Genomic DNA, 58,839 nt, shown 5'->3' on the forward strand with positions numbered 1-58,839 from the left:
AGAGTTGGGGCTTTGCTCTGTGTCTACACCCCAGGTATGTGTGACGGGACGGGCTTTGCTCTGTGTGACGGGATGGGGCTTCGCTCCGTGTGACGGGACGGGGCTTCGCTCCGTGTGACGGGATGGGACTTCGCTCCGTGTGACAGGACGGTGCTTCGGTCCGTGTCACGGGATGGGGTTCGCTCCGTGTGACGGGATGGGGCTTCGCTCCGTTTGACGGGACGGCGCTTTCCTCTGTGTGACGGGAAGGGGCTTTGCACCGTGTGACGGGACGGTGCTGTGCTCCGTGTGACGGGACGGGGCTGCGCTCCGTGTGACGGGATGGGGCTGCGCTCCGTGTGACGGGACGGGGCTGCGCTCCTTGTGACGGGACGGGGCTGCGCTCCATGTGACGGGACGATGGCTTCTCTCCTTGTGACGGGACGGGGCATCTCTCCTCGTGACGGGACGGGGCTTCTCTCCTTGTGACGGGACGGGGCTTCGCTCCTTGTGACGGGACGGGGCTTCGCTCCGTGTGACGGGACAGTGTGAGACTTTGCTCTGTGTGACGGGTGAGGGCTCTATTCTGTGTCCCTGCCTCGGGAGAGTGTGACGGGACGGTGCTTCGCTCTGTGTGACTGGACAGGGCTTCACTCTGTCTCCCCGTCCCTGGAGCGTTTGACGGGACGGGGCGACCTTTTGTGTGACGGGACATGGGGACGCTACTTGTCTCCGCCCCAGCATTGTGTTATGGGATGGCGCTTCACTCTCTGTCCCTGCCCCGGGAGTGTGACGGGACGGGGCTCCAGTCCGTGTAAAGGGTCGGGGCTTCGCTCCGTGTGACGGGAGTGGACGAGGCTTTGCTCTGTGTGACGGAAAGGGGATTTACTCTGTGTCCCTGCCCCGGGAGTGTGTGAAGGTTTGGAGCTTTGTTCTGTGTGACGGGATGGGTCTTCACTCTGTGTGAAGGGACGGGGCTTCTCTCTGTGTGACGAGACGGGGCTTCGCTCCTCGTGACGGGACCGGGCTTCGCTCCTCGTGACGGGACGGGGCTTCGCTCCACGTGACGGGACGGGGCTTCGCTCCGTGTGACGGGACGGGGCTTCACTCCGCGTGATGGATCGGGGCTTTGCTCTGTGTCCCTGCCCCGGGAATGTGTGAAGGGTTGGGGCTTTGCTCTGTGTCTACACCCCAGGTATGTGTGACGGGACGGGCCTTTGCTCTGTCTGACGGGACGGCTTTGCTCTGCGTGACGGGACGGGGCTTTGCTCTGCGTGACGGCACGGGGCTTTGCTCTGTGTGACGGGAAGGGGATTTGCTCTGTGTGACAGGACGGGGTTTGCTCTGTGTGACGGGATGGGTCTTCACTCTGTGTGACGGGAAGGGGCTTCTCTCTGTGTGAAGGGACGAGGCTTCGCTCTAGGTGACGGGACAGGACTTTGCTCCACGTGACGGGTCGGGGCTTCGCAGCGCGTGACGGGACGGTGCTTCGCTCCGTGTGACGGGATGTGGCTTCGATCCGTATGACGGGACGGGGATTCGCTCTGCGTGACGGGACGCGGCTTCACTCTGTTTCACCGCCCCTGGAGTTTTTGGCGGGACTGGGCGACGCTTTGTGTGATGGGACGGGGCGATGCTACGTGCCACCGCCCCAGCATTGTGCGACGGGATGGTGCTTCACTCTCTTCCCTGCCCCGGGAGTGTGACGGGACGGGGCTTCGCTCCGTGTGACGTATAGGGGCTTCGCTCCGTGTGACGGGAGAGGACGAGGATTTGCTCTGCGTAACGGGACAGGGCCTCGCTCTTTGTGACGGGACCGGGGATTACTCTGTGTCCCGGCCCCGGGAGTGTGTGACGGGTTGGAGCTTTGCTCTGTGTCCCCACCCCAGGTTTGTGTGACGGGATGGGGCTTTGCTCTGTGTGAGGGGACGGGGCTTTGCTCCGTGTGACGGGATGGGGCTTTGCTCTGTGTGACGGGATGGGTCTTCACTCTGTGTGACGGGACCGGGCTTCTCTCTGAGTGACGAGACGGGGCTTCGCTCCACGTGACGGGACGGGACTTCGAACCTCGTGACGGGACGTGGCTTCGCTCCTCGTGACGGACGGGGCTTCGCTCCTCGTGACGGGACGGGGCTTCGCTCCTCGTGACGGGACGGGGCTTCGCTCCACGTGACGGGACGGGGCTTCGCTCCTCGTGACGGGACGGGGCTTCGCTCCTCTTGACGGGACGGGGCTTCGCTGCTCGTGACCGTACGGGGCTTCGCTCCTCGTGACTGGACGTGGCTTCGCTCCTCGAGACGGGACGGGGCTTCGCTCCTCGTGAAGGGACGGGGCTTCGCTCCTCGTGACGGGACGGGGCTTCGTTCCTCGTGACGGGACGGGGCTTCGCTCCTTGTGACGGGACGGGGCTTCGCTCCTTGTCCCTGCCATGGGAGTGTGTGACGGGAAGGGGCTTCGCTCTGTATGACGGTATGGGGCTTCACTCTGTCTCCCCGCCCCAGGAGTGTGTGAAGGGTTGGGGCTTTGCTCTGAGTCCCTGCCCCAGGTGTGTGTGATGGGACGGGACGGGGCATCGCTCCGTGTGACGGAAGGGGCTTTGTTCCGTGTGACGGGACGGTGCTTCGCTCCGTGTGACGGGACGGGGCTTCGCTCCGTGTGACGGGACGGGGCTTCGCTCCATGTGACGTGACGGGGCTTCGCTCCGTGTGACGGGACGGGGCTTCGCTCCGTGTGACGGGACGGGGCTTTCCTCTGTGTGACGGGACGGGGCTTTGCTCCATGTGACACGACGGGGCTGCGCTCCGTGTGACGGAACGGGGCTGCGCTCTGTGTGATGGGACGGGGCTGCGCTCCGTGTGACGGGACGATGTCTTCTCTCGTTGTGACGGGACGGGGAATCTCTCCTCGTGACGGGACGGGGCTTCTCTCCTTGTGACGGGACGGGGCTTCGCTCCTTGTGACGGGACGGGGCTTCGCTCCTTGTGACAGGACGGGGCTTCGCTCCTTGTGACGGGACGGGGCTTCGCTCGTTGTGACGGACGGGGCTTCGCTCCTTGTGACAGGATGGGGCTTCGCTCCTTGTGACGGACGGGGCTTCGCTCCGTGTGACGGGACAGGGTGAGACTTTGCTCTGTGTGACGGGTCAGGGCTTTCTTTATTCTGTGTCCCTGCCTCGGGTGAGTGTGACGGGACGGTGCTTCGCTCTGTGTGACTGGACAGGGCTTCACTCTGTCTCCCCGCCCCTGGAGTGTTTGACGGGTCGGGGCGACGCTTTGTGTGACGGGACGTGGCGACGCTACGTGTCTCAGCCCCAGCATTGTGTAACGGGATGGCGCTTCACTCTCTGTCCCTGCCCCGGGAGTGTGACGGGACGAGGCTCCAGTCCATGTAAAGGGTCGGGGCTTCGCTCGTGTGACAGGAGTGGACGAGGCTTCGCTCCGTGTGACGGTACGGGGCTTCGCTCCGCGTGACGGATCGGGGCTTTGCTCTGTGTCCCTGCCCCGGGAATGTGTGAAGAGTTGGGGCTTTGCTCTGTGTCTACACCCCAGGTATGTGTGACGGGACGGGCTTTGCTCTGTGTGACGGGACGGGGCTTCGCTCCGTGTGACGGGACGGGGCTTCGCTCCGTGTGACGGGATGGGACTTCGCTCCGTGTGACAGGACGGTGCTTCGGTCCGTGTCACGGGATGGGGTTCGCTCCGTGTGACGGGATGGGGCTTCGCTCCGTTTGACGGGACGGCGCTTTCCTCTGTGTGACGGGAAGGGGCTTTGCACCGTGTGACGGGACGGTGCTGTGCTCCGTGTGACGGGACGGGGCTGCTCTCCGTGTGACGGGACGGGGCTGCGCTCCATGTGACTGGACGATGGCTTCTCTCCTTGTGACGGGACGGGGCATCTCTCCTCGTGACAGGACGGGGCTTCTCTCCTTGTGACGGGACGGGCCTTCGCTCCTTGTGACGGGACGGGGCTTCGCTCCGTGTGACGGGACAGGGTGAGACTTTGTTCTGTGTGACGGGTGAGGGCTCTGTTCTGTGTCCCTGCCTCGGGAGAGTGTGACGGGATGGTGCTTCGCTCTGTGTGACTGGACAGGACTTCACTCTGTCTCCCCGTCCCTGGAGCGTTTGACGGGACGGGGCGACCCTTTGTGTGACGGGACGTGGCGACGCTACGTGTCTCCGCCCCAGCATTGTGTGACGGGATGGCGCTTCACTCTCTGTCCCTGCCCCGGGAGTGTGACAGGACGGGGCTCCAGTCCGTATAAAGGGTCGGGGCTTCGCTCCGTGGGACGGGAGTGGACGAGGCTTTGCTCTGTGTGACGTAAAGGGGATTTACTCTGTGTCCCTGCCCCGGGAGTGTGTGAAGGGTTGGGGCTTTGTTCTGTGTGACGGGATGGGTCTTCACTCTGTGTGAAGGGACGGGGCTTCTCTCTGTGTGACGAGACGGGGCTTCGCTCCTCGTGACGGGACGGGGCTTCGCTGCTCGTGATGGGACCGGGCTTCGCTCCTCGTGACGGGACAGGGCTTCGCTCCTCGTGACGGGACGGGGCTTCGCTCCATGTGACGGGACGGGGCTTCGCTCCACGTGACGGATCGGGGCTTTGCTCTGCGTCCCTGCCCCGGGAATGTGTGAAGGGTTGGGGCTTTGCTCTGTGTCAACACCCCAGGTATGTGTGACGGGACGGGGCTTTGCTCTGGGTGACGGGACGGCTTTGCTCTGTGGGACGGGACGGGGATTTGCTCTGCGTGACGGCACGGGGCTTTGCTCTGTGTGACCTGTAGGGGATTTGCTCTGTGGGACAGGACGGGGTTTGCTCTGTGTGACGGGATGGGTCTTCACTCTGTTTGACGGGAACGGGCTTCTCTCTGTGTGAAGGGACGGGGCTTTGCTCTGTGTGACGGGACGGGGCTTTGATCTGCGTGACGGGACGGGGCTTTGCTCTGTGTGACGGGAAGTGGATTTGCTCTGTGTGACAGGACGGGGTTTGCTCTGTGTGACGGGATGGGTCTTCACTCTGTGTGATGGGAAGGGGATTCTATCTGTGTGAAGGGACGGGGCTTCACTCCGTGTGACGGATAGGGGCTTCGCTCCGTGTGACGGGAGAGGACGAGGATTTGCTCTGCGTAATGGGACAGGTCCTTGTTGTTTGTGACGGGACCGGGATTACTTTGTGTCCCGGCCCCGGGAGTGTGTGAAGGGTTGGAGCTTTGCTCTGTGTCCCCACCCCAGGTTTGTGTGACGGGATGGGGCTTTGCTCTGTGTGACGGGACGGGGCTACTCTCTGTGTGACGAGACGGGGCTTCGCTCCACGTGATGGGATGGGGCTTCGCACCTCGTGACGGGACGGGGCTTCGCTCCTCGTGACGGGAAGGGGCTTCGGTCCGTGTGACGGGACGGGGCTTCGCTCTGCGTAACGGGACGCGGTTTCACTCTGTTTCACCGCCCCTGGAGTTTTTGGCGGGACGGGGCGACGCTTTGTGTGATGGGACGGGGCGATGCTACGTGCCTCCGCCCCAGCATTGTGCGACGGGATGTTGCTTCACTCTCTTCCCTGCCCCGGGAGTGTGACGGGACGGGGCTTCGCTCCGTGTGACGTATAGGGGCTTCGCTCCGTGTGACGGGAGAGGACGAGGATTTGCTCTGCGTAACGGGACAGGGCCTCGCTCTTTGTGACGGGACCGGGATTTACTCTGTGTCCCGGCCCCGGGAGTGTGTGAAGGGTTGGAGCTTTGCTCTGTGTCCCCACCCCAGGTTTGTGTAACGGTATGGGGCTTTGCTCTGTGTGAGGGGACGGGGCTTTGCTCTGTGTGACGGGACGGGGCTTTGCTCTGTGTGACGGGATGGGTCTTCACTCTGTGTGACGGGACGGGGCTTCTCTCTGTGTGACGAGACGGGGCTTCGCTCCTCGTGACGGGACGGGGCTTTCCTCTGTGTGACGGGTCGGGGATTTGCTCCACGTGACGGGACGGGGCTGCGCTCCGTGTGATGGGACGGGGCTGCGCTCCGTGTGACGGGACGGGGCTGCGCTCCGTGTGAAGGGACGATGTCTTCTCTCGTTGTGACGGGACGGGGAATCTCTCCTCGTGACGGGACGGGGCTTCTCTCCTTGTGACGGGACGGGGCTTCGCTCCTTGTGACGGGTCGGGGCTTCGCTCCTTGGGACGGACGGGGCTTCGCTCCGTGTGACGGGACAGGGTGAGACTTTGCTCTGTGTGACGGGTCAGGGCTTTATTCTGTGTCCCTGCCTCGGGTGTGTGTGACGGGACGGTGCTTCGCTCTGTGTGACTGGACAGGGCTTCACTCTGTCTCCCCGCCACTGGAGTGTTTGACGGGACGGGGCGACGCTTTGTGTGACGGACGTGGCGACACTACGTGTCTCAGCCCCAGCATTGTTTGACGGGATGGCGCTTCACTCTCTGTCCCTGCCCCGGGAGTGTGACGGGACGGGGCTCCAGTCCGTGTAAAGGGTCGGGGCTTCGCTCCGCGTGACGGGAGTGGACGATGCTTCGCTCCTCGTGACTGGACGGGGCTTCGCTCCTCGTGACGGGACGGGGCTTCGCTCCTCGTCAAGGGACGGGGCTTCTTTCCTCGTGACAGACGGGGCTTCGCTCCTCGTGACGGGACGGGGCTTCGCTCCTTGTGACGGGACGGGGCTTCGCTCCTTGTCCCTGCCATGGGAGTGTGTGACGGGAAGGGCTTCGCTCTGTATGACGGTATGGGGCTTCACTCTGTCTCCCCGCCCCAGAAGTGTGTGAAGGGTTGGGGCTTTGCTCTGAGTCCCTGCCCCAGGTGTGTGTGATGGGACGGGACGGGACATCGCTCCGTGTGACGGAATGGGCTTCGTTCCGTGTGACGGGACGGGGCTTCGCTCCGTGTGACGGGACGGGGATTCGCTCTGTGTGACGGGATGGGGCTGCGCTCTGTGTGACGGGACGGGGCTGCGCTCCGTGTGACGGGACGATGTCTTCTCTCGTTGTGACGGGACGGGGAATCTCTCCTCGTGACGGGACGGGGCTTCTCTCCTCGTGACGGGACGGGGCTTCGCTCCTTGTGACGGGACGGGGTTTCGCTCCGTGTGACGGGACGGGGTTTCGCTCCGTGTGACGGGACGGGGCTTCGCTCCTTGTGACGGGACGGGGCTTCGCTCCGTGTGACGGGACGGGGCTTCACTCCGTGTGACTGGACGGGGCTTTCCTCTGTGTGACGGGACGGGGCTTTGCTCCACGTGACGGGACGGGGCTGCGCTCCGTGTGACGGGACGGGGCTGCGCTCTGTGTGACGGGACGGGGCTGCGCTCCGTGTGACGGGACGATGTCTTCTCCCGTTGTGACGGGACGGGGAATCTCTCCTCGTGACGGGACGGGGCTTCTCTCCTCGTGACGGGACGGGGCTTCGCTCCTTGTGACGGGACGGGGCTTCTCTCCGTGTGACGGGACAGTGTGAGACTTTGCTCTGTGTGACGGGTCAGGGCTTCATTCTGTGTCCTTGCCTCGGGAGAGTGTGACGGGACTGTGCTTCGCTCTGTGTGACTGGACAGGGCTTCCCTCTGTCTCCCCACCCATGGAGTGTTTGACGGGACGGGGCGACGGTTTGTGTGACGGGACGTGGCGACGCTACGTGTCTCCGCCCCAGCATTGTGTGACGGGATGGCGCTTCACTCTCTGTCCCTGCCCCGCGAGTGTGACGGGACGGGAATCCAGTCCGTGTAAAGGGTCGGGGCTTCGCTCCGTGTGACGGGAGTGGACGAGGCTTCGCTCCGTGTGACGGGACGGGGCTTCGCTCCGCGTGACGGATCAGGACTTTGCTCTGTGTCCCTGCCCCGGGAATGTGTGAAGGGTTGGGGCTTTGCTCTGTGTCTACACCCCAGGTATTTGTGACGGGACGGGGCTTTGCTCTGTGTGACGGGATGGGCTTTGCTCTGTGTGACGGGACGGGGCTTTGATCTGCGTGACGGGACGGGGCTTTGCTCTGTGTGACGGGAAGGGGATTTGCTCTGTGTGACAGGACGGGGTTTGCTCTGTGTGACGGGATGGGTCTTCACTCTGTGTGACGGGAAGTGGCTTCTCTCTGTGTGAAGGGACGGGGCTTCGCTCTATGTGACGGGACAGGAATTTGCTCCATGTGACGGGTCGGGTCTTCGCAGTGTGTGACGGGACGGTGCTTCGCTCCGTGTGACGGGACGTGGCTTCGATCCGTATGACAGGACGGGGCTTCACTCTGCGTGACGGGACGCGGCTTCACTCTGTTTCACCGCCCCAGGAGTTTTTGACGGGACGGGGCGACGCTTTGTGTGATGGGACGGGGCGATGCTACGTGCCTTCGCCCCAGCATTGTGCGACGGGATGGTGCTTCACTCTCTGTCCCTGCCCCGGGAGTGTGACGGGACGGGGCTTCGCTCCGTGTGACGTGTGACGTATAGGGGCTTAGCTCCGTGTGTCGGGAGAGGACGAGGATTTGCTCTGCGTAACGGGACAGGGCCACGCTCTTTGTGACGGGACCGGGATTTACTCTGTGTCCCGGCCCCGTGAGTGTGTGAAGGGTTGGAGCTTTGCTCTGTGTCCCCACCCCAGGTTTGTGTGACGGGATGGGGCTTTGCTCTGTGTGACGGGACTGGGCTTTGCTCTGTGTGACGGGATGGGGCTTAGCTCCGTGTGGCGGGACGGGGCTTTCCTCCATGTGATGGGACGGGGCTTTGCTCCATGTGACGGGACGGGGCTGCGTTCCGTGTGACGGGACTGGGCTGCGCTCCGTGTGACGGGACGGGGCTGCGCTCCTTGTGACGGGACGATGGCTTCTCTCCTAGTGACGGGACGGGGCATCTCTCCTCGTGACGGGACAGGGCTTCTCTCCTTGTGACGGGACTGGGCTGCGCTCCGTGTGACGGGACGGGGCTGCGCTCCTTGTGACGGGACGATGGCTTCTCTCCTAGTGACGGGACGGGGCATCTCTCCTCGTGACGGGACGGGGCTTCGCTCCGTGTGACGGGACAGGGTGAGACTTTGCTCTGTGTGACGGGTCAGGGCTTCATTCTGTGTCCCTGCCTCGGGAGAGCGTGACGGGACTGTGCTTCGCTCTGTGTGACTGGACAGGGCTTCCCTCTGTCTCCCCACCCATGGAGTGTTTGACTGGACGGGGCGACGGTTTGTGTGACGGGACGTGGCGACGCTACGTGTCTCCGCCCCAGCATTGTGTGACGGGATGGCGCTTCACTCTCTGTCCCTGCCACGCGAGTGTGACGGGATGGGAATCCAGTCCGTGTAAAGGGTCGGGTCTTCGCTCCGTGTGACGGGAGTGGGCGAGGCTTCGCTCCGTGTGACGGGACGGGGCTTCGCTCCGCGTGACGGATCAGGACTTTGCTCTGTGTCCCTGCCCCGGGAATGTGTTAAGGGTTGGGGCTTTGCTCTGTGTCTACACCCCAGGTATTTGTGACGGGACGGGGCTTTGCTCTGTGTGACGGGACGGGCTTTGCTCTGTGTGACGGAACGGGGCTTTGATCTGCGTGACGCGACGGGGCTTTGCTCTGTGTGACGGGAAGGGGATTTGCTCTGTGTGACAGGACGGGGTTTGCTCTGTGTGACGGGATGGGTCTTCACTCTGTGTGACGGGAAGTGGCTTCTCTCTGTGTGAAGGGACGGGGCTTTGCTCTGTGTGACGGGACGGGGCTTTGATCTGCGTGACGGGACGGGGCTTTGCTCTGTGTGACGGGAAGTGGATTTGCTCTGTGTGACAGGACGGGGTTTGCTCTGTGTGACGGGATGGGTCTTCACTCTGTGTGATGGGAAGGGGATTCTATCTGTGTGAAGGGACGGGGCTTCACTCCGTGTGACGGATAGGGGCTTCGCTCCGTGTGACGGGAGAGGACGAGGATTTGCTCTGCGTAACGGGACAGGTCCTTGTTGTTTGTGACGGGACCGGGATTACTTTGTGTCCCGGCCCCGGGAGTGTGTGAAGGGTTGGAGCTTTGCTCTGTGTCCCCACCCCAGGTTTGTGTGACGGGATGGGGCTTAGCTCCGTGTGGCGGGACGGGGCTTTCCTCCATGTGATGTGACGGTGGCTTCTCTCCTAGAGACGGGACGGGGCATCTCTCCTCGTGACGGGACAGGGCTTCTCTCCTTGTGACGGGACGGGGCTTCGCTCCTTGTGACGGTACGGGGCTTCGCTCCGTGTGACGGGACAGGGTGAGACTTTGCTCTGTGTGACGGGTCAGGGCTTCATTCTGTGTCCCTGCCTCGGGAGAGTGTGACGGGACTGTGCTTCGCTCTGTGTGACTGGACAGGGCTTCGCTCCGCGTGACGGGAGTGGACGATGCTTCGCTCCGTGTGACGGGACGTGGCTTCGCTCCGCGTGACGGATCGGGGCTTTGCTCTGTTTCCCTGCCCCGGGAATGTGTGAAGGGTTGGGGCTTTGCTCTGTGTCTACACCCCAGGTATGTGTGATGGGACGCGGCTTTGCTCTGCGTGACGGGACCGGGCTTTGCTCTGTGTGACGGTAAGGTGATTTGCTCTGTGTGACAGGACGGGGTTTGCTCTGTATGACGGGATGGGTCTTCACTTTGTGTGATGGGAAGGGGATTCTATCTGTGTGATGGGACGGGGCTTCACTCCGTGTGACGGATAGGGGCTTCGCTCCGTGTGACGGGAGAGGACGAGGATTTGCTCTGCGTAACGGGACAGGGCCTTGTTGTTTGTGACGGGACCGGGATTACTTTGTGTCCCGGCCCCGGGAGTGTGTGAAGGGTTGGAGCTTTGCTCTGTGTCCCCACCCCAGGTTTGTGTGACGGGATGGGGCTTTGCTCTGTGTGACGGGACGGGGCTACTCTCTGTGTGACGAGACGGGGCTTCCCTCCACGTGATGGGATGGGGCTTCGCACCTCGTGACGGGACGGGGCTTCGCTCCTCGTGACGGGACGGGGCTTCGCTCCTCGTGACGGGACGGGGCTTCGCTCCTTGTCCCTGCCATGGGAGTGTGTGACGGGAAGGGGCTTCGCTCTGTGTGACGGTATGGGGCTTCACTCTGTCTCCACGCCCCAGGAGTGTGTGAAGGGTTGGGGCTTTGCTCTGAGTCCCTGCCCCAGGTGTGTGTGACGGGACGGGACGGGGCTTCTCTCTGTGTGACGGAAGGGGCTTCGTTCCGTGTGACGGGACGGGCCTTCGCTCCGCGTGACGGAACGGGGTTTCGCTCCGTGTGATGGGACGGGGCTTGGCTCCGTGTGACGGGACGGGGCTTCGCTCCGTGTGACGGGACGGTGGTTCGGTCCGTGTGACGGGATGGGCTTCGCTCCGTGTGACGGGATGGGGCTTAGCTCCGTGTGGCGGGACGGGGCTGCGTTCCGTGTGACGGGACTGGGCTGCGTTCCGTGTGACGGGACGGGGCTGCACTCCTTGTGACTGGACGATGGCTTCTCTCCTAGTGACGGGATGGGGCATCTCTCCTCGTGACGGGACAGGGCTTCTCTCCTCGTGACGGGACGGGGCTTCGCTCCTTGTGACGGGACGGGGCTTCGCTCCTTGTGACGGGACGGGGCTTCGCTCCGTGTGACGGGACAGGGTGAGACTTTGCTCTGTGTGATGGGTCAGGGCTTCATTCTGTGTCCCTGCCTCGGGAGAGTGTGACGGGACTGTGCTTCGCTCTGTGTGACTGGACAGGGCTTCCCTCTGTCTCCCCACCCATGGAGTGTTTGACGGGACGGGGCGACGGTTTGTGTGACGGGACGTGGCGACGCTACGTGTCTCCGCCCCAGCATTGTGTGACGGGATGGCGCTTCACTCTCTGTCCCTGCCCCGCGAGTGTGACGGGACGGGAATCCAGTCCGTGTAAAGGGTCGGGGCTTCGCTCCGTGTGACGGGAGTGGACGAGGCTTCGCTCCGTGTGACGGGACGGGGCTTCGCTCCGCGTGACGGATCAGGACTTTGCTCTGTGTCCCTGCCCCGGGAATGTGTGAAGGGTTGGGGCTTTGCTCTGTGTCTACACCCCAGGTATTTGTGACGGGACGGGGCTTTGCTCTGTGTGACGGGACGGGCTTTGCTCTGTGTGACGGGACGGGGCTTTGATCTGCGTGACGGGACGGGGCTTTGCTCTGTGTGACGGGAAGGGGATTTGCTCTGTGTGACAGGACGGGGTTTGCTCTGTGTGACGGGATGGGTCTTCACTCTGTGTGACGGGAAGTGGCTTCTCTCTGTGTGAAGGGACGGGGCTTCGCTCTACGTGACGGGACAGGACTTTGCTCCATGTGACGGGTCGGGTCTTCGCAGTGTGTGACGGGACGGTGCTTCGCTCCGTGTGACGGGACGTGGCTTCGATCCGTATGACAGTACGGGGCTTCACTCTGCGTGACGGGACGCGGCTTCACTCTGTTTCACCGCCCCAGGAGTTTTTGACGGGACGGGGCGACGCTTTGTGTGATGGGACGGGGCGATGCTACGTGCCTTCGCCCCAGCATTGTGCGATGGGATGGTGCTTCACTCTCTGTCCCTGCCCCGGGAGTGTGACGGGACGGGGCTTCGCTCCGTGGGACGTGTGACGTATAGGGGCTTCGCTCCGTGTGTCGGGAGAGGACGAGGATTTGCTCTGCGTAACGGGACAGGGCCACGCTCTTCGTGACGGGACCGGGATTTACTCTGTGTCCCGGCCCCGTGAGTGTGTGAAGGGTTGGAGCTTTGCTCTGAGTCCCCACCCCAGGTTTGTGTGACGGGATGGGGCTTTGCTCTGTGTGACGGGACTGGGCTTTGCTCTGTGTGACGGGATGGGGCTTAGCTCCGTGTGGCGGGACGGGGCTTTCCTCCATGTGATGGGACGGGGCTTTGCTCCATGTGACGGGACGGGGCTGCGTTCCGTGTGACGGGACTGGGCTGCGCTCCGTGTGACGGGAAGGGGCTGCGCTCCTTGTGACGGGACGATGGCTTCTCTCCTAGTGACGGGACGGGGCATCTCTCCTCGTGACGGGACAGGGCTTCTCTCCTTGTGACGGGACGGGGCTTCGCTCCTTGTGACGGGACGGGGCTTCGCTCCTTGTGACGGGACGGGGCTTCGCTCCGTGTGACGGGACAGGGTGAGACTTTGCTCTGCGTGACGGGTCAGGGCTTCATTCTGTGTCCCTGCCTCGGGAGAGCGTGACGGGACTGTGCTTCGCTCTGAGTGACTGGACAGGGTTTCCCTCTGTCTCCCCACCCATGGAGTGTTTGACTGGACGGGGCGACGGTTTGTGTGACGGGACGTGGCGACGCTACGTGTCTCCGCCCCAGCATTGTGTGACGGGATGGCGCTTCACTCTCTGTCCCTGCCCCGCGAGTGTGACGGGACGGGAATCCAGTCCGTGTAAAGGGTCGGGTCTTCGCTCCGTGTGACGGGAGTGGACGAGGCTTCACTCCGTGTGACGGGACGGGGCTTCGCTCCGCGTGACGGATCAGGACTTTGCTCTGTGTCCCTGCCCCGGGAATGTGTGAAGGGTTGTGGCTTTGCTCTGTGTCTACACCCCAGGTATTTGTGACGGGACGGGGCTTTGCTCTGTGTGACGGGACGGGCTTTGCTCTGTGTGACGGGACGGGGCTTTGATCTGCGTGACGGGACGGGGCTTTGCTCTGTGTGACGGGAAGGGGATTTGCTCTGTGTGACAGGACGGGGTTTGCTCTGTGTGACGGGATGGGTCTTCACTCTGTGTGACGGGAAGTGGCTTCTCTCTGTGTGAAGGGACGGGGCTTTGCTCTGTGTGACGGGACGGGGCTTTGATCTGCGTGACGGGACGGGGCTTTGCTCTGTGTGACGGGAAGTGGATTTGCTCTGTGTGACAGGACGGGGTTTGCTCTGTGTGACGGGATGGGTCTTCACTCTGTGTGATGGGAAGGGGATTCTATCTGTGTGAAGGGACGGGACTTCACTCCGTGTGACGGATAGGGGCTTCGCTCCGTGTGACGGGAGAGGACGAGGATTTGCTCTGCGTAACGGGACAGGTCCTTGTTGTTTGTGACGGGACCGGGATTACTTTGTGTCCCGGCCCCGGGAGTGTGTGAAGCGTTGGAGCTTTGCTCTGTGTCCCCACCCCAGGTTTGTGTGACGGGATGGGGCTTTGATCTGTGTGACGGGACGGGGCTACTCTCTGTGTGACGAGATGGGGCTTCGCTCCACGTGACGGGACGGGGCTTCGCTCCTCGTGACGGGAAGGGGCTTCGGTCCTCGTGACGGGACGGGGCTCCGCTCCGTGTGACGGGACGGAGCGTCGCTCCTCTTGACGGGACGGGGCTTCGCTCCTCGTGACGGGACGGGGCTTTGCTCCGGCTTCGCTCCTCGTAACGGGATGGGGCTTCGCTCCTCGTGACGGGATGGGGCTTCGCTCCTCTTGACGGGACGCGGCTTCGCTCCTCGTGACGGGACGGGGCTTCGCTCCTCGTGACGGGATGGGGCTTCGCTCCTTGTCCCTGCCATGGGAGTGTGTGACGGGAAGGGGCTTCGCTCTGTGTGACGGTATGGGTCTTCACTCTGTCTCCACGCCCCAGGAGTGTGTGAAGGGTTGGGGCTTTGCTCTGAGTCCCTGCCCCAGGTGTGTGTGACGGGACGGGACGGGGCTTCTCTCTGTGTGACGGAAGGGGCTTCGTTCCGTGTGACGGGACGGGCCTTCGCTCCGCGTGACGGAACGGGGTTTCGCTCCGTGTGATTGGACGGGGCTTGGCTCCGTGTGACGGGACGGGGCTTCGCTCCATGTGACGGTATGGGGCTTCACTCTGTCTCCACGCCCCAGGAGTGTGTGAAGGGTTGGGGCTTTGCTCTGAGTCCCTGCCCCAGGTGTGTGTGACGGGACGGGGCTTCGCTCCGGGTGACGGGATGGGGCTTAGCTCCGTGTGGCGGGACGGGGCTTTCCTCCATGTGATGTGACGGTGGCTTCTCTCCTAGAGACGGGACGGGGCATCTCTCCTCGTGACGGGACAGGGCTTCTCTCCTTGTGACGGGACGGGGCTTCGCTCCTTGTGACGGGACGGGGCTTCGCTCCGTGTGACGGGACAGGGTGAGACTTTGCTTTGTGTGACGGGTCAGGGCTTCATTCTGTGTCCCTGCCTCGGGAGAGTGTGACGGGACTGTGCTTCGCTCTGTGTGACTGGACAGGGCTTCCCTCTGTCTCCCCACCCATGGAGTGTTTGACGGGACGGGGCGACGGTTTGTGTGACGGGACGTGGCGACGCTACGTGTCTCCGCCCCAGCATTGTGTGACGGGATGGCGCTTCACTCTCTGTCCCTGCCCCGCGAGTTTGACGGGACGGGAATCCAGTCCGTGTAAAGGGTCGGGGCTTCGCTCCGTGTGACGGGAGTGGACGAGGCTTCGCTCCGTGTGACGGGACGGGGCTTCGCTCCGCGTGACGGATCAGGACTTTGCTCTGTGTCCCTGCCCCGGGAATGTGTGAAGGGTTGGGGCTTTGCTCTGTGTCTACACCCCAGGTATTTGTGACGGGACGGGGCTTTGCTCTGTGTGACGGGACGGGCTTTGCTCTGTGTGACGGGACGGGGCTTTGATCTGCGTGACGGGACGGGGCTTTGCTCTGTGTGACGGGAAGGTGATTTGCTCTGTGTGACAGGACGGGGTTTGCTCTGTGTGACGGGATGGGTCTTCACTCTGTGTGACGGGAAGTGGCTTCTCTCTGTGTGAAGGGACGGGGCTTCGCTCTATGTGACGGGACAGGACTTTGCTCCATGTGACGGGTCGGGTCTTCGCAGTGTGTGACGGGACGGGGCTTCGCTCCGTGTGACGGGACGTGGCTTCGATCCGTATGACAGGACGGGGCTTCACTCTGCGTGACGGGACGCGGCTTCACTCTGTTTCACCGCCCCAGGAGTTTTTGACGGGACGTGGCGACGCTTTGTGTGATGGGACGGGGCGATGCTACGTGCCTTCGCCCCAGCATTGTGCGACGGGATGGTGCTTCACTCTCTGTTCCTGCCCCGGGAGTGTGACGGGACGGGGCTTCGCTCCGTGTGACGGGACGGGGCTTCGCTCCGTGTGACGGATAGGGGCTTCGCTCCGTGTGACGGGAGAGGACGAGGATTTGCTCTGCGTAACGGGACAGGGCCACGCTCTTCGTGACGGGACCGGGATTTACTCTGTGTCCCGGCCCCGGGAATGTGTGAAGGGTTGGGGCTTTGCTCTGTGTCTACACCCCAGGTATGTGTGACGGGACGGGGCTTTGCTCTGTGTGACGGGAAGTGGATTTGCTCTGTGTGACAGGACGGGGTTTGCTCTGTGTGACGGGATGGGTCTTCACTCTGTGTGATGGGAAGGGGATTCTATCTGTGTGAAGGGACGGGACTTCACTCCGTGTGACGGATAGGGGCTTCGCTCCGTGTGACGGGAGAGGACGAGGATTTGCTCTGCGTAACGGGACAGGTCCTTGTTGTTTGTGACGGGACCGGGATTACTTTGTGTCCCGGCCCCGGGAGTGTGTGAAGGGTTGGAGCTTTGCTCTGTGTCCCCACCCCAGGTTTGTGTGACGGGATGGGGCTTTGCTCTGTGTGACGGGATGGGGCTACTCTCTGTGTGACGAGACGGGGCTTCGCTCCACGTGATGGGATGGGGCTTCGCACCTCGTGACGGGACGGGGCTTCGCTCCTCGTGACGGGAAGGGGCTTCGGTCCTCGTGACGGGATGGGGCTCCGCTCCGTGTGACGGGACGGAGCGTCGCTCCTCGTGACGGGACGGGGCTTCGCTCCTCGTGACGGGACGGGGCTTTGCTCCTGCTTCGCTCCTCGTAACGGGATGGGGCTTCGCTCCTCGTGACGGGATGGGGCTTCGCTCCTCTTGACGGGACGCGGCTTCGCTCCTCGTGACGGGACGGGGCTTCGCTCCTCGTGACGGGATGGGGCTTCGCTCCTTGTCCCTGCCATGGGAGTGTGTGACGGGAAGGGGCTTCGCTCTGTGTGACGGTATGGGTCTTCACTCTGTCTCCACGCCCCAGGAGTGTGTGAAGGGTTGGGGCTTTACTCTGAGTCCCTGCCCCAGGTGTGTGTGACGGGACGGGACGGGGCTTCTCTCTGCGTGACGGAAGGGGCTTCGTTCCGTGTGACGGGACGGGCCTTCGCTCCGCGTGACGGAACGGGGTTTCGCTCCGTGTGATGGGACGGGGCTTGGCTCCGTGTGACGGGACGGGGCTTCGCTCCATGTGACGGTATGGGGCTTCACTCTGTCTCCACGCCCCAGGAGTGTGTGAAGGGTTGGGGCTTTGCTCTGAGTCCCTGCCCCAGGTGTGTGTGACGGGACGGGGCTTCGCTCCGGGTGACGGGATGGGGCTTAGCTCCGTGTGGCGGGACGGGGCTTTCCTCCATGTGATGTGACGGTGGCTTCTCTCCTAGAGACGGGACGGGGCATCTCTCCTCGTGACGGGACAGGGCTTCTCTCCTTGTGACGGGACGGGGCTTCGCTCCTTGTGACGGGACGGGGCTTCGCTCCGTGTGACGGGACAGGGTGAGACTTTGCTTTGTGTGACGGGTCAGGGCTTCATTCTGTGTCCCTGCCTCGGGAGAGTGTGACGGGACTGTGCTTCGCTCTGTGTGACTGGACAGGGCTTCCCTCTGTCTCCCCACCCATGGAGTGTTTGACGGGACGGGGCGACGGTTTGTGTGACGGGACGTGGCGACGCTACGTGTCTCCGCCCCAGCATTGTGTGACGGGATGGCGCTTCACTCTCTGTCCCTGCCCCGCGAGTTTGACGGGACGGGAATCCAGTCCGTGTAAAGGGTCGGGGCTTCGCTCCGTGTGACGGGAGTGGACGAGGCTTCGCTCCGTGTGACGGGACGGGGCTTCGCTCCGCGTGACGGATCAGGACTTTGCTCTGTGTCCCTGCCCCGGGAATGTGTGAAGGGTTGGGGCTTTGCTCTGTGTCTACACCCCAGGTATTTGTGACGGGACGGGGCTTTGCTCTATGTGACGGGACGGGCTTTGCTCTGTGTGACGGGACGGGGCTTTGATCTGCGTGACGGGACGGGGCTTTGCTCTGTGTGACGGGAAGGTGATTTGCTCTGTGTGACAGGACGGGGTTTGCTCTGTGTGACGGGATGGGTCTTCACTCTGTGTGACGGGAAGTGGCTTCTCTCTGTGTGAAGGGACGGGGCTTCGATCTATGTGACGGGACAGGACTTTGCTCCATGTGACGGGTCGGGTCTTCGCAGTGTGTGACGGGACGGGGCTTCGCTCCGTGTGACGGGACGTGGCTTCGATCCGTATGACAGGACGGGGCTTCACTCTGCGTGACGGGACGCGGCTTCACTCTGTTTCACCGCCCCAGGAGTTTTTGACGGGACGGGGCGACGCTTTGTGTGATGGGACGGGGCGATGCTACGTGCCTTCGCCCCAGCATTGTGCGACGGGATGGCGCTTCACTCTCTGTCCCTGCCCCGCGAGTGTGACGGGACGGGAATCCAGTCCGTGTAAAGGGTCGGGGCTTCGCTCCGTGTGACGGGAGTGGACGAGGCTTCACTCCGTGTGACGGGACGGGGCTTCGCTCCGCGTGACGGATCAGGACTTTGCTCTGTGTCCCTGCCCCGGGAATGTGTGAAGGGTTGTGGCTTTGCTCTGTGTCTACACCCCAGGTATTTGTGACGGGACGGGGCTTTGCTCTGTGTGACGGGACGGGCTTTGCTCTGTGTGACGGGACGGGGCTTTGATCTGCGTGACGGGACGGGGCTTTGCTCTGTGTGACGGGAAGGGGATTTGCTCTGTGTGACAGGACGGGGTTTGCTCTGTGTGACGGGATGGGTCTTCACTCTGTGTGACGGGAAGTGGCTTCTCTCTGTGTGAAGGGACGGGGCTTTGCTCTGTGTGACGGGACGGAGCTTTGATCTGCGTGACGGGACGGGGCTTTGCTCTGTGTGACGGGAAGTGGATTTGCTCTGTGTGACAGGACGGGGTTTGCTCTGTGTGACGGGATGGGTCTTCACTCTGTGTGATGGGAAGGGGATTCTATCTGTGTGAAGGGACGGGACTTCACTCCGTGTGACGGATAGGGGCTTCGCTCCGTGTGACGGGAGAGGACGAGGATTTGCTCTGCGTAACGGGACAGGTCCTTGTTGTTTGTGACGGGACCGGGATTACTTTGTGTCCCGGCCCCGGGAGTGTGTGAAGCGTTGGAGCTTTGCTCTGTGTCCCCACCCCAGGTTTGTGTGACGGGATGGGGCTTTGCTCTGTGTGACGGGACGGGGCTACTCTCTATGTGACGAGATGGGGCTTCGCTCCACGTGATGGGATGGGGCTTCGCACCTCGTGACGGGACGGGGCTTCGCTCCTCGTGACGGGAAGGGGCTTCGGTCCTCGTGACGGGACGGGGCTCCGCTCCGTGTGACGGGACGGAGCGTCGCTCCTCGTGACGGGACGGGGCTTCGCTCCTCGTGACGGGACAGGGCTTTGCTCCGGCTTCGCTCCTCGTAACGGGATGGGGCTTCGCTCCTCGTGACGGGATGGGGCTTCGCTCCTCTTGACGGGACGCGGCTTCGCTCCTCGTGACGGGACGGGGCTTCGCTCCTCGTGACGGGATGGGGCTTCGCTCCTTGTCCCTGCCATGGGAGTGTGTGACGGGAAGGGGCTTCACTCTGTGTGACGGTATGGGTCTTCACTCTGTCTCCACGCCCCAGGAGTGTGTGAAGGGTTGGGGCTTTGCTCTGAGTCCCTGCCCCAGGTGTGTGTGACGGGACGGGACGGGGCGTCTCTCTGTGTGACGGAAGGGGCTTCGTTCCGTGTGACGGGACGGGCCTTCGCTCCGCGTGACGGAACGGGGTTTCGCTCCGTGTGATGGGACGGGGCTTGGCTCCGTGTGACGGGACGGGGCTTCGCTCCATGTGACGGTATGGGGCTTCACTCTGTCTCCACGCCCCAGGAGTGTGTGAAGGGTTTGGGCTTTGCTCTGAGTCCCAGCCCCAGGTGTGTGTGACGGGACGGGGCTTCGCTCCGGGTGACGGGATGGGGCTTAGCTCCGTGTGGCGGGACGGGGCTTTCCTCCATGTGATGTGACGGTGCCTTCTCTCCTAGAGACGGGACGGGGCATCTCTCCTCGTGACGGGACAGGGCTTCTCTCCTTGTGACGGGACGGGGCTTCGCTCCTTGTGACGGGACGGGGCTTCGCTCCGTGTGACGGGACAGGGTGAGACTTTGCTTTGTGTGACGGGTCAGGGCTTCATTCTGTGTCCCTGCCTCGGGAGAGTGTGACGGGACTGTGCTTCGCTCTGTGTGACTGGACAGGGCTTCCCTCTGTCTCCCCACCCATGGAGTGTTTGACGGGACGGGGCGACGGTTTGTGTGACGGGACGTGGCGACGCTACGTGTCTCCGCCCCAGCATTGTGTGACGGGATGGCGCTTCACTCTCTGTCCCTGCCCCGCGAGTTTGACGGGACGGGAATCCAGTCCGTGTAAAGGGTCGGGGCTTCGCTCCGTGTGACGGGAGTGGACGAGGCTTCGCTCCGTGTGACGGGACGGGGCTTCGCTCCGCGTGACGGATCAGGACTTTGCTCTGTGTCCCTGCCCCAGGAATGTGTGAAGGGTTGGGGCTTTGCTCTGTGTCTACACCCCAGGTATTTGTGACGGGACGGGGCTTTGCTCTGTGTGACGGGACGGGCTTTGCTCTGTGTGACGGGACGGGGCTTTGATATGCGTGACGGGACGGGGCTTTGCTCTGTGTGACGGGAAGGTGATTTGCTCTGTGTGACAGGACGGGGTTTGCTCTGTGTGACGGGATGGGTCTTCACTCTGTGTGACGGGAAGTGGCTTCTCTCTGTGTGAAGGGACGGGGCTTCGCTCTATGTGACGGGACAGGACTTTGCTCCATGTGACGGGTCGGGTCTTCGCAGTGTGTGACGGGACGGGGCTTCGCTCCGTGTGACGGGACGTGGCTTCGATCCGTATGACAGGACGGGGCTTCACTCTGCGTGACGGGACGCGGCTTCACTCTGTTTCACCGCCCCAGGAGTTTTTGACGGGACGGGGCGACGCTTTGTGTGATGGGACGGGGCGATGCTACGTGCCTTCGCCCCAGCATTGTGCGACGGGATGGTGCTTCACTCTCTGTTCCTGCCCCGGGAGTGTGACGGGACGGGGCTTCGCTCCGTGTGACGGGACGGGGCTTCGCTCCGTGTGACGGATAGGGGCTTCGCTCCGTGTGACGGGAGAGGACGAGGATTTGCTCTGCGTAACGGGACAGGGCCACGCTCTTCGTGACGTGACCGGGATTTACTCTGTGTCCCGGCCCCGGGAATGTGTGAAGGGTTGGGGCTTTGCTCTGTGTCTACACCCCAGGTATGTGTGACGGGACGGGGCTTTGCTCTGTGTGACGGGAAGTGGATTTGCTCTGTGTGACAGGACGGGGTTTGCTCTGTGTGACGGGATGGGTCTTCACTCTGTGTGATGGGAAGGGGATTCTATCTGTGTGAAGGGACGGGACTTCACTCCGTGTGACGGATAGGGGCTTCGATCCGTGTGACGGGAGAGGACGAGGATTTGCTCTGCGTAACGGGACAGGTCCTTTTTGTTTGTGACGGGACCGGGATTACTTTGTGTCCCGGCCCCGGGAGTGTGTGAAGGGTTGGAGCTTTGCTCTGTGTCCCCACCCCAGGTTTGTGTGACGAGACGGGGCTTCGCTCCACGTGATGGGATGGGGCTTCGCACCTCGTGACGGGACGGGGCTTCGCTCCTCGTGACGGGAAGGGGCTTCGGTCCTCGTGACGGGACGGGGCTCCGCTCCGTGTGACGGGACGGTGCTTCGGTCCGTGTCACGGGACGGGGCTTCGCTCCTCGTGACGGGACGGGGCTTTGCTCCGGCTTCGCTCCTCGTAACGGGATGGGGCTTCGCTCCTCGTGACGGGATGGGGCTTCGCTCCTCTTGACGGGACGCGGCTTCGCTCCTCGTGACGGGACGGGGCTTCGCTCCTCGTGACGGGATGGGGCTTCGCTCCTTGTCCCTGCCATGGGAGTGTGTGACGGGAAGGGGCTTCGCTCTGTGTGACGGTATGGGTCTTCACTCTGTCTCCACGCCCCAGGAGTGTGTGAAGGGTTGGGGCTTTGCTCTGAGTCCCTGCCCCAGGTGTGTGTGACGGGACGGGACGGGGCTTCTCTCTGTGTGATGGAAGGGGCTTCGTTCCGTGTGACGGGACGGGCCTTCGCTCCGCGTGACGGAACGGGGTTTCGCTCCGTGTGATTGGACGGGGCTTGGCTCCGTGTGACGGGACGGGGCTTCGCTCCATGTGACGGTATGGGGCTTCACTCTGTCTCCACGCCCCAGGAGTGTGTGAAGGGTTGGGGCTTTGCTCTGAGTCCCTGCCCCAGGTGTGTGTGACGGGACGGGGCTTCGCTCCGGGTGACGGGATGGGGCTTAGCTCCGTGTGGCGGGACGGGGCTTTCCTCCATGTGATGTGACGGTGGCTTCTCTCCTAGAGACGGGACGGGGCATCTCTCCTCGTGACGGGACAGGGCTTCTCTCCTTGTGACGGGACGGGGCTTCGCTCCTTGTGACGGGACGGGGCTTCGCTCCGTGTGACGGGACAGGGTGAGACTTTGCTTTGTGTGACGGGTCAGGGCTTCATTCTGTGTCCCTGCCTCGGGAGAGTGTGACGGGACTGTGCTTCGCTCTGTGTGACTGGACAGGGCTTCCCTCTGTCTCCCCACCCATGGAGTGTTTGACGGGACGGGGCGACGGTTTGTGTGACGGGACGTGGCGACGCTACGTGTCTCCGCCCCAGCATTGTGTGATGGGATGGCGCTTCACTCTCTGTCCCTGCCCCGCGAGTTTGACGGGACGGGAATCCAGTCCGTGTAAAGGGTCGGGGCTTCGCTCCGTGTGACGGGAGTGGACGAGGCTTCGCTCCGTGTGACGGGACGGGGCTTCGCTCCGCGTGACGGATCAGGACTTTGCTCTGTGTCCCTGCCCCGGGAATGTGTGAAGGGTTGGGGCTTTGCTCTGTGTCTACACCCCAGGTATTTGTGACGGGACGGGGCTTTGCTCTGTGTGACGGGACGGGCTTTGCTCTGTGTGACGGGACGGGGCTTTGATCTGCGTGACGGGACGGGGCTTTGCTCTGTGTGACGGGAAGGTGATTTGCTCTGTGTGACAGGACGGGGTTTGCTCTGTGTGACGGGATGGGTCTTCACTCTGTGTGACGGGAAGTGGCTTCTCTCTGTGTGAAGGGACGGGGCTTCGATCTATGTGACGGGACAGGACTTTGCTCCATATGACGGGTCGGGTCTTCGCAGTGTGTGACGGGACGGGGCTTCGCTCCGTGTGACGGGACTTGGCTTCGATCCGTATGACAGGACGGGGCTTCACTCTGCGTGACGGGACGCGGCTTCACTCTGTTTCACCGCCCCAGGAGTTTTTGACGGGACGGGGCGACGCTTTGTGTGATGGGACGGGGCGATGCTACGTACCTTCGCCCCAGCATTGTGCGACGGGATGGTGCTTCACTCTCTGTTCCTGCCCCGGGAGTGTGACGGGACGGGGCTTCGCTCCGTGTGACGGGACGGGGCTTCGCTCCGTGTGACGTATAGGTGCTTCGCTCCGTGTGACGGGAGAGGACGAGGATTTGCTCTGCGTAACGGGACAGGGCCTCGCTCTTCGTGACGGGAGCGGAATTTACTCTGTGTCCCGGCCCCGGGAGTGTGTGAAGGGTTGGAGCTTTGCTCTGTGTCCCCACCCCAGGTTTGTGTGACGGGATGGGGCTTTGCTCTGTGTGACGGGACGGGGCTTTGCTCTGTGTGACGGGACGGGGCTTTGCTCTGTGTGACGGGATGGGTCTTCACTCTGTGTAAGGTGACGGGGCTTCTATCTGTGTGACGAGACGGGGCTTCGCTCCACGTGACGGGACGGGGCTTTGCTCCTCGTGACGGGACGGGGCTTCGCTCCTCGTGACGGGACGGGGCTTCGCTCTTCGTGACGGGACGGGGCTTCGCTCCTCGTGACGGGACGGGACTTCGCTCCTCGTGACGGGACGGGGCTTCGCTCCTCTTGACGGGTCGGGGCTTCGCTCCTCGTGACGGGACGGGGCTTCGCTCCTCGTGACGGAACGGGGCTTCTATCCGTATGACGGGACGGGGCTTCGCTCTGCGTGACGGGACGCGGCTTCACTCCGTTTCACCGCCCCTGGAGTTTTTGGCGGGACGGGGCGACGCTTTGTGTGATGGGACGGGGCGATGCTACGTGCCTCCGCCCCAGCATTGTGCGACGGGATGGTGCCTCACTCTCTTCCCTGCCCTGGGAGTGTGACGGGACGGGGCTTCGCTCCGTGTGACATATAGGGGCTTCGCTCCGTGTGACTGGAGAGGACGAGGATTTGCTCTGCGTAACGGGACAGGGCCTCGCTCTTTGTGACGGGACCGGGATTTACTCTGTGTCCCGGCCCCGGGAGTGTGTGAAGGGTTGGAGCTTTGCTCTGTGTCCCCACCCCAGGTTTGTGTAACGGTATGGGGCTTTGCTCTGTGTGACGGGACGGGGCTTTGCTCTGTGTGACGGGACGGGGCTTTGCTCTGTGTGACGGGATGGGTCTTCACTCTGTGTGACGGGACGGGGCTTCTCTCTGTGTGACGAGACGGGGCTTCGCTCCACGTGACGGGACGGGACTTCGCTCCTCGTGACGGGACGGGGCTTCGCTCCTCGTGACGGGACGGGGCTTCGCTCCTCGTGACGGGACGGGGCTTGCTCCTTGTGACGGGACAGGGCTTCTCTCCTCGTGACGGGACGGGGCTTCGCTCCACGTGACGGGACGGGGCTTCGCTCCTCGTGACGGGACGGGGCTTCGCTCCTCGTGACGGGACGGGGCTTCGCTCCTCGTGACGGGACGTGGCTTCGCTCTTTGTGACGGGACGGGGCTTCGCTCCTCGTGACGGGACGGGGCTTCGCTCCTCGTGACGGGACGGGGCTTCGCTCCACGTGACGGGATGGGGCTTCCCTCCTCGTGACGGGACCGGGCTTCGCTCCTCTTGACGGGACGCGGCTTCGCTCCTCGTGACGGTACGGGGCTTCGCTCCTTGTGACTGGACGGGGCTTCGCTCATCGTGACGGGACGGGGCTTCGCTCCTCGTGAAGGGACGGGGCTTCGCTCTGCGTGACGGGACGCGGCTTCACTCCGTTTCACCGCCCCTGGAGTTTTTGGCGGGATGGGGCGACGCTTTGTGTGATGGGACGTGGCGATGCTACGTGCCTCCGCCCCAGCATTGTGCGACGGGATGGTGCCTCACTCTCTTCCCTGCCCTGGGAGTGTGACGGGACGGGGCTTCGCTCCGTGTGACATATAGGGGCTTCGCTCCGTGTGACGGGAGAGGACGAGGATTTGCTCTGCGTAACGGGACAGGGCCTCGATCTTTGTGACGGGACCAGGATTTACTCTGTGTCCCGGCCCCGGGAGTGTGTGAAGGGTTGGAGCTTTGCTCTGTGTCCCCACCCCAGGTTTGTGTAACGGTATGGGGCTTTGCTCTGTGTGACGGGACGGGGCTTTGCTCTGTGTGACGGGATGGGGCTTTGCTCTGTGTGACGGGATGGGTCTTCACTCTGTGTGACGGGACGGGGCTTCTCTCTGTGTGACGAGACGGGGCTTCGCTCCACGTGACGGGACGGGACTTCGCTCCTCGTGACGGGACGGGGCTTCGCTCCTCGTGACGGGACGGGGCTTCGCTCCTCGTGACGGGACGGGGCTTGCTCCTTGTGACGGGAGAGGGCTTCTCTCCTCGTGACGGGACGGGGCTTCGCTCCACGTGACGGGACGGGGCTTCGCTCCTCGTGACGGGACGGGGCTTCGCTCCTCGTGACGGGACGGGGCTTCGCTCCTCGTGACGGGACGGGGCTTCGCTCTTTGTGACGGGACGGGGCTTCGCTCCTTGTGACGGGACGGGGCTTCGCTCCTCGTGACGGGACGGGGCTTCGCTCCACGTGACGGGATGGGGCTTCCCTCCTCGTGACGGGACCGGGCTTCGCTCCTCTTGACGGGACGCGGCTTCGCTCCTCGTGACGGTATGGGGCTTCGCTCCTTGTGACTGGACGGGGCTTCGCTCATCGTGACGGGACGGGGCTTCGCTCCTCGTGAAGGGACGGGGCTTCGCTCCTCGTGACGGGACGGGGCTTCACTCCTCGTGACGGGACGGGTCTTCGCTCCTCGTGACGGGACGGGGCTTCCATCCTCGTGACGGGACGGGGCTTCCCTCCTCGTGACGGGACGGGGCTTCGCTCCTTGTCCCTGCCATGGGAATGTGTGACGGGAATGGGCTTCGCTCTGTGTGACGGTATGGGTCTTCACTCTGTCTCCCCGCCCCTGGAGTGTGTGAAGGGTTCGGGTTTGCTCTGAGTCCCTGCCCCAGGTGTGTGTGACGGGACGGGACGGGGCTTCGCTCCGTGTGACGGAAGGGACTTCGTTCCGTGTGACGGGACGGGGCTTCGCTCCGTGTGACGGGACGGGGCTTTGCTCCGTGTGACGGGACGGGTCTTCGCTCCATGTGGGACGGGACTTCGCTCGTGTGACAGGACGGTGCTTCGGTCCGTGTGACGGAAGGGACTTCGTTCCGTGTGACGGGACGGGGCTTCGCTCCGTGTGACGGGACGGGGCTTTGCTCCGTGTGACGGGACGGGTCTTCGCTCCGTGTGGGACGGGACTTCGCTCGTGTGACAGGACGGTGCTTCGGTCCGTGTCACGGGACGGGGCTGCGCTCCATGTGACGGAACGATGGCTTCTCTCCTTGTGACGTGACGGGGCATCTCTCCTCGTGACGGGACGGGGCTTCTCTCCTTGTGACAGGACGGGGCTTCGCTCCTTGTGACGGGACAGGGCTTCGCTCCGTGTGACGGGACAGGGTGAGACTTTACTCTGTGTGACGGGTCAGGGCTTTATTCTGTGTCCCTGCCTCGGGAGAGTGTGACGGGATGGTGCTTCGCTCTGTGTGACTGGACAGGACTTCACTCTGTCTCCCCGTCCCAGGAGTGTTTGACGGGACGGGGCGACCCTTTGTGTGACGGGACGTGGCGACGCTACGTGACTCCGCTCCAGCATTGTGTGATGGGATGGCGCTTCAATCTCTGTCCCTGCCCCGGGAGTGTGACGGGACGGGGCTCCAGTCCGTGTAAAGGGTCGGGGCTTCGCTCCGTGTGACGGGAGTGGACGAGGCTTTGCTCTGTGTGACGGAATGGGGATTTACTCTGTGTCCCTGCCCCGGGAGTGTGTGAAGGGTTGGGGCTTTGTTCTGTGTGACGGGATGGGTCTTCACTCTGTGTGAAGGGACGGGGCTTCTCTCTGTGTGACGTGACGGGGCTTCGCTCCTCGTGACGGTACGGGGCTTCGCTCCTCGTGATGGGACAGGGCTTTGCTCTGTGTCCCTGCCCCGGGAATGTGTGAAGGGTTGGGGCTTTGCTCTGTGTCTACACCCCAGGTATGTGTGAAGGGACGGGGCTTTGCTCTGTGTGACGGGACGGCTTTGCTCTGTGTGACGGGACGGGGCTTTGCTCTGCCTGACGGGATGGGATTTCACTCTGTGTGACGGGAAGAGGCTTCTCTCTGTGTGAAGGGACGGGGCTTCGCTCTACGTGACGGGACAGGACTTTGCTCCATGTGACGGGTCGGGGCTTCGCAGCGTGTGACGGGACGGTGCTTTGCTCCGTGTGACGGGACGTGGCTTCGATCCGTATGACGGGACGGGGCTTCGCTCTTCGTGACGGGACGCGGCTTCACTCTGTTTCACCGCCCCTGGAGTTTTTGGCGGGACGGGGCGACGCTTTGTGTGATTGGACGGGGCGATGCTACGTGCCTCCGCCCCAGCATTGTGCGACGGGATGGTGCTTCACTCTCTGTCCCTGCCCCGGGAGTGTGACGGGATGGGGATTCGCTCCGTGTGACGTATAGGTGCTTCGCTCCGTGTGACGGGAGAGGACGAGGATTTGCTCTGCGTAACGGGACAGGGCCTCGCTCTTTGTGACGGGAGCGGAATTTACTCTGTGTCCCGGCCCCGGGAGTGTGTGAAGGGTTGGAGCTTTGCTCTGTGTCCCCACCCCAGGTTTGTGTGACGGGATGGGGCTTTGCTCTGTGTGACGGGACGGGGCTTTGCTCTGTGTGACGGGACGGGGCTTTGCTCTGTGTGACGGGATGGGTCTTCACTCTGTGTGAGGTGACGGGGCTTCTATCTGTGTGACGAGACGGGGCTTCGCTCCACGTGACGGGACGGGGCTTTGCTCCTCGTGACGGGACGGGGCTTCGCTCCTCGTGACGGGACGGGGCTTCGTTCTTCGTGACGGGACGGGGCTTCGCTCCTCGTGACGGGACGGGACTTCGCTCCTCGTGACGGGACGGGGCTTCGCTCCTCTTGACGGGTCGGGGCTTCGCTCCTCGTGATGGGACGGGGCTTCGCTCCTCGTGACGGGACGGGGCTTCGATCCGTATGACGGGACGGGGCTTCGCTCTGCGTGACGGGACGCGGCTTCACTCCGTTTCACCGCCCCTGGAGTTTTTGGCGGGACGGGGCGACGCTTTGTGTGATGGGACGGGGCGATGCTACGTGCCTCCGCCCAAGCATTGTGCGACGGGATGGTGCCTCACTCTCTTCCCTGCCCTGGGAGTGTGACGGGACGGGGCTTCGCTCCGTGTGACATATAGGGGCTTCGCTCCGTGTGACGGGAGAGGACGAGGATTTGCTCTGCGTAACGGGACAGGGGCTCGATCTTTGTGACGGGACCGGGATTTACTCTGTGTCCCGGCCCCGGGAGTGTGTGAAGGGTTGGAGCTTTGCTCTGTGTCCCCACCCCAGGTTTGTGTAACGGTATGGGGCTTTGCTCTGTGTGACGGGACGGGGCTTTGCTCTGTGTGACGGGACGGGGCTTTGCTCTGTGTGACGGGATGGGTCTTCACTCTGTGTGACGGGACGGGGCTTCTCTCTGTGTGACGAGACGGGGCTTCGCTCCACGTGACGGGACGGGACTTCGCTCCTCGTGACGGGACGGGGCTTTGCTCCTCGTGACGGGACGGGGCTTCGCTCCTCGTGACGGGACGGGGCTTGCTCCTTGTGACGGGACAGGGCTTCTCTCCTCGTGACGGGACGGGGCTTCGCTCCACGTGACGGGACGGGGCTTCGCTCCTCGTGACGGGACGGGGCTTCGCTCCTCGTGACGGGACGGGGCTTCGCTCCTCGTGACGGGACTGGGCTTCGCTCCGTGTGACGGAAGGGACTTCGTTCCGTGTGACGGGACGGGGCTTCGCTCCGTGTGACGGGTCGGGGCTTTGCTCCGTGTGACGGGACGGGTCTTCGCTCCATGTGGGACGGGACTTCGCTCGTGTGACAGGACGGTGCTTCGGTCCGTGTGACGGAAGGGACTTCGTTCCGTGTGACGGGACGGGGCTTCGCTCCGTGTGACGGGACGGGGCTTTGCTCCGTGTGACGGGACGGGTCTTCGCTCCGTGTGGGACGGGACTTCGCTCGTGTGACAGGACGGTGCTTCGGTCCGTGTCACGGGACGGGGCTGCGCTCCATGTGACGGAACGATGGCTTCTCTCCTTGTGACGTGACGGGGCATCTCTCCTCGTGACGGGACGGGACTTCTCTCCTTGTGACGGGACGGGGCTTCGCTCCTTGTGACGGGACAGGGCTTCGCTCCGTGTGACGGGACAGGGTGAGACTTTACTCTGTGTGACGGGTCAGGGCTTTATTCTGTGTCCCTGCCTCGGGAGAGTGTGACGGGATGGTGCTTCGCTCTGTGTGACTGGACAGGACTTCACTCTGTCTCCCCGTCCCTGGAGTGTTTGACGGGACGGGGCGACCCTTTGTGTGATGGGACGTGGCGACGCTACGTGACTCCGCTCCAGCATTGTGTGATGGGATGGCGCTTCAATCTCTGTCCCTGCCCCGGGAGTGTGACGGGACGGGGCTCCAGTCCGTGTAAAGGGTCGGGGCTTCGCTCCGTGTGACGGGAGTGGACGAGGCTTTGCTCTGTGTGACGGAATGGGGATTTACTCTGTGTCCCTGCCCCGGGAGTGTGTGAAGGGTTGGGGCTTTGTTCTGTGTGACGGGATGGGTCTTCACTCTGTGTGAAGGGACGGGGCTTCTCTCTGTGTGACGTGACGGGGCTTCGCTCCTCGTGACGGTACGGGGCTTCGCTCCTCGTGACGGGACGCGGCTTCGCTCCTCGTGACGGTACGGGGCTTCGCTCCTTGTGACTGGACGGGGCTTCGCTCATCGTGACGGGACGGGGCTTCGCTCCTCGTGAAGGGATGGGGCTACGCTCCTCGTGACGGGACGGGGCTTCACTCCTCGTGACGGGACGGGTCTTCGCTCCTCGTGACGGGACGGGGCTTGCATCCTCGTGACGGGACGGGGCTTCCCTCCTCGTGACGGGACGGGGCTTCGCTCCTTGTCCCTGCCATGGGAATGTGTGACGGGAATTGGCTTCGCTCTGTGTGACGGTATGGGGCTTCACTCTGTCTCCCCGTCCCTGGAGTGTGTGAAGGGTTCGGGTTTGCTCTGAGTCCCTGCCCCAGGTGTGTGTGACGGGACGGGACGGGGCTTCGCTCCGTGTGACGGAAGGGACTTCGTTCCGTGTGACGGGACGGGGCTTCGCTCCGTGTGACGGGACGGGGCTTTGCTCCGTGTGATGGGACGGGTCTTCGCTCCATGTGGGACGGGACTTCGCTCGTGTGACAGGACGGTGCTTCGGTCCGTGTGACGGAAGGGACTTCGTTCCGTGTGACGGGACGGGGCTTCGCTCCGTGTGACGGGACAGGGCTTTGCTCCGTGTGACGGGACGGGTCTTCGCTCCGTGTGGGACGGGACTTTGCTCGTGTGACAGGACGGTGCTTCGGTCCGTGTCACGGGACGGGGCTGCGCTCCATGTGACGGAACGATGGCTTCTCTCCTTGTGACGTGACGGGGCGTCTCTCCTCGTGACGGGACGGGGCTTCTCTCCTTGTGACGGGACGGGGCTTCGCTCCTTGTGACGGGACAGGGCTTCGCTCCGTGTGACGGGACAGGGTGAGACTTTACTCTGTGTGACGGGTCAGGGCTTTATTCTGTGTCCCTGCCTCGGGAGAGTGTGACGGGATGGTGCTTCGCTCTGTGTGACTGGACAGGACTTCACTCTGTCTCCCCGTCCCTGGAGTGTTTGACGGGACGGGGCGACCCTTTGTGTGACGGGACGTGGCGACGCTACGTGACTCCGCTCCAGCATTGTGTGATGGGATGGCGCTTCAATCTCTGTCCCTGCCCCGGGAGTGTGACGGGACGGGGCTCCAGTCCGTGTAAAGGGTCGGGGCTTCGCTCCGTGTGACGGGAGTGGACGAGGCTTTGCTCTGTGTGACGGAATGGGGATTTACTCTGTGTCCCTGCCCCGGGAGTGTGTGAAGGGTTGGGGCTTTGTTCTGTGTGACGGGATGGGTCTTCACTCTGTGTGAAGGGACGGGGCTTCTCTCTGTGTGACGTGACGGGGCTTCGCTCCTCGTGACGGTACGGGGCTTCGCTCCTCGTGATGGGACAGGGCTTTGCTCTGTGTCCCTGCCCCGGGAATGTGTGAAGGGTTGGGGCTTTGCTCTGTGTCTACACCCCAGGTATGTGTGAAGGGACGGGGCTTTGCTCTGTGTGACGGGACGGCTTTGCTCTGTGTGACGGGACGGGGCTTTGCTCTGCCTGACGGGATGGGATTTCACTCTGTGTGACGGGAAGGGGCTTCTCTCTGTGTGAAGGGACGGGGCTTCGCTCTACGTGACGGGACAGGACTTTGCTCCATGTGACGGGTCGGGGCTTCGCAGCGTGTGACGGGACGGTGCTTTGCTCCGTGTGACGGGACGTGGCTTCGATCCGTATGACGGGACGGGGCTTCGCTCTTCGTGACGGGACGCGGCTTCACTCTGTTTCACCGCCCCTGGAGTTTTTGGCGGGACGGGGCGACGTTTTGTGTGATTGGACGGGGCGATGCTACGTGCCTCCGCCCCAGCATTGTGCGACGGGATGGTGCTTCACTCTCTGTCCCTGCCCCGGGAGTGTGACGGGACGGGGATTCGCTCCGTGTGACGTATAGGTGCTTCGCTCCGTGTGACGGGAGAGGACGAGGATTTGCTCTGCGTAACGGGACAGGGCCTCGCTCTTTGTGACGGGACCGGGATTTACTCTGTGTCCCGGCCCCGTGAGTGTGTGAAGGGTTGGAGCTTTGCTCTGTGTCCCCACCCCAGGTTTGTGTGACGGGATGGGGCTTTGCTCTGTGTGACGGGACGGGGCTTTGCTCTGTGTGACGGGACGGGGCTTTGCTCTGTGTGACGGGATGGGTCTTCACTCTGTGTGAGGTGACGGGGCTTCTATCTGTGTGACGAGACGGGGCTTCGCTCCACGTGACGGGACGGGGCTTTGCTCCTCGTGACGGGACGGGGCTTCGCTCCTCGTGACGGGACGGGGCTTCGCTCTTTGTGACGGGACGGGGCTTCGCTCCTCGTGACGGGACGGGACTTCGCTCCTCATGACGGGACAGGGCTTCGCTCCTCTTGACGGGTCGGGGCTTCGCTCCTCGTGACGGGACGGGGCTTCGCTCCTCGTGACGGGACGGGGCTTCGATCCGTATGACGGGACGGGGCTTCGCTCTGCGTGACGGGACGCGGGTTCACTCCGTTTCACCGCCCCTGGAGTTTTTGGCGGGACGGGGCGACGCTTTGTGTGATGGGACGGGGCGATGCTACGTGCCTCCGCCCCAGCATTGTGCGACGGGATGGTGCCTCACTCTCTTCCCTGCCCTGGGAGTGTGACGGGACGGGGCTTCGCTCCGTGTGACATATAGGGGCTTCGATCCGTGTGACGGGAGAGGACGAGGATTTGCTCTGCGTAACGGGACAGGGCCTCGCTCTTTGTGACGGGACCGGGATTTACTCTGTGTCCCGGCCCCGGGAGTGTGTGAAGGGTTGGAGCTTTGCTCTGTGTCCCCACCCCAGGTTTGTGTAACGGTATGGGGCTTTGCTCTGTGTGACGGGACGGGGCTTCGCTCCACGTGACGGGATGGGGCTTCCCTCCTCGTGACGGGACTGGGCTTCGCTCCTCTTGACGGGATGCGGCTTCGCTCCTCGTGACGGTACGGGGCTTCGCTCCTTGTGACTGGACGGGGCTTCGCTCATCGTGACGGGACGGGGCTTCGCTCCTCGTGAAGGGACGGGGCTACGCTCCTCGTGACGGGACGGGGCTTCACTCCTCGTGACAGGACGGGTCTTCGCTCCTCGTGACGGGACGGGGCTTCCATCCTCGTGACGGGACGGGGCTTCCCTCCTCGTGACGGGACGGGGCTTCGCTCCTTGTCCCTGCCATGGGAATGTGTGACGGGAATGGGCTTCGCTCTGTGTGATGGTATGGGGCTTCACTCTGTCTCCCCGCCCCTGGAGTGTGTGAAGGGTTCGGGTTTGCTCTGAGTCCCTGCCCCAGGTGTGTGTGACGGGACGGGACTGGGCTTCGCTCCGTGTGACGGAAGGGACTTCGTTCCGTGTGACGGGACGGGGCTTCGCTCCGTGTGACGGGTCGGGGCTTTGCTCCGTGTGACGGGACGGGTCTTCGCTCCATGTGGGACGGGACTTCGCTCGTGTGACAGGACGGTGCTTCGGTCCGTGTGACGGAAGGGACTTCGTTCCGTGTGACGGGACGGGGCTTCGCTCCGTGTGACGGGACGGGGCTTTGCTCCGTGTGACGGGACGGGTCTTCGCTCCGTGTGGGACGGGACTTCGCTCGTGTGACAGGACGGTGCTTCGGTCCGTGTCACGGGACGGGGCTGCGCTCCATGTGACGGAACGATGGCTTCTCTCCTTGTGACGTGACGGGGCATCTCTCCTCGTGACGGGACGGGACTTCTCTCCTTGTGACGGGACGGGGCTTCGCTCCTTGTGACGGGACAGGGCTTCGCTCCGTGTGACGGGACAGGGTGAGACTTTACTCTGTGTGACGGGTCAGGGCTTTATTCTGTGTCCCTGCCTCGGGAGAGTGTGACGGGATGGTGCTTCGCTCTGTGTGACTGGACAGGACTTCACTCTGTCTCCCCGTCCCTGGAGTGTTTGACGGGACGGGGCGACCCTTTGTGTGATGGGACGTGGCGACGCTACGTGACTCCGCTCCAGCATTGTGTGATGGGATGGCGCTTCAATCTCTGTCCCTGCCCCGGGAGTGTGACGGGACGGGGCTCCAGTCCGTGTAAAGGGTCGGGGCTTCGCTCCGTGTGACGGGAGTGGACGAGGCTTTGCTCTGTGTGACGGAATGGGGATTTACTCTGTGTCCCTGCCCCGGGAGTGTGTGAAGGGTTGGGGCTTTGTTCTGTGTGACGGGATGGGTCTTCACTCTGTGTGAAGGGACGGGGCTTCTCTCTGTGTGACGTGACGGGGCTTCGCTCCTCGTGACGGTACGGGGCTTCGCTCCTCGTGACGGGACGCGGCTTCGCTCCTCGTGACGGTACGGGGCTTCGCTCCTTGTGACTGGACGGGGCTTCGCTCATCGTGACGGGACGGGGCTTCGCTCCTCGTGAAGGGATGGGGCTACGCTCCTCGTGACGGGACGGGGCTTCACTCCTCGTGACGGGACGGGTCTTCGCTCCTCGTGACGGGACGGGGCTTGCATCCTCGTGACGGGACGGGGCTTCCCTCCTCGTGACGGGACGGGGCTTCGCTCCTTGTCCCTGCCATGGGAATGTGTGACGGGAATTGGCTTCGCTCTGTGTGACGGTATGGGGCTTCACTCTGTCTCCCCGTCCCTGGAGTGTGTGAAGGGTTCGGGTTTGCTCTGAGTCCCTGCCCCAGGTGTGTGTGACGGGACGGGACGGGGCTTCGCTCCGTGTGACGGAAGGGACTTCGTTCCGTGTGACGGGACGGGGCTTCACTCCGTGTGACGGGACGGGGCTTTGCTCCGTGTGATGGGACGGGTCTTCGCTCCATGTGGGACGGGACTTCGCTCGTGTGACAGGACGGTGCTTCGGTCCGTGTGACGGAAGGGACTTCGTTCCGTGTGACGGGACGGGGCTTCGCTCCGTGTGACGGGACAGGGCTTTGCTCCGTGTGACGGGACGGGTCTTCGCTCCGTGTGGGACGGGACTTTGCTCGTGTGACAGGACGGTGCTTCGGTCCGTGTCACGGGACGGGGCTGCGCTCCATGTGACGGAACGATGGCTTCTCTCCTTGTGACGTGACGGGGCATCTCTCCTCGTGACGGGACGGGGCTTCTCTCCTTGTGACGGGACGGGGCTTCGCTCCTTGTGACGGGACAGGGCTTCGCTCCGTGTGACGGGACAGGGTGAGACTTTACTCTGTGTGACGGGTCAGGGCTTTATTCTGTGTCCCTGCCTCGGGAGAGTGTGACGGGATGGTGCTTCGCTCTGTGTGACTGGACAGGACTTCACTCTGTCTCCCCGTCCCTGGAGTGTTTGACGGGACGGGGCGACCCTTTGTGTGACGGGACGTGGCGACGCTACGTGACTCCGCTCCAGCATTGTGTGATGGGATGGCGCTTCAATCTCTGTCCCTGCCCCGGGAGTGTGACGGGACGGGGCTCCAGTCCGTGTAAAGGGTCGGGGCTTCGCTCCGTGTGACGGGAGTGGACGAGGCTTTGCTCTGTGTGACGGAATGGGGATTTACTCTGTGTCCCTGCCCCGGGAGTGTGTGAAGGGTTGGGGCTTTGTTCTGTGTGACGGGATGGGTCTTCACTCTGTGTGAAGGGACGGGGCTTCTCTCTGTGTGACGTGACGGGGCTTCGCTCCTCGTGACGGTACGGGGCTTCGCTCCTCGTGATGGGACAGGGCTTTGCTCTGTGTCCCTGCCCCGGGAATGTGTGAAGGGTTGGGGCTTTGCTCTGTGTCTACACCCCAGGTATGTGTGAAGGGACGGGGCTTTGCTCTGTGTGACGGGACGGCTTTGCTCTGTGTGACGGGACGGGGCTTTGCTCTGCCTGACGGGATGGGATTTCACTCTGTGTGACGGGAAGGGGCTTCTCTCTGTGTGAAGGGACGGGGCTTCGCTCTACGTGACGGGACAGGACTTTGCTCCATGTGACGGGTCGGGGCTTCGCAGCGTGTGACGGGACGGTGCTTTGCTCCGTGTGACGGGACGTGGCTTCGATCCGTATGACGGGACGGGGCTTCGCTCTTCGTGACGGGACGCGGCTTCACTCTGTTTCACCGCCCCTGGAGTTTTTGGCGGGACGGGGCGACGCTTTGTGTGATTGGACGGGGCGATGCTACGTGCCTCCGCCCCAGCATTGTGCGACGGGATGGTGCTTCACTCTCTGTCCCTGCCCCGGGAGTGTGACGGGACGGGGATTCGCTCCGTGTGACGTATAGGTGCTTCGCTCCGTGTGACGGGAGAGGACGAGGATTTGCTCTGCGTAACGGGACAGGGCCTCGCTCTTTGTGACGGGACCGGGATTTACTCTGTGTCCCGGCCCCGTGAGTGTGTGAAGGGTTGGAGCTTTGCTCTGTGTCCCCACCCCAGGTTTGTGTGACGGGATGGGGCTTTGCTCTGTGTGACGGGACGGGGCTTTGCTCTGTGTGACGGGACGGGGCTTTGCTCTGTGTGACGGGATGGGTCTTCACTCTGTGTGAGGTGACGGGGCTTCTATCTGTGTGACGAGACGGGGCTTCGCTCCACGTGACGGGACGGGGCTTTGCTCCTCGTGACGGGACGGGGCTTCGCTCCTCGTGACGGGACGGGGCTTCGCTCTTTGTGACGGGACGGGGCTTCGCTCCTCGTGACGGGACGGGACTTCGCTCCTCGTGACGGGACGGGGCTTCGCTCCTCTTGACGGGTCGGGGCTTCGCTCCTCGTGACGGGACGGGGCTTCGCTCCTCGTGACGGGACGGGGCTTCGATCCGTATGACGGGACGGGGCTTCGCTCTGCGTGACGGGACGCGGCTTCACTCCGTTTCACCGCCCCTGGAGTTTTTGGCGGGACGGGGCGACGCTTTGTGTGATGGGACGGGGCGATGCTACGTGCCTCCGCCCCAGCATTGTGCGACGGGATGGTGCCTCACTCTCTTCCCTGCCCTGGGAGTGTGACGGGACGGGGCTTCGCTCCGTGTGACATATAGGGGCTTCGATCCGTGTGACGGGAGAGGACGAGGATTTGCTCTGCGTAACGGGACAGGGCCTCGCTCTTTGTGACGGGACCGGGATTTACTCTGTGTCCCGGCCCCGGGAGTGTGTGAAGGGTTGGAGCTTTGCTCTGTGTCCCCACCCCAGGTTTGTGTAACGGTATGGGGCTTTGCTCTGTGTGACGGGACGGGGCTTCGCTCCACGTGACGGGATGGGGCTTCCCTCCTCGTGACGGGACTGGGCTTCGCTCCTCTTGACGGGATGCGGCTTCGCTCCTCGTGACGGTACGGGGCTTCGCTCCTTGTGACTGGACGGGGCTTCGCTCATCGTGACGGGACGGGGCCTCGCTCCTCGTGAAGGGACGGGGCTACGCTCCTCGTGACGGGACGGGGCTTCACTCCTCGTGACGGGACGGGTCTTCGCTCCTCGTGACGGGACGGGGCTTCCATCCTCGTGACGGGACGGGGCTTCCCTCCTCGTGACGGGACGGGGCTTCGCTCCTTGTCCCTGCCATGGGAATGTGTGACGGGAATGGGCTTCGCTCTGTGTGACGGTATGGGGCTTCACTCTGTCTCCCCGCCCCTGGAGTGTGTGAAGGGTTCGGGTTTGCTCTGAGTCCCTGCCCCAGGTGTGTGTGACGGGACGGGACGGGGCTTCGCTCCGTGTGACGGAAGGGACTTCGTTCCGTGTATTGGGACGGGGCATCGCTCTGTGTGACGGGACGGGGCTTTGCTCCGTGTGACGGGACGGGTCTTCGCTCCATGTGGGACGGGACTTCGCTCGTGTGACAGGACGGTGCTTCGGTCCGTGTGACGGAAGGGACTTCGTTCCGTGTGACGGGACGGGGCTTCGCTCCGTGTGACGGGACGGGGCTTTGCTCCGTGTGACGGGACGGGTCTTCGCTCCGTGTGGGACGGGACTTCGCTCGTGTGACAGGACGGTGCTTCGGTCCGTGTCACGGGACGGGGCTGCGCTCCATGTGACGGAACGATGGCTTCTCTCCTTGTGACGTGACGGGGCATCTCTCCTCGTGACGGGACGGGACTTCTCTCCTTGTGACGGGACGGGGCTTCGCTCCTTGTGACGGGACAGGGCTTCGCTCCGTGTGACGGGACAGGGTGAGACTTTACTCTGTGTGACGGGTCAGGGCTTTATTCTGTGTCCCTGCCTCGGGAGAGTGTGACGGGATGGTGCTTCGCTCTGTGTGACTGGACAGGACTTCACTCTGTCTCCCCGTCCCTGGAGTGTTTGACGGGACGGGGCGACCCTTTGTGTGATGGGACGTGGCGACGCTACGTGACTCCGCTCCAGCATTGTGTGATGGGATGGCGCTTCAATCTCTGTCCCTGCCCCGGGAGTGTGATGGGACGGGGCTCCAGTCCGTGTAAAGGGTCGGGGCTTCGCTCCGTGTGACGGGAGTGGACGAGGCTTTGCTCTGTGTGACGGAATGGGGATTTACTCTGTGTCCCTGCCCCGGGAGTGTGTGAAGGGTTGGGGCTTTGTTCTGTGTGACGGGATGGGTCTTCACTCTGTGTGAAGGGACGGGGCTTCTCTCTGTGTGACGTGACGGGGCTTCGCTCCTCGTGACGGTACGGGGCTTCGCTCCTCGTGATGGGACAGGGCTTTGCTCTGTGTCCCTGCCCCGGGAATGTGTGAAGGGTTGGGGCTTTGCTCTGTGTCTACACCCCAGGTATGTGTGAAGGGACGGGGCTTTGCTCTGTGTGACGGGACGGCTTTGCTCTGTGTGACGGGACGGGGCTTTGCTCTGCCTGACGGGATGGGATTTCACTCTGTGTGACGGGAAGGGGCTTCTCTCTGTGTGAAGGGACGGGGCTTCGCTCTACGTGACGGGACAGGACTTTGCTCCATGTGACGGGTCGGGGCTTCGCAGCGTGTGACGGGACGGTGCTTTGCTCCGTGTGACGGGACGTGGCTTCGATCCGTATGACGGGACGGGGCTTCGCTCTTCGTGACGGGACGCGGCTTCACTCTGTTTCACCGCCCCTGGAGTTTTTGGCGGGACGGGGCGACGCTTTGTGTGATTGGACGGGGCGATGCTACGTGCCTCCGCCCCAGCATTGTGCGACGGGATGGTGCTTCACTCTCTGTCCCTGCCCCGGGAGTGTGACGGGACGGGGATTCGCTCCGTGTGACGTATAGGTGCTTCGCTCCGTGTGACGGGAGAGGACGAGGATTTGCTCTGCGTAACGGGACAGGGCCTCGCTCTTTGTGACGGGACCGGGATTTACTCTGTGTCCCGGCCCCGTGAGTGTGTGAAGGGTTGGAGCTTTGCTCTGTGTCCCCACCCCAGGTTTGTGTGACGGGATGGGGCTTTGCTCTGTGTGACGGGACGGGGCTTTGCTCTGTGTGACGGGACGGGGCTTTGCTCTGTGTGACGGGATGGGTCTTCACTCTGTGTGAGGTGACGGGGCTTCTATCTGTGTGACGAGACGGGGCTTCGCTCCACGTGACGGGACGGGGCTTTGCTCCTCGTGACGGGACGGGGCTTCGCTCCTCGTGACGGGACGGGGCTTCGCTCTTTGTGACGGGACGGGGCTTCGCTCCTCGTGACGGGACGGGACTTCGCTCCTCGTGACGGGACGGGGCTTCGCTCCTCTTGACGGGTCGGGGCTTCGCTCCTCGTGACGGGACGGGGCTTCGCTCCTCGTGACGGGACGGGGCTTCGATCCGTATGACGGGACGGGGCTTCGCTCTGCGTGACGGGACGCGGCTTCACTCCGTTTCACCGCCCCTGGAGTTTTTGGCGGGACGGGGCGACGCTTTGTGTGATGGGACGGGGCGATGCTACGTGCCTCCGCCCCAGCATTGTGCGACGGGATGGTGCCTCACTCTCTTCCCTGCCCTGGGAGTGTGACGGGACGGGGCTTCGCTCCGTGTGACATATAGGGGCTTCGCTCCGTGTGACGGGAGAGGACGAGGATTTGCTCTGCGTAACGGGACAGGGCCTCGCTCTTTGTGACGGGACCGGGATTTACTCTGTGTCCCGGCCCCGGGAGTGTGTGAAGGGTTGGAGCTTTGCTCTGTGTCCCCACCCCAGGTTTGTGTAACGGTATGGGGCTTTGCTCTGTGTGACGGGACGGGGCTTTGCTCTGTGTGACGGGACGGGGCTTTGCTCTGTGTGACGGGATGGGTCTTCACTCTGTGTGACGGGATGGGGCTTCTCTCTGTGTGACGAGACGGGGCTTCGCTCCTCGTGACGGGACGGGGCTTCGCTCCTCGTGACGGGACGGGGCTTGCTCCTTGTGACGGGACAGGGCTTCTCTCCTCGTGACGGGACGGGGCTTCGCTCCACGTGACGGGACGGGGCTTCGCTCCTCGTGACGGGACGGGGCTTCGCTCCTCGTGACGGGACGGGGCTTCGCTCCTCGTGACGGGACGGGGCTTCGCTCTTTGTGACGGGACGGGGCTTCGCTCCTCGTGACGGGACGGGGCTTCGCTCCTCGTGACGGGACGGGGCTTCGCTCCACGTGACGGGATGGGGCTTCCCTCCTCGTGACGGGACTGGGCTTCGCTCCTCTTGACGGGACGCGGCTTCGCTCCTCGTGACGGTACGGGGCTTCGCTCCTTGTGACTGGACGGGGCTTCGCTCATCGTGACGGGACGGGGCTTTGCTCCTCGTGAAGGGACGGGGCTACGCTCCTCGTGACGGGACGGGGCTTCACTCCTCGTGACGGGACGGGTCTTCGCTCCTCGTGACGGGACGGGGCTTCCATCCTCGTGACGGGACGGGGCTTCCCTCCTCGTGACGGGACGGGGCTTCGCTCCTTGTCCCTGCCATGGGAATGTGTGACGGGAATGGGCTTCGCTCTGTGTGACGGTATGGGACTTCACTCTGTCTCCCCGCCCCTGGAGTGTGTGAAGGGTTCGGGTTTGCTCTGAGTCCCTGCCCCAGGTGTGTGTGACGGGACGGGACGGGGCTTCGCTCCGTGTGACGGAAGGGACTTCGTTCCGTGTGACGGGACGGGGCTTCGCTCCGTGTGACGGGACGGGGCTTTGCTCCGTGTGACGGGACGGGTCTTCGCTCCATGTGGGACGGGACTTCGCTCGTGTGACAGGACGGTGCTTCGGTCCGTGTGATGGAAGGGACTTCGTTCCGTGTGACGGGACGGGGCTTCGCTCCGTGTGACGGGACGGGGCTTTGCTCCGTGTGACGGGACGGGTCTTCGCTCCGTGTGGGACGGGACTTCGCTCGTGTGACAGGACGGTGCTTCGGTCCGTGTCACGGGACGGGGCTGCGCTCCATGTGACGTAACGATGGCTTCTCTCCTTGTGACGTGACGGGGCATCTCTCCTCGTGACGGGACGGGACTTCTCTCCTTGTGACGGGACGGGGCTTCGCTCCTTGTGACGGGACAGGGCTTCGCTCCGTGTGACGGGACAGGGTGAGACTTTACTCTGTGTGACGGGTCAGGGCTTTATTCTGTGTCCCTGCCTCGGGAGAGTGTGACGGGATGGTGCTTCGCTCTGTGTGACTGGACAGGACTTCACTCTGTCTCCCCGTCCCTGGAGTGTTTGACGGGACGGGGCGACCCTTTGTGTGACGGGACGTGGCGACGCTACGTGACTCCGCTCCAGCATTGTGTGATGGGATGGCGCTTCAATCTCTGTCCCTGCCCCGGGAGTGTGACGGGACGGGGCTCCAGTCCGTGTAAAGGGTCGGGGCTTCGCTCCGTGTGACGGGAGTGGACGAGTCTTTGCTCTGTGTGACGGAATGGGGATTTACTCTGTGTCCCTGCCCCGGGAGTGTGTGAAGGGTTGGGGCTTTGTTCTGTGTGACGGGATGGGTCTTCACTCTGTGTGAAGGGACGGGGCTTCTCTCTGTGTGACGTGACGGGGCTTCGCTCCTCGTGACGGTACGGGGCTTCGCTCCTCGTGATGGGACAGGGCTTTGCTCTGTGTCCCTGCCCCGGGAATGTGTGAAGGGTTGGGGCTTTGCTCTGTGTCTACACCCCAGGTATGTGTGAAGGGACGGGGCTTTGCTCTGTGTGACGGGACGGCTTTGCTCTGTGTGACGGGACGGGGCTTTGCTCTGCGTGACGGGATGGGATTTCACTCTGTGTGACGGGAAGGGGCTTCTCTCTGTGTGAAGGGACGGGGCTTCGCTCTACGTGACGGGACAGGACTTTGCTCCATGTGACGGGTCGGGGCTTCGCAGCGTGTGACGGGACGGTGCTTTGCTCCGTGTGACGGGACGTGGCTTCGATCCGTATGACGGGACGGGGCTTCGCTCTTCGTGACGGGACGCGGCTTCACTCTGTTTCACCGCCCCTGGAGTTTTTGGCGGGACGGGGCGACGCTTTGTGTGATTGGACGGGGCGATGCTACGTGCCTCCGCCCCAGCATTGTGCGACGGGATGGTGCTTCACTCTCTGTCCCTGCCCCGGGAGTGTGACGGGACAGGGATTCGCTCCGTGTGACGTATAGGTGCTTCGCTCCGTGTGACGGGAGAGGACGAGGATTTGCTCTGCGTAACGGGACAGGGCCTCGCTCTTTGTGACGGGAGAGGAATTTACTCTGTGTCCCGGCCCCGGGAGTGTGTGAAGGGTTGGAGCTTTGCTCTGTGTCCCCACCCCAGGTTTGTGTGACGGGATGGGGCTTTGCTCTGTGTGACGGGACGGGGCTTTGCTCTGTGTGACGGGACGGGGCTTTGCTCTGTGTGACGGGATGGGTCTTCACTCTGTGTGATGGGACGGGGCTTCTCTCTGTGTGACGAGACGGGGCTTCGCTCCACGTGACGGGATGGGACTTCGCTCCTCGTGACGGGACGGGGCTTCGCTCCTCGTGACGGGACGGGGCTTCGCTCTTTGTGACGGGACGGGGCTTCGCTCCTCGTGACGGGACGGGGCTTGCTCCTCGTGATGGGACGGGGATTCTCTCCTCGTGACGGGTCGGGGCTTCGCTCCACGTGACGGGACGGAGCTTCGCTCCTCGTGACGCGACGGGGCTTCGCTCCTCTTGACGGGACGTGGCTTCGCTCCTTGTGACGGGACGGGGCTTCGCTCCTTGTCCCTGCCATGGGAGTGTGTGACGGGAAGGGGCTTCGCTCTGTATGACGGTATGGGGCTTCACTCTGTCATCCCGCCCCAGGAGTGTGTGAAGGGTTTGTGCTTTGCTGTGAGTCCCTGCCCCAGTTTTGTGTGATGGGACAGGACGGGGCATCGCTCCGTGTGATGGAAGGGCTTCGTTCCGTGTGACGGGACTGGGCTTCGCTCCGCGTGACGGGACGGGGCTTCGCTCCGTGTGACGATACGGGGCTTCGCTCCGTGTGACGGGACGGGGGTTCGCTCCGTGTGACGGGATGGGGCTTCTCTCCTAGTGACGGGACGGGGCTTCGCTCCTCGTGACGGGACGGGGCTTCGCTCCGTGTGACGGGACAGGGTGAGACTTTGCTCTGTGTGACGGGTGAGTGTTTTATTCTGTGTCCCTGCCTCGGGAGAGTGTGACGGGACGGTGCTTCGCTCTGTGTGACCTGACAGGGCTTCACTCTGTCTCCCCGTCCCTGGAGTGTTTGACGGGACGGGGCGACCCTTTGTGTGACGGGACGTGGCGACGCTACGTGTCTGCGCCCCAGCATTGTGTGACGGGATGGCGCTTCACTCTCTGTCCCTGGCACGGGAGTGTGACGGGACGGGGCTCCAGACCGTGTAAAGGGTCGGGGCTTCGCTCCGTGTGACGGGAGTGGACGAGGCTTCGCTCCGTGTGACGGGACAGGGCTTCGCTCCGCGTGACGGATCAGGACTTTGCTCTGTGTCCCTGCCCCGGGAATGTGTGAAGGGTTGTGGCTTTGCTCTGTGTCTACACCCCAGGTATTTGTGACGGGACGGTGCTTTGCTCTGTGTGACGGGACGGGCTTTGCTCTGTGTGACGGGACGGGGCTTTGATCTGCGTGACGGGACGGGGCTTTGCTCTGTGTGACGGGAAGGGGATTTGCTCTGTGTGACAGGACGGGGTTTGCTCTGTGTGACGGGATGGGTCTTCACTCTGTGTGACGGGAAGTGGCTTCTCTCTGTGTGAAGGGACGGGGCTTCGCTCTATGTGACGGGACAGGACTTTGCTCCATGTGACGGGTCGGGTCTTCGCAGTGTGTGACGGGACGGTGCTTCGGTCCATGTGACGGGTCGCGGCTTCACTCTGTTTCACCGCCCCAGGAGTTTTTGACGGGACGGGGCGACGCTTTGTGTGATGGGACGGGGCAATGCTACGTGCCTTCGCCCCAGCATTGTGCGACGGGATGGTGCTTCACTCTCTGTCCCTGCCCCGGGAGTGTGGCGGGACGGGGCTTCGCTCCGTGTGACGGATAGGGGCTTCGCTCCATGTGACGGGAGAGGACGAGGATTTGCTCTGCGTAACGGGACAGGGCCACGCTCTTCGTGACGGGACCGGGATTTACTCTGTGTCCCGGCCCCGTGAGTGTGTGAAGGGTTGGAGCTTTGCTCTGTGTCCCCACCCCAGGTTTGTGTGACGGGATGGGGCTTTGCTCTGTGTGACGGGACGGGGCTTTGCTCTGTGTGACGGGACGGGGCTTTGCTCTGTGTGACGGGACGGGGCTTCGATCCGTATGACGGGACGGGGCTTCGCTCTGCGTGACGGGACGCGGCTTCACTCTGTTTCACCGCCCTTGGAGTTTTAGGCGGGACGGGGCGACGCTTTGTGTGATGGGACGGGGCGATGCTACGTGCCTCCGCCCCAGCATTGTGCGACGGGATGGTGCCTCACTCTCTTCCCTGCCCTGGGAGTGTGACGGGACGGGGCTTCGCTCCGTGTGACATATAGGGGCTTCGCTCCGTGTGACGGGAGAGGACGAGGATTTGCTCTGCGTAACGGGACAGGGCCTCGCTCTTTGTGATGGGACCGGGATTTACTCTGTGTCCCGGCCCCGGGAGTGTGTGAAGGGTTGGAGTTTTGCTCTGTGTCCCCACCCCAGGTTTGTGTAACGGTATGGGGCTTTGCTCTGTGTGACGGGACGGGGCTTTGCTCTGTGTGACGGGACGGGGCTTCGCTCATCGTGACGGGACGGGGCTTCGCTCCTCGTGAAGGGACGGGGCTACGCTCCTCGTGACGGGACGGGGCTTCACTCCTCGTGACGGGACGGGTCTTCGCTCCTCGTGACGGGACGGGGCTTCGATCCTCGTGACGGGACGGGGCTTCCCTCCTCGTGACGGGACGGGGCTTCGCTCCTTGTCCCTGCCATGGGAGTGTGTGACGGGAATGGGCTTCGCTCTGTGTGACGGTATGGGGCTTCACTCTGTCTCCCCGCCCCTGGAGTGTGTGAAGGGTTCGGGTTTGCTCTGAGTCCCTGCCCCAGGTGTGTGTGACGGGACGGGACGGGGCTTCGCTCCGTGTGACGGAAGGGACTTCGTTGCGTGTGACGGGACGGGGCTTCGCTCCGTGTGACGGGACGGGGCTTTGCTCCGTGTGACGGGACGGGTCTTCGCTCGGTGTGGGACGGGACTTCGCTCGTGTGACAGGACGGTGCTTCGGTCCGTGTCACGGGATGGTGTTCGCTCCGTGTGACGGGACGGGGCTTCGCTCCGTGTGACGGGACGGCGCTTTCCTCTGTGTGACGGGACGGGGCTTTGCTCCGTGTTACGGGATGGGGCTGCGCTCTGTGTGACGGGACGGGGCTGCGCTTCGTGTGACGGGACGGGGCTGCGCTCCATGTGACGGGACGATGGCTTCTCTCCTTGTGACGGGACGGGGCATCTCTCCTCGTGACGGGACGGGGCTTCTCTCCTTGTGACGGGACGGGGCTTCGCTCCTTGTGACGGGACAGGGCTTCGCTCCGTGTGACGGGACAGGGTGAGACTTTACTCTGTGTGACGGGTCAGGGCTTTATTCTGTGTCCCTGCCTCGGGAGCGTGTGACGGGATGGTGCTTCGCTCTGTGTGACTGGACAGGACTTCACTCTGTCTCCCCGTCCCTGGAGTGTTTGACGGGACGGGGCGACCCTTTGTGTGACGGGACGTGGCGACGCTACGTGTCTCCGCTCCAGCATTGTGTGATGGGATGGCGCTTCAATCTCTGTCCCTGCCCCGGGAGTGTGACGGGACGGGGCTCCAGTCCGTGTAAAGGGTCGGGGCTTCGCTCCGTGTGACGGGTGTGGACGAGGCTTTGCTCTGTGTGACGGAATGGGGATTTACTCTGTGTCCCTGCCCCGGGAGTGTGTGACGGGATGGGTCTTCACTCTGTGTGAAGGGACGGGGCTTCTCTCTGTGTGACGTGACGGGGCTTCGCTCCTCGTGACGGTACGGGGCTTCGCTCCTCGTGATGGGACAGGGCTTTGCTCTGTGTCCCTGCCCCGGGAATGTGTGAAGGGTTGGGGCTTTGCTCTGTGTCTACACCCCAGGTATGTGTGAAGGGACGGGGCTTTGCTCTGTGTGACGGGACGGCTTTGCTCTGTGTGACGGGACGGGGCTTTGCTCTGCGTGACGGGATGGGATTTCACTCTGTGTGACGGGAAGAGGCTTCTCTCTGTGTGAAGGGACGGGGCTTCGCTCTACGTGACGGGACAGGACTTTGCTCCATGTGACGGGTCGGGGCTTCGCAGCGTGTGACGGGACGGTGCTTTGCTCCGTGTGACGGGACGTGGCTTCGATCCGTGTGACAGAACGTGGCTTCGCTCTGCGTGACGGGACGCGGCTTCACTCTGTTTCACCGCCCCTGGAGTTTTTGGCGGGACGGGGCGACGCTTTGTGTGATTGGACGGGGCGATGCTACGTGCCTCCGCCCCAGCATTGTGCGACGGGATGGTGCTTCACTCTCTGTCCCTGCCCCGGGAGTGTGACGGGACGGGGATTCGCTCCGTGTGACGTATAGGTGCTTCGCTCCGTATGACGGGAGAGGACGAGGATTTGCTCTGCGTAACGGGACAGGGCCTCGCTCTTTGTGACGGGACCGGAATTTACTCTGTGTCCCGGCCCCGGGAGTGTGTGAAGGGTTGGAGCTTTGCTCTGTGTCCCCACCCCAGGTTTGTGTGACGGGATGGGGCTTTGCTCTGTGTGACGGGACGGGGCTTTGCTCTGTGTGACGGGACGGGGCTTTGCTCTGTGTGACGGGATGGGTCTTCACTCTGTGTGATGGGACGGGGCTTCTCTCTGTGTGACGAGACGGGGCTTCGCTCCACGTGACGGGATGGGACTTCGCTCCTCGTGACGGGACGGGGCTTCGCTCCTCGTGACTGGACGGGGCTTCGCTCCTCGTGACGGGACGGGGCGTCGCTCCTCGTGACGGGACGGGGCTTGCTCCTCGTGATGGGACGGGGATTCTCTCCTCGTGACGGGACGGGGCTTCGCTCCACGTGACGGGACGGAGCTTCGCTCCTCGTGACGCGACGGGGCTTCGCTCCTCTTGACGGGACGGGGCTTAGCTCCTTGTGACGGGACGGGGCTTCGCTCCTTGTCCCTGCCATGGGAGTGTGTGACGGGAAGTGGCTTCGCTCTGTATGACGGTATGGGGCTTCACTCTGTCTTCCCGCCCCAGGAGTGTGTGAAGGGTTGGGGCTTTGCTGTGAGTCCCTGCCCCAGGTGTGTGTGATGGGACGGGACGGGGCATCGCTCCGTGTGATGGAAGGGCTTCGTTCCGTGTGACGGGACGGGGCTTCGCTCCGCGTGACGTGACGGGGCTTCGCTCCGTGTGACGGGACGGGGCTTCGCTCCGTGTGACGGGACGGGGGTTCGCTCCGTGTGACGGGATGGGGCTTCTCTCCTAGTTACGGGACGGGGCTTCGCTCCTTGTGACGGGACGGGGCTTCGCTCCGTGTGACGGGACAGGGTGAGACTTTGCTCTGTGTGACGGGTGAGGGTTTTATTCTGTGTCCCTGCTTCGGGAGAGTGTGACGGGACGGTGCTTCGCTCTGTGAGACCTGACAGGGCTTCACTCTGTCTCCCCGTCCCTGGAGTGTTTGACGGGACGGGGCGACCCTTTGTGTGACGGGACGTGGCGACGCTACGTGTCTGCGCCCCAGCATTGTGTGACGGGATGGCGCTTCACTCTCTGTCCCTGGCACGGGAGTGTGACGGGACGGGGCTCCAGACCGTGTAAAGGGTCGGGGCTTCGCTCCGTGTGACGGGAGTGGACGAGGCTTCGCTCCGTGTGACGGGACGGGGCTTCGCTCCGCGTGACGGGACGGGGCTTTGCTCCGTGTGACGGGACGGGTCTTCGCTCGGTGTGGGACGGGACTTCGCTCGTGTGACAGGACGGTGCTTCGGTCCGTGTCACGGGATGGTGTTCGCTCCGTGTGACGGGACGGGGCTTCGCTCCGTGTGACGGGACGGCGCTTTCCTCTGTGTGACGGGACGGGGCTTTGCTCCGTGTTACGGGATGGGGCTGCGCTCTGTGTGACGGGACGGGGCTGCGCTTCGTGTGACGGGACGGGGCTGCGCTCCATGTGACGGGACGATGGCTTCTCTCCTTGTGACGGGACGGGGCATCTCTCCTCGTGACGGGACGGGGCTTCTCTCCTTGTGACGGGACGGGGCTTCGCTCCTTGTGACGGGACAGGGCTTCGCTCCGTGTGACGGGACAGGGTGAGACTTTACTCTGTGTGACGGGTCAGGGCTTTATTCTGTGTCCCTGCCTCGGGAGCGTGTGACGGGATGGTGCTTCGCTCTGTGTGACTGGACAGGACTTCACTCTGTCTCCCCGTCCCTGGAGTGTTTGACGGGACGGGGCGACCCTTTGTGTGACGGGACGTGGCGACGCTACGTGTCTCCGCTCCAGCATTGTGTGATGGGATGGCGCTTCAATCTCTGTCCCTGCCCCGGGAGTGTGACGGGACGGGGCTCCAGTCCGTGTAAAGGGTCGGGGCTTCGCTCCGTGTGACGGGTGTGGACGAGGCTTTGCTCTGTGTGACGGAATGGGGATTTACTCTGTGTCCCTGCCCCGGGAGTGTGTGACGGGATGGGTCTTCACTCTGTGTGAAGGGACGGGGCTTCTCTCTGTGTGACGTGACGGGGCTTCGCTCCTCGTGACGGTACGGGGCTTCGCTCCTCGTGATGGGACAGGGCTTTGCTCTGTGTCCCTGCCCCGGGAATGTGTGAAGGGTTGGGGCTTTGCTCTGTGTCTACACCCCAGGTATGTGTGAAGGGACGGGGCTTTGCTCTGTGTGACGGGACGGCTTTGCTCTGTGTGACGGGACGGGGCTTTGCTCTGCGTGACGGGATGGGATTTCACTCTGTGTGACGGGAAGAGGCTTCTCTCTGTGTGAAGGGACGGGGCTTCGCTCTACGTGACGGGACAGGACTTTGCTCCATGTGACGGGTCGGGGCTTCGCAGCGTGTGACGGGACGGTGCTTTGCTCCGTGTGACGGGACGTGGCTTCGATCCGTGTGACAGAACGTGGCTTCGCTCTGCGTGACGGGACGCGGCTTCACTCTGTTTCACCGCCCCTGGAGTTTTTGGCGGGACGGGGCGACGCTTTGTGTGATTGGACGGGGCGATGCTACGTGCCTCCGCCCCAGCATTGTGCGACGGGATGGTGCTTCACTCTCTGTCCCTGCCCCGGGAGTGTGACGGGACGGGGATTCGCTCCGTGTGACGTATAGGTGCTTCGCTCCGTATGACGGGAGAGGACGAGGATTTGCTCTGCGTAACGGGACAGGGCCTCGCTCTTTGTGACGGGACCGGAATTTACTCTGTGTCCCGGCCCCGGGAGTGTGTGAAGGGTTGGAGCTTTGCTCTGTGTCCCCACCCCAGGTTTGTGTGACGGGATGGGGCTTTGCTCTGTGTGACGGGACGGGGCTTTGCTCTGTGTGACGGGACGGGGCTTTGCTCTGTGTGACGGGATGGGTCTTCACTCTGTGTGATGGGACGGGGCTTCTCTCTGTGTGACGAGACGGGGCTTCGCTCCACGTGACGGGATGGGACTTCGCTCCTCGTGACGGGACGGGGCTTCGCTCCTCGTGACTGGACGGGGCTTCGCTCCTCGTGACGGGACGGGGCGTCGCTCCTCGTGACGGGACGGGGCTTGCTCCTCGTGATGGGACGGGGATTCTCTCCTCGTGACGGGACGGGGCTTCGCTCCACGTGACGGGACGGAGCTTCGCTCCTCGTGACGCGACGGGGCTTCGCTCCTCTTGACGGGACGGGGCTTAGCTCCTTGTGACGGGACGGGGCTTCGCTCCTTGTCCCTGCCATGGGAGTGTGTGACGGGAAGTGGCTTCGCTCTGTATGACGGTATGGGGCTTCACTCTGTCTTCCCGCCCCAGGAGTGTGTGAAGGGTTGGGGCTTTGCTGTGAGTCCCTGCCCCAGGTGTGTGTGATGGGACGGGACGGGGCATCGCTCCGTGTGATGGAAGGGCTTCGTTCCGTGTGACGGGACGGGGCTTCGCTCCGCGTGACGTGACGGGGCTTCGCTCCGTGTGACGGGACGGGGCTTCGCTCCGTGTGACGGGACGGGGGTTCGCTCCGTGTGACGGGATGGGGCTTCTCTCCTAGTTACGGGACGGGGCTTCGCTCCTTGTGACGGGACGGGGCTTCGCTCCGTGTGACGGGACAGGGTGAGACTTTGCTCTGTGTGACGGGTGAGGGTTTTATTCTGTGTCCCTGCTTCGGGAGAGTGTGACGGGACGGTGCTTCGCTCTGTGAGACCTGACAGGGCTTCACTCTGTCTCCCCGTCCCTGGAGTGTTTGACGGGACGGGGCGACCCTTTGTGTGACGGGACGTGGCGACGCTACGTGTCTGCGCCCCAGCATTGTGTGACGGGATGGCGCTTCACTCTCTGTCCCTGGCACGGGAGTGTGACGGGACGGGGCTCCAGACCGTGTAAAGGGTCGGGGCTTCGCTCCGTGTGACGGGAGTGGACGAGGCTTCGCTCCGTGTGACGGGACGGGGCTTCGCTCCGCGTGACGGATCAGGACTTTGCTCTTTGTCCCTGCCCCGGGAATGTGTGAAGGGTTGGGGCTTTGCTCTGTGTCTACACCCCAGGTATTTGTGACGGGACGGGGCTTTGCTCTGTGTGACGGGACGGGCTTTGCTCTGTGTGACGGGACGGGGCTTTGATCTGCGTGACGGGACGGGGCTTTGCTCTGTGTGACGGGAAGGGGATTTGCTCTGTGTGACAGGACGGGGTTTGCTCTGTGTGACGGGATGGGTCTTCACTCTGTGTGACGGGAAGTGGCTTCTCTCTGTGTGAAGGGACGGGGCTTCGCTCTATGTGACGGGACAGGACTTTGCTCCATGTGACGGGTCGGGTCTTCGCAGTGTGTGACGGGACGGTGCTTCGCTCCGTGTGACGGGACGGGGCTTTGCTCTGTGTGACGGGACGGGGCTTCGATCCGTATGACGGGACGGGGCTTCGCTCTGCGTGACGGGACGCGGCTTCACTCTGTTTCACCGCCCTTGGAGTTTTAGGCGGGACGGGGCGACGCTTTGTGTGATGGGACGGGGCGATGCTACGTGCCTCCGCCCCAGCATTGTGCGACGGGATGGTGCCTCACTCTCTTCCCTGCCCTGGGAGTGTGACGGGACGGGGCTTCGCTCCGTGTGACATATAGGGGCTTCGCTCCGTGTGACGGGAGAGGACGAGGATTTGCTCTGCGTAACGGGACAGGGCCTCGCTCTTTGTGATGGGACCGGGATTTACTCTGTGTCCCGGCCCCGGGAGTGTGTGAAGGGTTGGAGTTTTGCTCTGTGTCCCCACCCCAGGTTTGTGTAACGGTATGGGGCTTTGCTCTGTGTGACGGGACGGGGCTTTGCTCTGTGTGACGGGACGGGGCTTCGCTCATCGTGACGGGACGGGGCTTCGCTCCTCGTGAAGGGACGGGGCTACGCTCCTCGTGACGGGACGGGGCTTCACTCCTCGTGACGGGACGGGTCTTCGCTCCTCGTGACGGGACGGGGCTTCGATCCTCGTGACGGGACGGGGCTTCCCTCCTCGTGACGGGACGGGGCTTCGCTCCTTGTCCCTGCCATGGGAGTGTGTGACGGGAATGGGCTTCGCTCTGTGTGACGGTATGGGGCTTCACTCTGTCTCCCCGCCCCTGGAGTGTGTGAAGGGTTCGGGTTTGCTCTGAGTCCCTGCCCCAGGTGTGTGTGACGGGACGGGACGGGGCTTCGCTCCGTGTGACGGAAGGGACTTCGTTGCGTGTGACGGGACGGGGCTTCGCTCCGTGTGACGGGACGGGGCTTTGCTCCGTGTGACGGGACGGGTCTTCGCTCGGTGTGGGACGGGACTTCGCTCGTGTGACAGGACGGTGCTTCGGTCCGTGTCACGGGATGGTGTTCGCTCCGTGTGACGGGACGGGGCTTCGCTCCGTGTGACGGGACGGCGCTTTCCTCTGTGTGACGGGACGGGGCTTTGCTCCGTGTTACGGGATGGGGCTGCGCTCTGTGTGACGGGACGGGGCTGCGCTTCGTGTGACGGGACGGGGCTGCGCTCCATGTGACGGGACGATGGCTTCTCTCCTTGTGACGGGACGGGGCATCTCTCCTCGTGACGGGACGGGGCTTCTCTCCTTGTGACGGGACGGGGCTTCGCTCCTTGTGACGGGACAGGGCTTCGCTCCGTGTGACGGGACAGGGTGAGACTTTACTCTGTGTGACGGGTCAGGGCTTTATTCTGTGTCCCTGCCTCGGGAGCGTGTGACGGGATGGTGCTTCGCTCTGTGTGACTGGACAGGACTTCACTCTGTCTCCCCGTCCCTGGAGTGTTTGACGGGACGGGGCGACCCTTTGTGTGACGGGACGTGGCGACGCTACGTGTCTCCGCTCCAGCATTGTGTGATGGGATGGCGCTTCAATCTCTGTCCCTGCCCCGGGAGTGTGACGGGACGGGGCTCCAGTCCGTGTAAAGGGTCGGGGCTTCGCTCCGTGTGACGGGTGTGGACGAGGCTTTGCTCTGTGTGACGGAATGGGGATTTACTCTGTGTCCCTGCCCCGGGAGTGTGTGACGGGATGGGTCTTCACTCTGTGTGAAGGGACGGGGCTTCTCTCTGTGTGACGTGACGGGGCTTCGCTCCTCGTGACGGTACGGGGCTTCGCTCCTCGTGATGGGACAGGGCTTTGCTCTGTGTCCCTGCCCCGGGAATGTGTGAAGGGTTGGGGCTTTGCTCTGTGTCTACACCCCAGGTATGTGTGAAGGGACGGGGCTTTGCTCTGTGTGACGGGACGGCTTTGCTCTGTGTGACGGGACGGGGCTTTGCTCTGCGTGACGGGATGGGATTTCACTCTGTGTGACGGGAAGAGGCTTCTCTCTGTGTGAAGGGACGGGGCTTCGCTCTACGTGACGGGACAGGACTTTGCTCCATGTGACGGGTCGGGGCTTCGCAGCGTGTGACGGGACGGTGCTTTGCTCCGTGTGACGGGACGTGGCTTCGATCCGTGTGACAGAACGTGGCTTCGCTCTGCGTGACGGGACGCGGCTTCACTCTGTTTCACCGCCCCTGGAGTTTTTGGCGGGACGGGGCGACGCTTTGTGTGATTGGACGGGGCGATGCTACGTGCCTCCGCCCCAGCATTGTGCGACGGGATGGTGCTTCACTCTCTGTCCCTGCCCCGGGAGTGTGACGGGACGGGGATTCGCTCCGTGTGACGTATAGGTGCTTCGCTCCGTATGACGGGAGAGGACGAGGATTTGCTCTGCGTAACGGGACAGGGCCTCGCTCTTTGTGACGGGACCGGAATTTACTCTGTGTCCCGGCCCCGGGAGTGTGTGAAGGGTTGGAGCTTTGCTCTGTGTCCCCACCCCAGGTTTGTGTGACGGGATGGGGCTTTGCTCTGTGTGACGGGACGGGGCTTTGCTCTGTGTGACGGGACGGGGCTTTGCTCTGTGTGACGGGATGGGTCTTCACTCTGTGTGATGGGACGGGGCTTCTCTCTGTGTGACGAGACGGGGCTTCGCTCCACGTGACGGGATGGGACTTCGCTCCTCGTGACGGGACGGGGCTTCGCTCCTCGTGACTGGACGGGGCTTCGCTCCTCGTGACGGGACGGGGCGTCGCTCCTCGTGACGGGACGGGGCTTGCTCCTCGTGATGGGACGGGGATTCTCTCCTCGTGACGGGACGGGGCTTCGCTCCACGTGACGGGACGGAGCTTCGCTCCTCGTGACGCGACGGGGCTTCGCTCCTCTTGACGGGACGGGGCTTAGCTCCTTGTGACGGGACGGGGCTTCGCTCCTTGTCCCTGCCATGGGAGTGTGTGACGGGAAGTGGCTTCGCTCTGTATGACGGTATGGGGCTTCACTCTGTCTTCCCGCCCCAGGAGTGTGTGAAGGGTTGGGGCTTTGCTGTGAGTCCCTGCCCCAGGTGTGTGTGATGGGACGGGACGGGGCATCGCTCCGTGTGATGGAAGGGCTTCGTTCCGTGTGACGGGACGGGGCTTCGCTCCGCGTGACGTGACGGGGCTTCGCTCCGTGTGACGGGACGGGGCTTCGCTCCGTGTGACGGGACGGGGGTTCGCTCCGTGTGACGGGATGGGGCTTCTCTCCTAGTTACGGGACGGGGCTTCGCTCCTTGTGACGGGACGGGGCTTCGCTCCGTGTGACGGGACAGGGTGAGACTTTGCTCTGTGTGACGGGTGAGGGTTTTATTCTGTGTCCCTGCTTCGGGAGAGTGTGACGGGACGGTGCTTCGCTCTGTGAGACCTGACAGGGCTTCACTCTGTCTCCCCGTCCCTGGAGTGTTTGACGGGACGGGGCGACCCTTTGTGTGACGGGACGTGGCGACGCTACGTGTCTGCGCCCCAGCATTGTGTGACGGGATGGCGCTTCACTCTCTGTCCCTGGCACGGGAGTGTGACGGGACGGGGCTCCAGACCGTGTAAAGGGTCGGGGCTTCGCTCCGTGTGACGGGAGTGGACGAGGCTTCGCTCCGTGTGACGGGACGGGGCTTCGCTCCGCGTGACGGGACGGGGCTTTGCTCCGTGTGACGGGACGGGTCTTCGCTCGGTGTGGGACGGGACTTCGCTCGTGTGACAGGACGGTGCTTCGGTCCGTGTCACGGGATGGTGTTCGCTCCGTGTGACGGGACGGGGCTTCGCTCCGTGTGACGGGACGGCGCTTTCCTCTGTGTGACGGGACGGGGCTTTGCTCCGTGTTACGGGATGGGGCTGCGCTCTGTGTGACGGGACGGGGCTGCGCTTCGTGTGACGGGACGGGGCTGCGCTCCATGTGACGGGACGATGGCTTCTCTCCTTGTGACGGGACGGGGCATCTCTCCTCGTGACGGGACGGGGCTTCTCTCCTTGTGACGGGACGGGGCTTCGCTCCTTGTGACGGGACAGGGCTTCGCTCCGTGTGACGGGACAGGGTGAGACTTTACTCTGTGTGACGGGTCAGGGCTTTATTCTGTGTCCCTGCCTCGGGAGCGTGTGACGGGATGGTGCTTCGCTCTGTGTGACTGGACAGGACTTCACTCTGTCTCCCCGTCCCTGGAGTGTTTGACGGGACGGGGCGACCCTTTGTGTGACGGGACGTGGCGACGCTACGTGTCTCCGCTCCAGCATTGTGTGATGGGATGGCGCTTCAATCTCTGTCCCTGCCCCGGGAGTGTGACGGGACGGGGCTCCAGTCCGTGTAAAGGGTCGGGGCTTCGCTCCGTGTGACGGGTGTGGACGAGGCTTTGCTCTGTGTGACGGAATGGGGATTTACTCTGTGTCCCTGCCCCGGGAGTGTGTGACGGGATGGGTCTTCACTCTGTGTGAAGGGACGGGGCTTCTCTCTGTGTGACGTGACGGGGCTTCGCTCCTCGTGACGGTACGGGGCTTCGCTCCTCGTGATGGGACAGGGCTTTGCTCTGTGTCCCTGCCCCGGGAATGTGTGAAGGGTTGGGGCTTTGCTCTGTGTCTACACCCCAGGTATGTGTGAAGGGACGGGGCTTTGCTCTGTGTGACGGGACGGCTTTGCTCTGTGTGACGGGACGGGGCTTTGCTCTGCGTGACGGGATGGGATTTCACTCTGTGTGACGGGAAGAGGCTTCTCTCTGTGTGAAGGGACGGGGCTTCGCTCTACGTGACGGGACAGGACTTTGCTCCATGTGACGGGTCGGGGCTTCGCAGCGTGTGACGGGACGGTGCTTTGCTCCGTGTGACGGGACGTGGCTTCGATCCGTGTGACAGAACGTGGCTTCGCTCTGCGTGACGGGACGCGGCTTCACTCTGTTTCACCGCCCCTGGAGTTTTTGGCGGGACGGGGCGACGCTTTGTGTGATTGGACGGGGCGATGCTACGTGCCTCCGCCCCAGCATTGTGCGACGGGATGGTGCTTCACTCTCTGTCCCTGCCCCGGGAGTGTGACGGGACGGGGATTCGCTCCGTGTGACGTATAGGTGCTTCGCTCCGTATGACGGGAGAGGACGAGGATTTGCTCTGCGTAACGGGACAGGGCCTCGCTCTTTGTGACGGGACCGGAATTTACTCTGTGTCCCGGCCCCGGGAGTGTGTGAAGGGTTGGAGCTTTGCTCTGTGTCCCCACCCCAGGTTTGTGTGACGGGATGGGGCTTTGCTCTGTGTGACGGGACGGGGCTTTGCTCTGTGTGACGGGACGGGGCTTTGCTCTGTGTGACGGGATGGGTCTTCACTCTGTGTGATGGGACGGGGCTTCTCTCTGTGTGACGAGACGGGGCTTCGCTCCACGTGACGGGATGGGACTTCGCTCCTCGTGACGGGACGGGGCTTCGCTCCTCGTGACTGGACGGGGCTTCGCTCCTCGTGACGGGACGGGGCGTCGCTCCTCGTGACGGGACGGGGCTTGCTCCTCGTGATGGGACGGGGATTCTCTCCTCGTGACGGGACGGGGCTTCGCTCCACGTGACGGGACGGAGCTTCGCTCCTCGTGACGCGACGGGGCTTCGCTCCTCTTGACGGGACGGGGCTTAGCTCCTTGTGACGGGACGGGGCTTCGCTCCTTGTCCCTGCCATGGGAGTGTGTGACGGGAAGTGGCTTCGCTCTGTATGACGGTATGGGGCTTCACTCTGTCTTCCCGCCCCAGGAGTGTGTGAAGGGTTGGGGCTTTGCTGTGAGTCCCTGCCCCAGGTGTGTGTGATGGGACGGGACGGGGCATCGCTCCGTGTGATGGAAGGGCTTCGTTCCGTGTGACGGGACGGGGCTTCGCTCCGCGTGACGTGACGGGGCTTCGCTCCGTGTGACGGGACGGGGCTTCGCTCCGTGTGACGGGACGGGGGTTCGCTCCGTGTGACGGGATGGGGCTTCTCTCCTAGTTACGGGACGGGGCTTCGCTCCTTGTGACGGGACGGGGCTTCGCTCCGTGTGACGGGACAGGGTGAGACTTTGCTCTGTGTGACGGGTGAGGGTTTTATTCTGTGTCCCTGCTTCGGGAGAGTGTGACGGGACGGTGCTTCGCTCTGTGAGACCTGACAGGGCTTCACTCTGTCTCCCCGTCCCTGGAGTGTTTGACGGGACGGGGCGACCCTTTGTGTGACGGGACGTGGCGACGCTACGTGTCTGCGCCCCAGCATTGTGTGACGGGATGGCGCTTCACTCTCTGTCCCTGGCACGGGAGTGTGACGGGACGGGGCTCCAGACCGTGTAAAGGGTCGGGGCTTCGCTCCGTGTGACGGGAGTGGACGAGGCTTCGCTCCGTGTGACGGGACGGGGCTTCGCTCCGCGTGACGGATCAGGACTTTGCTCTTTGTCCCTGCCCCGGGAATGTGTGAAGGGTTGGGGCTTTGCTCTGTGTCTACACCCCAGGTATTTGTGACGGGACGGGGCTTTGCTCTGTGTGACGGGACGGGCTTTGCTCTGTGTGACGGGACGGGGCTTTGATCTGCGTGACGGGACGGGGCTTTGCTCTGTGTGACGGGAAGGGGATTTGCTCTGTGTGACAGGACGGGGTTTGCTCTGTGTGACGGGATGGGTCTTCACTCTGTGTGACGGGAAGTGGCTTCTCTCTGTGTGAAGGGACGGGGCTTCGCTCTATGTGACGGGACAGGACTTTGCTCCATGTGACGGGTCGGGTCTTCGCAGTGTGTGACGGGACGGTGCTTCGCTCCGTGTGACGGGACGTGGCTTCGATCCGTATGACAAGACGGGGCTTCACTCTGCGTGACGGGACGCGGCTTCACTCTGTTTCACCGCCCCAGGAGTTTTTGACGGGACGGGGCGACGCTTTGTGTGATGGGACGGGGCGATGCTACGTGCCTTCGCCCCAGCATTGTGCGACGGGATGGTGCTTCACTCTCTGTCCCTGCCCCGGGAGTGTGACGGGACGGGGCTTCGCTCCGTGTGACGGATAGGGGCTTCGCTCCGTGTGACGGGAGAGGACGAGGATTTGCTCTGCGTAACGGGACAGGGCCTCGCTCTTTGTGACGGGACCGGGATTTACTCTGTGTCCCGGCCCCGGGAGTGTGTGAAGGGTTGGAGCTTTGCTCTGTGTCCCCACCCCAGGTTTGTGTAACGGTATGGGGCTTTGCTCTGTGTGACGGGACGGGGCTTTGCTCTGTGTGACGGGACGGGGCTTTGCTCTGTGTGACGGGATGGGTCTTCACTCTGTGTGACGGGACGGGGCTTCTCTCTGTGTGACGAGACGGGGCTTCGCTCCACGTGACGGGACGGGACTTCGCTCCTCGTGACGGGACGGGGCTTCGCTCCTCGTGACGGGACGGGGCTTCGCTCCTCGTGACGGGACGGGGCTTGCTCCTTGTGACGGGACAGGGCTTCTCTCCTCGTGACGGGACGGGGCTTCGCTCCACGTGACGGGACGGGGCTTCGCTCCTCGTGACGGGACGGGGCTTCGCTCCTCGTGACGGGACGGGGCTTCGCTCCTCGTGACGGGACGGGGCTTCGCTCTTTGTGACGGGACGGGGCTTCGCTCCTCGTGACGGGACGGGGCTTCGCTCCTCGTGACGGGACGGGGCTTCGCTCCACGTGACGGGATGGGGCTTCC

General features: G+C 63.4%; 6 protein-coding genes across 6 annotated transcripts; all 6 read right to left on the bottom strand.

The window, feature by feature from the left end:
- Window positions 1-742: 742 nt before the first annotated feature.
- On the bottom strand, window positions 743-4,535 carry LOC138742063 (proteoglycan 4-like). Its single transcript, XM_069896256.1, has 8 exons — window positions 4,396-4,535; window positions 3,613-4,287; window positions 2,946-3,474; window positions 2,507-2,805; window positions 2,149-2,345; window positions 1,620-1,851; window positions 1,023-1,523; window positions 743-938 (listed from the first exon to the last, which is right to left on the bottom strand). Exons 1-8 carry the CDS (start codon window positions 4,533-4,535, stop codon window positions 743-745), a joined length of 2,769 nt encoding a protein of 922 aa, XP_069752357.1.
- A 5,644-nt stretch (window positions 4,536-10,179) lies between these two features.
- Window positions 10,180-12,205, bottom strand: LOC138742065 (uncharacterized). The gene is made up of 4 exons (XM_069896257.1): window positions 12,181-12,205; window positions 11,659-11,898; window positions 11,125-11,569; window positions 10,180-10,633 (listed from the first exon to the last, which is right to left on the bottom strand). The coding sequence occupies exons 1-4, from the start codon at window positions 12,203-12,205 to the stop codon at window positions 10,180-10,182; spliced, it is 1,164 nt and encodes a 387-aa protein (XP_069752358.1).
- A 383-nt stretch (window positions 12,206-12,588) lies between these two features.
- LOC138742066 (serine/arginine repetitive matrix protein 2-like) lies at window positions 12,589-14,669 on the bottom strand. The gene is made up of 4 exons (XM_069896258.1): window positions 14,526-14,669; window positions 13,841-14,330; window positions 13,160-13,399; window positions 12,589-13,070 (listed from the first exon to the last, which is right to left on the bottom strand). The coding sequence occupies exons 1-4, from the start codon at window positions 14,667-14,669 to the stop codon at window positions 12,589-12,591; spliced, it is 1,356 nt and encodes a 451-aa protein (XP_069752359.1).
- Window positions 14,670-14,685: 16 nt separating this feature from the next.
- LOC138742067 (proteoglycan 4-like) lies at window positions 14,686-17,114 on the bottom strand. The gene is made up of 6 exons (XM_069896259.1): window positions 16,937-17,114; window positions 16,271-16,752; window positions 15,850-16,034; window positions 15,574-15,749; window positions 15,107-15,346; window positions 14,686-15,017 (listed from the first exon to the last, which is right to left on the bottom strand). Exons 1-6 carry the CDS (start codon window positions 17,112-17,114, stop codon window positions 14,686-14,688), a joined length of 1,593 nt encoding a protein of 530 aa, XP_069752360.1.
- Window positions 17,115-17,130: 16 nt separating this feature from the next.
- On the bottom strand, window positions 17,131-19,782 carry LOC138742068 (proteoglycan 4-like). Its single transcript, XM_069896260.1, has 6 exons — window positions 19,697-19,782; window positions 18,939-19,443; window positions 18,715-18,889; window positions 18,291-18,487; window positions 17,552-17,945; window positions 17,131-17,462 (listed from the first exon to the last, which is right to left on the bottom strand). Exons 1-6 carry the CDS (start codon window positions 19,780-19,782, stop codon window positions 17,131-17,133), a joined length of 1,689 nt encoding a protein of 562 aa, XP_069752361.1.
- A 16-nt stretch (window positions 19,783-19,798) lies between these two features.
- Window positions 19,799-22,177, bottom strand: LOC138742069 (uncharacterized). The gene is made up of 6 exons (XM_069896261.1): window positions 22,039-22,177; window positions 21,384-21,838; window positions 20,963-21,222; window positions 20,687-20,862; window positions 20,220-20,459; window positions 19,799-20,130 (listed from the first exon to the last, which is right to left on the bottom strand). The coding sequence occupies exons 1-6, from the start codon at window positions 22,175-22,177 to the stop codon at window positions 19,799-19,801; spliced, it is 1,602 nt and encodes a 533-aa protein (XP_069752362.1).
- Window positions 22,178-58,839: the final 36,662 nt, after the last annotated feature.

This window comes from Narcine bancroftii, chromosome 8, assembly GCF_036971445.1.
Source record: "Narcine bancroftii isolate sNarBan1 chromosome 8, sNarBan1.hap1, whole genome shotgun sequence".
Lineage (NCBI taxonomy): Eukaryota > Metazoa > Chordata > Chondrichthyes > Torpediniformes > Narcinidae > Narcine > Narcine bancroftii.

Excerpts from the sequence above, each read along its gene's own strand:
- LOC138742068 (XM_069896260.1), bottom strand. The coding sequence starts at position 19,782 with ATGGAGCGAAGCCCCGTCCCGTCACACGGAGCCAAGCCCCGTCCCATC. Across the intron at positions 19,444-19,696 it reads TTCCGTCACGCGGAGCGAAG|GAGCGAAGCCGCGTCCCGTC; the intron begins GCCCGTCCCGTC and ends TCCCGTCACGAG. Across the intron at positions 18,890-18,938 it reads GCCCCTATCCGTCACACGGA|AGTGAAGACCCATCCCGTCA; the intron begins GTGAAGTCCCGT and ends CCCATCACACAG.
- LOC138742065 (XM_069896257.1), bottom strand. The coding sequence starts at position 12,205 with ATGGAGCAAAGTCCTGTCCCGTCAC. Across the intron at positions 11,899-12,180 it reads GCAAAGTCCTGTCCCGTCAC|GGACACAGAGCAAAGTCCTG; the intron begins GTAGAGCGAAGC and ends TTCCCGGGGCAG. Across the intron at positions 11,570-11,658 it reads ACAAACCGTCGCCCCGTCCC|GGACACAGAATGAAGCCCTG; the intron begins GTCAAACACTCC and ends CTCCCGAGGCAG.
- LOC138742069 (XM_069896261.1), bottom strand. The coding sequence starts at position 22,177 with ATGGAGCGAAGCCCCGTCCCGTCACACGGAGCCAAGCCCCGTCCAATC. Across the intron at positions 21,223-21,383 it reads GCCCCTATCCGTCACACGGA|ACACAGAGCAAAGCCCCAAC; the intron begins GTGAAGTCCCGT and ends CCTGGGGTGTAG. Across the intron at positions 20,131-20,219 it reads ACAAACCGTCGCCCCGTCCC|GGACACAGAATGAAGCCCTG; the intron begins GTCAAACACTCC and ends CTCCCGAGGCAG.
- LOC138742063 (XM_069896256.1), bottom strand. The coding sequence starts at position 4,535 with ATGGAGCGAAGCCCCGTCCCGTCACGAGGAGCGAAGCCCTGTCCCGTC. Across the intron at positions 4,288-4,395 it reads GTCACACAGAGAGAAGCCCC|AGCAAAGCCTCGTCCACTCC; the intron begins GTCCCTTCACAC and ends TACGTCACACAG. Across the intron at positions 2,806-2,945 it reads GTCACAAGGAGCGAAGCCCC|AGCGCAGCCCCGTTCCGTCA; the intron begins GTCCCGTCACAA and ends CCCATCACACAG.
- LOC138742066 (XM_069896258.1), bottom strand. The coding sequence starts at position 14,669 with ATGGAGCGAAGCCCCGTCCCGTCACACGGAGCCAAGCCCCGTCCAATC. Across the intron at positions 13,400-13,840 it reads GTCACACGGAGTGAAGTCCC|GGACACAGAGCAAAGTCCTG; the intron begins GTCCCTTCACAC and ends TTCCCGGGGCAG. Across the intron at positions 13,071-13,159 it reads ACAAACCGTCGCCCCGTCCA|GGACACAGAATGAAGCCCTG; the intron begins GTCAAACACTCC and ends CTCCCGAGGCAG.
- LOC138742067 (XM_069896259.1), bottom strand. The coding sequence starts at position 17,114 with ATGGAGCGAAGCCCCGTCCCGTCACACGGAGCCAAGCCCCGTCCCATC. Across the intron at positions 16,035-16,270 it reads GCCCCTATCCGTCACACGGA|AGCGTGGCCCTGTCCCGTTA; the intron begins GTGAAGTCCCGT and ends CCCGTCACGAAG. Across the intron at positions 15,018-15,106 it reads ACAAACCGTCGCCCCGTCCC|GGACACAGAATGAAGCCCTG; the intron begins GTCAAACACTCC and ends CTCCCGAGGCAG.